We start from the raw sequence: 72,089 nt of genomic DNA, 5'->3' as shown, positions 1-72,089 counted from the left end.
CTGAACAGTCACGGTTGTTTCCAGTTCATTGGCTATTAAAAAAGTGTTGCAGGAAATATCCTTGGCCATAAAACTTTGTGGTGCTTTTACAGATATACTCAGGGAGTAAGTTCCTAGCTGATAATTGCTGGCTCAAAAGAGCATGTCAAGCAGTGACCTACACACTACAGGGTGACGGTGTTATTGTTTAAGTGCATCTGAGCGGCAGATATTGACCAATAGTGTTCTTAGTGTAAAAAGAAAACTACTGAGAGTCACTGGGATGTGTGGTGGACTGTAAATATGGTGGTAATGGCCTATAATTAACTCTCCTTAACTTTAGACTTTACTGACTTAATATTTTTGTCAGAATTTTCCCTCGGTTGTTTCACAGGCAGTCAGTAAACATTCTTAGGTGTCACTTTAGATCAAAGGCCATGAAAAAAGGGAGCTCACCACAAACTTCCTGTACTATACATCTTCCAAATGGGATGCTCTGAGAATGCTATGTTGTAATGCTCAGAAACAAGCTTGCGTTTTCAATTAATGAGTGTGTTTTCCCTCCCTCAGGTGGAAGGGAAGATTTTGGAAAAGTAAAACACCGAAGAGGCGTGGTATTGCTCCTGTAACTTGGAACTGGAGAGGAGGCAAGATGCTGGCATAGCTGTTGAACTGAGAACCTGCTATGCCAACATATTGCCATCTCTCTTGTCTGACAGCAGTCACGGCCACCTGCATGCCCTTCCTCCGTGTATTGCTATGGATGTGTGCCCTTCCTTGGATGTGTGACATTTTTGCCCTGCGCCCCTCCCTGACCTCTCTCCCGTCATGCATCCAGTCACTCCGTTTAGCCCCACTGGTCTTGCTGGCTGTTCCTTGAATACACCCTCAGTGTTTCTGCCCCTCAGCTCACCTGCTCTTTCTCCTCATTTGGGTCTCAGTGAGGACATCACCTCTTCAGAGAACCCGTCCTTAACCACACTGTCTAAAACAGCTGTCACATACCCCAGGCACCCTTCACACCCATGCCTTACTTTATTTTTCAGAACATTGGTCACTACCTCAAACACACTTGTTGACTTGTTTAGCATCTCTGTCTTCCACATTAGAATGTAAGCTCCTTGAGGGTTAGGGACCTTGTTTGTCTTCTTCAACCACGGTATCCTCAGAGCCCAACACATAGTAGTCCCTCAATACATATTTTTGAAACTCCACCCTGACTTTTATCATGCAAGAGAGATGTCAAATAATTACATTTTTGCCATTGCAAATGGTTTTAGTGAAATCCTGACTTATGGTAAAGCCATAAAGAAGGTAAACATGTTTAATTCTGTAAACCTAACTCGTTATAGCGATCACAAAATACATACCATTGGATCCACAGATTCGCAGAAGCCAGCATATCATAGTGGGAAAAGAGTGGGCTTCAAAATAAAGCTTACGTAAATAAATCTCACCCTGGTGTCGCCTACCTGTATTCTTGGGCACGTCAATTAACCTTTGAGCCACAGTTTTCTCAGTTGTGAAATGAGGACGACACTAACCCGTCAGGACTCTTGAGACACAGAAATGAGATGTTTTAGCCAGATTCTTACTTCATATCTAAAATGTTAATATCTATAAAGCCCCTGATGGGTGTGTAGTAGTAGACATTCAACAAATTATAGTTATTTTACTACCATGAAAAAAAGTGAATTTTCTTCAGTCAGAGACAGGCAATCTAGCACGAAGCGTGTGGAAGCGCTGTGCCGGAACTGTTGTGCGCGTGGAGTTCTGTGTGCAGAGATGCTGAGAGGCCGAGGAATTGTCCATCATCTCAAATTCTTCTTGAATCCTGGTTGCTTCTCACTTTTCCACCATTTTTTAAAAAATACTTATTGTCTGTAGACCTATTTTAAAAGCAACTTGTACAGATTCACTTTACAGAGTAAGGACATTTCATAAATACTATCTGATGGTCATGTTTTTAAGAATTGAAGCTTCAGAAAAAGTTTTGCTTTAATAACCTAAATTTTATTTTATCTTTGATGTTTTTCTGAGAAGCAAAATAACAATCACTATTCATGACTCATTATTTATTGTTACTCAGGGTATTATCACTCTAACATCCAGAAAGTGTTTATCATACCTTATGTCATGCCCTCCAGGGTATATTAATCTAAGCTGTTGGATTAACAAAAAATATGTAGCACAAAAATATGGCAATTTTAGTTTCGAAAAGGTCTGTTTGTACCTGAGAATGCTTAGTTTAGAGACATCATCTAAAACTCACTATGACTATGGAAGTTGGGGACAGGCAGGGCAGAGAGGAGTGAAAGGGGAAAAATGGGTCAACTATAACAGCACAAGCAGTTAAATAAATTAAAAATTAATTAAATAAAACTCAATGTGATAATTAAGTACCTTAAGGAATACCATGCTCCTTTTCTAATGTGAAGTATTTACAGACTTATGTCTCATCTTGAAGATTGTATATTCAGCACCTTGGTTCTTTTCAGTTCTCGAAGTTACCAGACAGAAATAAATACACAGAACACCAGCCCTGGTGGGTCATTACATAAGCTGATGTTGCTCGCAGGAACTTTTAAGGACCCATACAATAGCTGTAGCTGAAAATTGGAATCCACATTGCTTTATTCTCTCTCTGCTGGTAGAAAACAACTGGTGCCAAATCCATAGGCGAGGACATAGAGCTTATTATAGGCACTGCTGTTACTTAGTACTTTTTAAACCTGTAACTTTGTTCTAAAAACTTGTTTCATGAGTTAGTTCGGGTGTTTCGTTTCCCCTCATCCACATTAACTGATGTGCAGACCCACTGCCCCTTGACTTCAGTACAGCCGGTGACCGGGTCTCTGACGGACGTGAGCACTGAGCTCGCTTAGATCCGTCCTCCGTGTCTGCTTGTGTTTCACTGAGATTTGCTAAATACCTGAAGCTTCTTTTTTGGTTCCAAGTGACCGTGGGGAAGAAAAAACAAAACAGGACATAGGAACAGCAAAATGAGAGGTTAAGAAATTAATATTCTAAACTATCCAATTAACTTCTCTGAGTCAGTGGTTTTTAAACTTGTGTTGCATTGTCAATCACCTGAGAGCCTGTTTAAAAACACAGACCCCAAACCACCCACTGAGACTCAAGAATCTTTACTTTTAACAAGCACCTATTTTGATGCAGTTTGACAATGGACTACATTCTGAGAACACTTGCCTTAGCTAAGTCAGAGGACAGGTTTTTAAAAATCTTATAATACAGTTCCTGATAGGGAACCTGGGCATGGTCTTGAAAGCAGCCTGCTTTCCCACTGCATCTGTGCTTATGGAAAACTGGAGCAATGTTTTGTAACTGTGCTATATACTCTGAGGTTTCTTATATAAACAGCCCATGAAACTACACACAGAAGCTTTGGGCTGCCGATGTGCTTCTGCAGAGTTGATTTTCACTTCAATCATCTCCTCTCTACTGGTTCACATTACAAATTCCAAGATGTTTTATTTTCTTTTCTGATTAACTTGATATTGACCCAAATTCTTTACTTCTAAATATACACTCTTCTCTAGGATTTCTGTCAAATTGTAAATGATATATGAGCTCGTTGAGGCTAGAAACTAGGTCTAATTATGCAGAAGGAGAATTTTCTACATTTATAGGACTCCTACGGTGGTAAATTGTTCTATAAACTAACGGATCACATTTTAATTTATCTATTTCTTAAGTTTAGATTTTTGTGGATTTTTAAAAATTAGGACATCTTTTCCTTTGTGAGACAGTATGGAGTGGTGGAAAGAGCTTCAAAGTAAAATGCATAAAAGATCTTGGCTCTAGTCCCAGTTCTGTCATTTTCTAATTCTGCACCTGACTTTGGGCAGATCATTTAGTCTGTTCTCTTGTTTGTTAGTTGGGGGTAATAATAAGAGAGACTATGATATATTGGAAAGAAAAGAGGGGAAAGCAAAATACAGCTGTGGAAACTAAGCATGTAGGCAAACTGGAAGGTCATCTACAAAAAAGATTTTTAGTAGTAATTTTGTTTAAAATTATTTTCAGTGTTTTATTGCTTTGTGCTATTGCATAATTTAAATGTGAGAAAAAAGTAATGAGTTCTGGGTAAAGGCAGAAATTTGTTCTCATCCAGCCTGAACCACCTATTTGCTAATTCCAGTCAAAGAAGAAAAAATGTGATATTTTAGTTAGTTTTATCTTGAGGAAAGCTGTTTCAGGATACTTAGGGTATAATCCCAGCAGTGGAGTTGCCGGGTCAAAAGGCCGTTCCATTTTTAGTTTTTTATGGAAATTCCATACTGTTTTCCACAGTGGCTGCACCAGTCTGCATTCCCACCAACAGTGTACTAGGGTTCCCTTTTCTCCACATCCTCTCCAACACTTGTTTGTTGATTTGGTTATGATGGCCATTCTGACTGGTGTGAAGTGATATCTCATTGTGGTTTTAATTTGCAGCTCTTGATGGCTAGTGATGCTGAGCATCCTTTCATATGTTTCTGGGCCCTCTGTATGTCCTCCTTGGAGAAATGTCTGTTCAGGTCCTTTGCCCATTTTTCAATTGGATTGTTTGTGTTCCTGGGGTGGAGTCATGTGACTTTTTTCTATATTTTGGAGCTCAAACCCTTGTCCCAGGTATTATTGGCAAATATATTACAATAGCCAAGTGCTGGAAGCAACGTAAGTGCCCATTAGTAAATGAGTGGATCAAGAAACTATGGTACACTTACACAATAGAATACTATGCAGCAGAAAGAAAGAAGGAGCTCCTACCTTTCACAACAGCATGGATGGAACTGGAGAGCATTATGCTAAGTGAAATAAGCCAGGCAGCGAAAGACAAATACCATGTGATCTCACTTATAAGTGGGACCTAATCAACAAAACAAACAAGCAAGCAAAATATAACCAAAGACACTGAAATAAAGAACAAACTGACAGTAACCAGAGGGGAGAGGGGTGGGGAATAATGGGAGAAAGAAGGTGAAAGGTCATCAAGGAAAATGTATAAAGGACCCATGGACAAAGCCAAAGGGAGGAACGATTGAGGGTGGGAGGTGGGGTTGGATGGGATAGGGGAAAGTGGTGGTGGAAAAATGGAGACAACTGTACTTGAATGACAATTTAAAAATTTTAAGTAAAATGTTAGTAAATTTATGGTAAGTGAATTGCTAAAAATTGTAAAGTCTTGCCCAAATAGCCAGACTTTAGGAAACAAGTTGGGTGAGCAAGGTGCTGCTGTGGAGTAGCAGGGGAAAGCTTTGTGGAATGTGCTAGATATTTCCTAAGGTTTCTTTCATGCATCATTCAAATTGAGAGGGTTGTACAGTATATTACACTTGGATGATGAAAGTTTTAAAATGTTTTAAGTGAGGATTAATAGATTTTACCCATGCATTGCATATATGGTCATATATTTAATTGCTCTCAAGAAATACTAGTATTTCCAAATCTCTCTATATTTTATGTCTCGGAAAGCAAAGTTCAGCTGGTAAATGATGAATTCCATTTATAAGTTGATTAACCAGTCTGAGCAAGTATTTGAGGATAGGCATGTGCCCTTTTTTGGAGATAAGAGGGTCCTCAGTGCCAAACTGGAGTTTCTGTTGACAATGCAGGCACATAACCCGTACATAGGCAACAAAAGCAGATACTCTCAAGTAGTCTAAAGAATCTTCAGAGTCTCAGTTTATATTGAAAGGACAGTGGGAGCATATACCTATGTAATACCAGGACTAAAGCAACTTAGAAAAATGTCAGCAAAGATAATTTGCCAAATTTGGAATTCAAAATCTAGAAGCCCACAAAGATCCACACTGAGGAGAATCATCAAGCACGCATGAGAAAACGGAACTGGAATGGCATCGCAGAAAGATGATGTCATTACTGGGAAGCGGCCCCCTTCATAGTTTGCATACTTTGGAAACTATGTTCTATCTAATGGCTTAACTTTCTAGAAAAAAAAAATGAATGATTTGACTTGCTGATTCCAAATTAATACCTGACCATTGAACGAATTTACAGAAGAGCATTCATGGACTTTGTGTGGCCAAAGAATCATTGCTGCCCAGGTTCAGGTTTTCTCACCCTGCCTTTCCACTTGCAAATATTTCCTGATCTCTAAAACTGTATGATGGACCCATATACTGGATTTTGGAGACTGGTCATAAAAAAAAATTAGGTTTGATCTATTGCTGGATTGTGTGTGGGAGGGTGGGGGGTGCTGGGGAGAGAGAAAGGTTATCTTGGGAAGATTAAGGCCTAATCTACTTGAAGGAAGTTATCAGAGCTTGAGAATGAAAAAGAGGGGAAAATGAAGGAAGCACATGTCATCAGTGACAAGGCCACAAACTGAAAAATAAGAATAAAACCCATGTTTTAAAGTTAAAATGATTAGAGTATTTAGATGAGTATTTCCCTAAATTTAATGCATTCAAAATAATTATATAGTACTTATAATTATTTTGAATTAATTACTTTGAATTATATGACTCCTCTTTCTTCATTACTTTCACTGAATATAAAAGCTCTATCAGTTCTTTGAGAATTACAGAAATCCTTTACTCAACATTTTCTCATGGTCTAGCTTTTTTCCCATATTTTCAGTATTTATTATGTACCATGTAGCGGGTACAGAGTCAGTACCGTACTACAGGTTGCAGGGTAAGAAGATAAGGCACCGCAAGTTTGATTATGATAGGGAAGTACTTTTTTGTGTGTGGAAACACAGCAAGGGCACCTAATTTAGACAGGAAATAGTGAAGGAAAACCATTCCAAGGAAGAGGTGGTGTTAAGTTTAGTGAGACCCTCCTATGAGTGCTTTGTGAGGGGCGAATGCATGTCTTACTTCTTTGTGTATTCCAGAGTACCTTGCACAAAACCTTTCACGTATAATACGTTTGATGAATATCTGTCCTGATGGTTATTAATTGATCTGTTTTATGGACAAAGTACTTCCAAGTGGTCACACACACGCATGCACAGATGAAATGCTGCATTTGCTACAGTCCCTTTCGCTAAGTGTGGGCTCATTTCCAGGAGTGATTTTTTATATATAGAGTCTGTGATTAATTTCTGTAGTGTAAGAATCCGTGACTGGAAGATGTCAAGAACCAAAGCAGTTCTAAGGCTCTGCTTCTCTCTCCGCTGGTTATTTCCTATATAACTATTGCTCGTTGCTTCCCTACTCCCCTGTGAGAGTCCACTTCATTTTCTTCTTTAGTTCACTTTTCTATTCTTACTCACTTTTCTCTTACTTACAGACTTGGCTTAGAAAGGGCCCTTATGGGTACCGCCACCTGCTTGATGGACTTGGTCTCTGCATCACTACCTTTCAGCTTCGCCTCCCACTATTAATTGTACCACGTGTCCCAATTTTAATTCCCAAGAGGGAGAACCTGATGGGTCCCTTGTTTCTTTTGTGCCAAACCACAACGTAAGGTCCTCGTGTCAGGTACCACCTCTGGTCTAATCATCTCTTGTCTGCTACAAGACAAGGCTGCCTAGGGCATAGGAATTGTGAACAAGGGTCCTGCTTTGTAAGCGGTGTGAGCAGTCTGCCTGCATTACCAAATACCATCAGTGAGTATCATGTGTATACCCATATACACTTACAAATTTACAATTATTCTCCTATCGTATATCCTAACCACGCTTCCACAACCATTAAATTAATTTTGTTGATTAAAAAGCATCATAACCTCAAATTCTTGTTTTTCCCCTCTTCCATTTTTCCTCTTTCATAATGTACTTCATCCTTCAGACCATTCATTTACAGGACTTTCTCACATGCTCACAAGACTTAAGTATGATGATGTTCCAGAAAGTCATAAACCTCAGAGATCCCTTGTCTCTCCTCTGCCTCAGCTTTTCATAACAGAGCCCACATAGATTCCCAATATCTGCTGTTTGCCCTCTCTCATACCGCCTCTTATTATACTGTCAAACATAACAATCCTTGTTCCCAAGAATTTTGGATAAACTCTTCGGAGAATGTGAGTCTGTGTCTCTTCTTTTTATGTTCTATTTTGGATCAGGTTTGTTTTTTTTTTTAACACTTCCCCCACAAATCAATGTGGTGTTCAGTGATATGCTGAGTGAGTGACCTAGAGAAGTCACGAGAAAAAAGGCCTTTCTAGATTAAAGGAATGAAGTCTCAAATCTTGTGAAATTTTCAAGATATTTCAAATTTGATTTAAATCCAAAGTTATGTAATACCAAATGTCTCATGAAATGACATTAGGCCCACAGCATAAATAGGCTGGGTTTTTAATGTAATCTCATTTTATACTTTTCTTCAGGTACTGGAAACATCCCTTTATGGTTTGGGCCAGAATCAGGGGTAAACCTTCTTTTACTTTGGCCTTCTTTAATTTTTAAGCATTAGTGGAGTAAGATTTTTAATACACTAATCAAGTGCTGATATGCAGTCTTTCATGGCATTTCTCTTGCCTTTAGCTAATATCTGTAATTCCTTGTTAATGTGTTTTGGATTCTCCAGCTCTTCTTAGGAGATCGCAGAATTACAAGAGAATCTAAAAGCTAACAACATATCCTTTCCCTCAGGAAGGCTAAGAGGAGCGATAATTTAGAAAAACAGTGTCATGTAACGTTCAAAACCAATCTCTAAAGATTTAGATGAGGCATATCTAGATGTCACTGCTATCATTGATAGACACTCAGTAAATATTTGTTAAAATGACTGACAGAATTTTCATTGTTTAAATAAAGTGTATGGTCCTTTCAAACTTATTGCCGAGATTTTAAAGAAGTAGTAAGTACCTAAAAGTCAAGTGTCCTTTGGTGTACCACAAAAAGTGCTTAATGACAGTACCACCTTCCAGAAAAGTCCCCAAATTAACTGTGGAGTACTTGCTGAAACTTCATCCTTAGAAAACACGTGGTCTTCTGTGCAGTGTCCTTCTTCTTTCCACAGACTACGTCCTGTGTCTTCACTTTTGTTTGGGGCCCAGAAGCACGCCTGGACTCCTTTCTCTTTGCTTATTTAAGCTTAAATTCGCTTATCTGCCAGCAAATCAATGGTCTTGGTCTATTGTTTTTTTAACATCTTTAAGGAAAAGAACAGCCAGGAGTTACAGTGTTACTAAAAGAACTCCATAAATTATTACTACGAAAGCCTTAATTATATGTTATGAGCAAACCAAATACCACCTCGAGAAGTCAAAATAAATTATTGCCCACACTAATGGTTTAAGACCAATTTATGAGGTAAACGCTTACAGTTGAGAGCTCTGTTTACTTATGTGCACTGGGAAATGTTCGCTATTATTTCGTTTGAGCAGTAGATCTTCTAGCTTCAACTTGCAATAATCTTTGTTCCATTGAGTCTGAGAACTAATGGTCTTAGTTATTTACCTCCGATAATTAAAAAGAAGAGAGCAGTCTACTCTAAAGTCTAATTTAAAGTGGTTGTGCTTGTACTTATATCTTGATAAATTCCAAAGTGCCTTGTACCTATTGCCTGTCCATAGTATCCTCAGCTTCCTACCCACTTTGCTCCCCCCTATGCATATATGCATTTTTTTCTCTTCACATCAGTGTGTGATTTTTCTAATTATCACTGAATAAACATGAATTAGAGACGGAAAAGTTCGATTTTCCTAAAATCTAAAATGAAGCTATACTATAGTGTTCAGGCTCGCACTATAGGGTTTAAAAAAATCCCCGTCCTCCTTAACCTGCCTGGAGTGGCAATGTGCAGGTGCAAAGGCTGTGGCCAGGAGCTGTGATTCAAAAGTATATGTTTCTTTAAAAGTCCACGTGATGAACTTAAAGTGAGTGATCTCCTTGGTCTCTGAAATTCCAACTATTAACCTCAAAGTTTTGTAGTACTATAAGGCTTTGTATTCGGCATTTGATCCCAAATAATAGCTGCCTGGCAACACTGTACAATGCCTGTTTTTCCCCCTTCAAAGATATAAGTTGTTTGCTTTAAAAATGATATTTTTGCTTTGTACGTGAATATTATGCATGCTGATGGTTCAAAAAGAAGAAAATTCTCAGGGCCTCAGAAACCGATGTTAACTAAACCATCTCTAAAGTATCAGTACACCCCCAGCAGGGGAGTCGATTCATTTCAGGGTGATCTTAATCTGTTCTGACCTTCAGGATGGGTGAGATGAGTAGGAAGAGGCTCAGTTTATATTCCCAAGGCTAATGAATGGTTTCTTTATATGACCTGACTGTATCTGCTGCAGTCACAGTGACAAAGAGGACATTTGTTTCTGTGCTGGAAAAAAAAAAAACCCTTTATTCCTGCCCCAAAGACACTATCATCATTCCAGCTTGCCCCACCCATGCCCCAGTTGCTACCTGTGGTTGGGTGTGTGTTACCATTGCTAAGCCATCTTCTGCTGAATCTCAAGGGGGCCTGCTCAGGGCAGCAGTCTCTCCCTTTACATCTTTAGAACGACCTCCCTCATCTTGCATTTACCCGTGACCCATGGCAGCACAGATTGGGTTTCCTGGCTTCCTAGATTCCTCAAAGTGAAGTTTGACACTGATACATGGGTCAAACTAAGGTGCCCTCAGGAAGTTGATTGTGAAGATAAATAGACCCGATGTTAATAAGTGTAAGCCCCCCAAAATTGAAATTAAGTAAATCTGTTCAATAGCCCTCATTTTTTGTACTCCAGGCATAGATTTTCGGCCTTTATTTGGCTGGGGTGGGGTGGAGGGATGGGGAGAAAAGGCACACAGCTGTAATTAAATAACAATAAAAAACTTAAAAAAAAAAAGAACTTTACAAATCTGTACCTTTAATAAGACTTTTCTAATTTAACAATATCGTGTCTTGGTTTTAGTTTATTTACTCAGGACAGCTTATTTGTTTGAGACAACAAATCTTCCCTTAGCCCACAAGAGCATTTTTATCTGGAATTTGGGTGAACCTGGGCTCCTGGCTTGGCAGTCTGCGGGTCGTTTGGATACTCTCCCTTCTCACTGGTCTTTTGATAATAGTCGCACCAACCTGAGCATTTCCTGGAACCACGTTAGCCTCCTCATCCTTCCAGTCATGGTTGTTGACTGTGCCAAGAGAAATGTGGGACCAGGGAGTCAGACTGCATTACTCAGCAAACTCATTAATCTCTGGGCCGGGTCAGGCACTAGCCTTCGTATCTGCTTTCTGGTGGTTGCACAAGGTAGCAGTATTGATTTTAGACAACTTTGTCACTTGATAATTGTTCAGAGCCTTGAAAAATGTAGGTCAGATAACGAAGGCAAAGAGAAAAGATTTTATCTCTTTAATGTTTTAGAGTCTTGCAGTTTATTATTTTTCTTTGCTCTACCAAGGAGTAAAGCCACCTGAGTTCTTCTCAAAACTCAGAGATGAATGAATCCCAAATGTGACAAAGCCCCATGAGATGACAATGACTCACTCTTCTCTGTTGTTTGTCTCTTTTAATCCCTCAAATGTTTCTTCAGGAAAGGAAGAAGTGCAAAGCTAAACAGAGAGTTAACATCAGAGACAAATAGTACAGAATCTTAGTTCAGTTCCCCTATAAGGAGGATTTTATCCATTAAAATAAATATGAATCAGAGGAGGAAAATGACTCCAAAGGGTAGGACACAAGTGTTAAATTGCTAATACTAGGTAATTTATATATGTTACCTTATAATCCTAATAACTATTCTACAAGGCTATTATTAGCATGCTTATTTTACAAAACATAGACTCTTACTAAGGTTAACTGACTCCCCAAGCTGAGTTTCACAGCCAATATTATTTCAGTGTAAAACACAGACTTTTTCAAACACATCATTTTGTTCCAAGGGTAAAAGACAGCATTCATTACAATATGAAGTTGACTGGCACATTTCCTAAATATTTTTTGGCAGATCATTTTTTATAGTGATTTCCATCTAGAATTCCTGTTAACTTTTTTAGGTCAAAAGAGTAGTATCCATTAAGACTTTGTATACTATTCTGAGAGAAATATGTTCACTCTCATCACCTGACCCATTAGTTTATCCACTTAAAAACACTGGACACTGCTAGACTGTCTTTCTTTTCCTAAAAACTGGCTTTTCTTTTACTGATCTAAACACTCTTACTCTTCTTCGTGCTGTCTCATTTACTCATTCCTTAAATACTAGTGTTCCTCAGGGGTTGGTCTTAGGCTACTTGCTCTTTTCTCTCTATATATATGGAAGTTCTATAGTCAGGGGTCAATAAATAGTAAGGGGGATGGGTGGGGCAAAATAGAGGTGGAAAGAGACTTTGCTTGGAGGGAAGGGCACACAGTGCAGTGTGCAGAGGATGTTTTATTGAGCTGTACACTTGAAACCTCTATAGTTTTGTGAACCAATGCCACTCCAATAATTCAATAAAAAATTTTAAAAAAATAACCCTGGCCAGGTGGCTCAGTTGGTTAGAGTGTTGTTCCAATGGACCAAGGTTGCAAGTTCCATCCCAGGTTAGGACACATGCAAGAAGCAACCAATGGATTCATAAATGGGTGGAACAACAAATCATTCAATCCCTTTCTCTGTCTCTCTCTCTCTCTCTCTATATATATATACACACACACACACACACACACACACATATACTCCGTGTGTGTGTATATATATATATATAATATATATAAAAATTTTTAATTGACATTTTTTAATAGTAAGGAAAGATGCTCCCAACTGATCTTATTCTAATTACTTTTATTTTATATTATACTATATAATTTGCTTATATTTTACTATTTTTCTCCCTTCTCACCCTACTTAATCCAGTTAAACCCATTTCAGAGATGTTTATCTCTGGCTCACTGAACAGGCCTAAAGCAGTGATAGGAAGATAGTGAGTTATCAATAAAAATGTGTTGAATGTGAATTAATATCATAAGGACCAGTACATGTTGTGTAAGTGCTTCTAGAGCATACACTACTTTGTCCTTCTTTCTTTGGATTCATGGACATTTACCAAAAAACCATTGATGGAAAATAGGTTTCATCTTATTTCCAGCTGTGATTGATTAATTGGGGTCTGTTTGGAGATTTTGTTGAAAGTACTTACCCTGGGATCAGTGGAGAAGAGTGGTATACTCTATTAACACTGGCGTGCCTAATACAAATAAATAATAATATCTATTGAGCACAGACCATATGTCGTACACAGTAATAAGCACACTGACTGGATTATCTTAGATCTCACAGCAACTCCAGGAGATACCATTATTACCCTTGTCTTAACATTAATATAACAGAGACACAGAGGCGTTAATAGCTCTCCCAAAACCACACAGCAAACAAATGGTAGAATGAGAATGTAACTCTTAATCTGTCACACTTTAGAGGCCATGGTTTTAAGCATATGCTATACTCATAATAGAGAGTGGTGGCCTTTTTTTCCTTCATTTTTACTATTCTTGGCCTAAAGCAAAGTGTGAAGAGTTGGAGAAAGAAGAGCATAGGTGGTGACAGTGTGTAAGAAGGACATTCTGCCTTATGAGGCCTCAGTTATCACATCTCAAAAATAGGTTACTTAATTTATAAAAAATTTACATGTATACTGTTTTTTCCTTTTGAAATAATCACAACAGTTGCCAACATAGGAGAGAACCTTGTTTTTAGAACCATTTCAGAGTAAATTGCCAATTGGATACTGTAATTCTCAAGTATTTTAATGTGTGTTTCCTACAGATGGGAAATTTCTCCCACACAACACCACCACCACCATCAAAGCTGAGAAGCTAACATTGTTACATTAGTACCATGTAATACTCAGCCTTCACATTCAGATTTGTCCCGGTGTACCAATAATATCCTTAATAGCAGATGGACACTTCAGAATCACACCCTGTATTCAGTTGGCATGTCCTTTTGTCTCAAGCAATTAACCAATTAAGGTTTTCTACACCAGCACTAGTTTCCTCAGTAGTTTACTCTCCTGAGTCTCTGGTCTGGTAAGCTGTTACTCCTTGTAATCCACTGCCTCTCTCTCCGGTTTGGTGGGGGGGGGGTGGGTAGTGGATTGCTCTGAGTCTCCCCCTCTTTGTGGATCCAAAAAGAGTTGTTTATTTTTCAATCTGTTAAGCTTTTTACTTGTTAGGGCAGTGTGGCTACTTCCAAATAACCTACGTGCAGAACGAGAAACCAGAAGTCCCTTTAGTCTTTTTTAGTCTGGAAGAGTTCCTTGGTCTTTCTTTAACTTTCACAACCTCTAATATTACAGGACAATTGTTTTGTAGAATATTGCTCAGTTTGGTTTTAGGTAATGGTTCCTCATGATTAGATACAACATATTTTGCATTTTTCAGGAATAGCACCAAAGGAATGATGTGTTTTTTGAGTTAAATCTTATCTGGTGGTCCATGATTTCAATTTGTCCCATTATTGATGAAGTCCACTTTGATCCCTTGAATAAGATTCTGGTTTTTTTTTTTTTTTTAAATATATTTATTGATTATGCTATTACAGTTGTCCCATTCCCCCCCCCTCCACTCCATCCTGCCCACCCCCCTCCCTCCCACATTCCCCCCCCATAGTTCATGTCCATGGGTCATACTTATAAGTTCTTTGGCTTCTACATTTCCTACACTATTTTTACCCTCCCCCTGTCTATTTTCCACCTATCATCTATGCTACTTATTCTCTGTACCTTTACCCCCCTCTCCCCCTCCCACTCCCTTATTGACAACCCTCATGTTCTAGTTGTTTGCCTAGTTTGCTCTCGTTTTTGTTTTATGTGTGGTCGTTAATAACTGTGAGTTTGCTGTCATTTTTACTGATCCTATTTTTGATCTTCTTTTTCTTAGGTAACTCCCTTTAACATTTCATATAATAAGGGCTTGGTGATGATGAGCTTCTTTAACTTGACCTTATCTGAGAAGCACTTTATCCTCCCTTCCATTCTAAATGATAGCTTTGCTGGATACAGTAATCTTGGATGTAGGTCCTTGCGTTTAATCTTGGGTAATGTAATTATGATGTGCCTTGTTGTGTTCCTCCTTGGGTCCAGCTTCTTTGGGACTCTCTGAGCTTCCTGGACTTCCTGGAAGTCTATTTCCTTTGCCAGATCGGGGAAGTTCTCCATTATTTGTTCAAATAAGTTTTCAATTTTTTGTTCTTCCTCTTCTCCTTCTGGCACCCCTATAATTCGGATGTTGGAACGTTTCAAGGTGTCCTGGAGGTTCCTAAGCCTCTCCTCATTTTTCCAAGTTCTTGTTTCTTCATTCTTTTCTGGTTGGATGTTTCTTTCTTCCTTCTGGTCCATACCATTGATTTGAGTCCCAGTTTCCTTCTCATCACTATTGGTTCCCTGTACATTTTCCTTTGTTTCTCTTAGCATAGGCTTCATTTTTTCATCTGTTTTTCGAACAGATTCAACCAAGTCTGTGAGCATATTGATAACTAGTGTTTTGAACTGTGCATGTGATAGGTTGGCTATCTCTTCCTCGCTTAGTTGTATTTTTTCAGGAGCTTTGAAGTGTTCTGTCATTTGGGCCATTTTTTTGTTTGTTTGTCTTGGCGCGTCTGTTACTTTAAGGGGCGGAGCCTTAGGTGTTCACCGGGGCGGGGTAATGCTGGTCACTGTGCTGTGACACTGTACGTGGGGGAGGGGCCGAGTAGGAGCAATGGCGCCCGCCTCACTCTCCTCCGGATTTCAATCTTCCACTCCCATACCCACAATCAAACTGGGCCACTCTGGTGCTGGTTCCCGAGTAAGTGGGCCTGTGCTCACTCTAGGCCCCTGTGGGTCTCTCCAACAACCTCTCCTGTGATGCTGGGAGTCTCTCCTGCCGCCCCAACCCCCAGGGGCGCTTTCAATCAGAGGTTTGAGGCTTTATTTCCCTGAGCTGGAGCCCTGGGTTGCGCAGCGGTCTGCTTCGCTGCCCGCAGTTCGTCTGGTTTATCTGTGGGCAAATGTGGTGCCGCAAGGTGCTACCCGCCACTCTGCCCGCCCCGCTCCGCCACTCTGAGTCCGGCCCTCTGGGTTTATCTGTGTAAATGTGGGACCGCAGGGTCTGCTAGTGCTCGGACTGCCTGCGCCATTTGTCCCACACTCCGCCAGTCTCAGTCCCCGCCACAGCCACACGAGTCCTCTCCACCCCAGTGCCCATCTCCGCCCTTCCTACCAGTCTGGATGAATGATTATTTTTTGTTTCCTTGGTGTCAGTCCCCCTTGCTGTTCGATTCTCTGTCAGTTCTGGTTGTGCGAGGAGGCGCAGTGTGTCTACCTATGCCGCCATCTTGGTTCTCCAAGATTCTGGTTTTTTGTTGTACTCATTCACTGTAAAGTTACTCTTTTACTCTTGAAAACTTAATAAGTATTTAGGAAACTATGTGAGGTAATGGATATTTTAAGTAGCTTGATGGTAATAATTATTTCATGATATACATGTATATCAAAATATTATATTGTATACCTTAAATATATACAGTTTTTATAATTAAGTAATAAAATTTTCAATTATTTTATAGGGCAGGACTTTGAAACTTGGTCCTCAGGAAACTTTGCTCTTCCTACCCTACTCAGATTGTGAGTCTTCACAGCAGAAGCTCCAGCCCCCCCAACCCTCCCACCCCAAGCCACTCTCCTCATTCTTCTCTGGCTTCAACATCCCATGCCAGGTTATTGCTCTATATAGATGCTTGCTTAATTTCCTTAAACCTCTTGAACCACCATGGATCCCTGCTTTTTCCAGCACAATGCTTACATTTTTCTGCCTATCTGTTGGTTTGAGAACTAGGTTTTTCAGGAACAAAAGGGGAAGCAGAGATTAAATACCCCTAAAAATCACTTCCAACTCCAGCATTTTATGACAGATAAATTAATATGGTTAAATATCGCAAGTTTACTCTCAGAATACAAGGATAGAGGTGTGTTAAGATCACTGGGAAATGGCTGTGCCTGAATAATCACTGAGGTCAGGGCAAAGGGAGCACTGAGTAGCTTGAACTAGAGCTAAATCTATCATTCAAAGCACAAGATCTGTGAGTAGGCAGGGAAGTCAGTCCGTGTATATTTACCCATAGCCCCCAGAAAAGAGAGAGGTGATAATAGTGGATGGTGAGAGAACGACAAATGTCCATTAGGATACTCAAGGCAAAAAGGAAAATATTTAAAACACTAAACAGCAAGTAGCATAATGTGATTTAAAGTAATTACTGTGTTTTGCCATGTATAATGCACACATTGTTGCCCAAATTTTTGAGGGAAAAATAAGGATGCTCATTATACATGGGTAGTACTAATTCCGTATCTATACAAATGTTTTTAATTCTTTATTCTTTTATTTATGCTTATGCATTAAATGTGTAACTCTAGAAAACAATAATATCTATATGCAAAATAATACCCTGGAATATGATCATTGGTTTTGTTTCTAAATATAAATAAATAAGTGAACTAAAATGAACATTTTTTTCTGAAAGTTTGAGCCAAAAATGTGGACACATATTATACATAGGAGTGCATTATACATGGCAAAATATGGGAGTAATCTGACTTCTGGCCAAGATGGAGGCATAGGTAGACACACTTTGCTTCCTCACATAACGGAAAGAGGGACAACCAATTTAAAAAGAAAAAACAACCAGAACTGCCAGAAAATCGAACTGTATGGAAGTCCAACAACCAAGGAGTTAAAGAAGAAACATTCATCCAGACAGGTAGCAGGGGCAGAGATGGGCAACCAGGATGGAAAGTACATGTGGCAAGGATGCACAAATGTGGGGCAGACCCACATTTGTGCATGGATAAGCCAGGAGGAACAACTGGGGAGCAAGACAGACCATGAAACCCAGAGTTCCAGGGTGGGAAAATAAAGCGTCAAAACCTCTGGCTGTAAAAACTGGTGGTGGTTGTGGCAGTGGCAGAAACTCCCAGCCTTGCAGGACAGTTCATTAGAGAGACCCACAGGGTCCTAGAACGTACACAAGCCCACCCACCTGAGAATCAGCACCAGAAGGGCCCAGTTTGCTTGTGAGTAGTGGGGGAAGTGACTGAAAGCAGGGTGAGAGCTGAGCAAGCAGCATTGTTCCCTATCTGAGCCCTCCCCCACAGACAGTGCCACAACATAGCAAAGTGGGTTGCCCTGCCCTGGCAAATACCTAAGGCTCCACCCCTTACAATGTAACAGGTGTGCCAAGACAAATAAATATGGCCCAAATGAAAGAACCAGATCAAAACTCCAGAGAAAGAACTAAGTGACAAGGAGATAGCCAACCTTTCAGATGCAGAGTTCAAAACACTGGCAACCAGGATGCTCACAAAAATGGTTGAGTATGGACACAAAATAGAGGAAGCTGTAAAGGCTATGCAAAGTGAAATAAAGAAAAATATACAGGGAACCAACAGTGAAGGGAAGGAAACCAGGGCTCAAATCAATGATTTGGAACAGAAGGAAGAAATAAACATTCAACCAGAGCAGAATGAAGAAACAAGAACTCAACAAAATGAGGAGAGGCTTAGGAACCTCCGGGACAAGTTTAAACATTCCAACATCCGAATCATAGGGGTGCCAGAAGGAGAAGAGGAAGAGCAAGAAATTGGAAACTTATTTGAAAAAAATGATGAAGGAAAACTTCCCCAATCTGGCAAAGGAAATAGACTTCCAGAAGTTCAGGAAGCTCAGAAAGTTCCAAAGAAATTGGACCCAAGGAGGAACACACCAACACAGATCATAATTAAATTACCCAAAATTAAAAATAAGGAGAGAATCTTAAAAGCAGCAAGAGAAAATTATCTGCACAGGAGTTCCCACAAGACAATCACCTGATTTCTCAAAAGAAACCTTTCAGGCAAGAAGGGGCTGGAAAGAAGTATTCAAAGTCATGAAAGGCAAGGACCTACATCCAAGATTGCTCTATCCAGCAAAACTTTCATTTAGAATGGAAGGACAGATAAAGTGCCTCCTAGATAAGGTTAGGATAAAGGAGTTCATCATCACTGAGCCATTATTATATGAAATGTTAAAGGCACTTATCTAAGAAATAGAAGAAGATCAAGATTATGAACAGTAAAATGACAATAAACTCACAACTCTCAACAACTGAACCTAAAAAACGAAAACTAAGCAAACAAATAGAACAGGAACAGAATTACAGAATTGGAGATCACATAGAGGGTTTTCAGCAGGGAAGGTGAGGGGGAAGAATGGGAGGAAAAGATGCAGGGAATAAGCATAATTGGTAGGTACAAAATAGACAGGAGGAGGTTAAGAATAGTTTAGGAAATGGAGACTCCAAAGAACTTATATGTACAGCCCATGAACATGAACTGAGTTGGGGGAATGCTGGTGGGAGGGTGGGTGCAGTGTGGAAGGGGATAAAAGGGGAAAAATGGGACAACTGAATATAATCAATAAAATATACTTAAAATCGACAATCTTATGCATCATAGGGACAATTTATTTAGTCAAAGCAATAATGTGTTGCTGACCACATATTATTAGACCACTAGATGCCATGAACTTTTTTATTTCTCTTACTAACTGTGCAAGTTGATACCAGGCTCTAACTAATTGATGTTATGCTGCCCTCCTTTGGTTGAATTTAAAATTCCTTCCTTATTAATGAACTATTTTGGTATATTTTTAAAACAGGAAGATAATCACAATTTTAATTACAGCATGACATTTAAAATTTTTCATTTTTTCCCATTTGAATGGGAGGAAAGTTTTATTAAAAAAGAATAACACCTACAGGAAAACAGCCAGAAAGGCAGAGTGCATGTTACACCTCCCTACATCAGAAAGCAGCTGGAAAGGCAACCCGAGAGACCTCATGCTAACCTGGGAACGCTCTGCCTGTCCTCTGAATTCCTGAATTCTAAATTTCCTTATACAAAAGGCCACTTGAAACATGTATCAAAACCCTCCAGCCAAAAGCATTTTTTCAAATATGAAGGCCCCTGAAGAGCTGTGTTTCAACAACTTCACATTGGGGAATCCGTGCCGACTTGGGCTCTGTAGGAGGACAGCCACATCCACCATATGGGGCATCCGCACTCATTTTTTAGGTTGACAATTGATAAATAATTTTTGAAAAGCTGAATGAATAGAACAAACATTTATGCTGTAAATTTAAATGTCACTGCAAAAGCCCATTTCTGTCACAACTACTCAACTCTCCTACTGTAGCACAAAAGTTTTGCTGTAATATATAAACCAGTGGGTATAGTTGTGTTCCAATAAAACTTTATTTACAAAAACAGATAGTGAACTGGATTTGGCTGATAGGCTATAATTTGCAAGCTCCTACTTCAGAGCATTAGAGTTGAGATAACTTCTACTTCCAGCTGTGATGGATGATCATCTTCCTCCCATTTTTAACAACCAGAAAATGGAATAAAATATGTGAAACAATAGTTTTCAGACACTGGACAATGGGCAGAATAGGATAATGTAATGATCCTTGAGAAAAAAGAGATAAATATCATGTGCCCTACAATGCCCCAGCTTACTGTGTGGAGAGCACTTTTAGGCTACAGTGCAAGGAGGAGAAGGAAACAAATAGATCAGTGGTCTCACTGAATAAGTCAAAGACTGGAGTTCAGAGATGTGGCTAGATATTGGAAGGCAAAAACTGGAGAGGAGAGAAAGAGAGAGGGGAGGGGATATCTGTAGAAGGGACTGCTGGAGTCAGTAGCTGATTTGTGATCTGTAAATTACCTGAACCTGGAAAAGAATACCTGAAAAGGAGCAGAACAACTATCCCCAGGGCTGTCACGGGGCTGGAAATGTTTCATTTTGCATCAGCCTAAAGTGCAAAAACTTCCTAATACAGAGAGCATTCAGGAGAGTCCTTACATGAATATTCCCGTGGCAGTGGGATAACATTGCCCTACACTACAAAGTCTTCTCCGTCCATTCTAACAAAGCTTAAAAGCCAGCACCAAAAGAGCCAAACAGATTCCAGGTAACTTAACTATGTCCTAAAACAAAGCCCAATCATATACAAAGGCTTAACAAATCTAGTACCCAGTAAAATAAAACTTGCAATGTTCATAATCTAATCAAAAGCTAGAGGGAATGCAAAGAAGCAGGAATATAGGACCCATAAGCAGTAGCAAAAATAATCAAGAAAAGAAGGGCCAGAAATGACACAAATGATAGAATTAGTAGACAAGGAGGTTAAAACGCATTATGCATATACCCCACAAGCTCAATACAGTAGAAGAAAAGATGAAATGATGAAAAAAGAAATGAAAGATGTCAAGAAACAAATTGAACTAGAAGATGAAAAATGTAATTTTTTAATTTTATTTTTTATTGTATTTTTTCCAATATCATTTAGTCCTCTTATACTCCCCTCTCCCCTGCAATTACAACACTGTTGCCAATGTCCATGAGTCCTTTTTCCTTTTTGTTCAATCCCTCCATCCCCTAACCTCCCCCTCCTTAGCTGTCGCCCTGCTCTCTATTAATCTGTCTCTATTTTGCATTGTAATTCAGTTCACTAGATTCACATACGAGTGAAATCATATGGTATTTGTCTTTCTCTGACTGGCTTATCTCACTTTGCATAATGTTCTCCAGGTCAATCCATGCTGTTGCAAGGGTAAAATTTTCTTCTATTTTTATGGCCAAGTCGTATTCCATTGTGTAAATATCCCATAGTTGTTTTACCCACTCATCTACTGATGGACACTTGGACTACTTCCATATCTTAGCAATTGTAAATAATGCTGCAATGATCATAGGAATGCTTATGTTCTTTCAAATTGATATTTTAGGATCCTTTGGATATATTCAGAGAAGTGGGATCACTGGATCAAAAGGCAGATCCATTTTTAATTTTTTTAGGTGTCTCCATACTGCTCTCCCTGGCTGGTGTGGCTCAGTAGATTGAGCACTGGCCTGGGAACTGAAATGAAAAATATAGTATTGCAAGTGATAAATATACTGGGTAGGATTAACATAGCTAGTCCTAAGAAAGAGCTAAAGGAGTTTGTTAAAACCAAACTGGTACTACAACAAATGTTAAAGGACTTGTCTTAAGAAGAAGAAAAAGAGAAAGAAAAAGAACAGAAGAAAATAGTCTAACAATAAAATGGCACGAAATACCATATTTTTTGGACTATGAGACATACCTAGGTTTTAGAGGAGGAAAATAGGAAAAGAAAAAAAAAAACCCACTCCACTGCTGCCCCCCCACCCCACCCCCCTCAAGCCAGGTACACTACATTTGGACTATAAGACGCACCCGCCATTTTCTCCCAAATGGGAGGTGCGTCTTATAGACCAAAAATATGGTACATATCTCTCAATAATCACCTTAAATGTAAATGGCATAAATGCTCCAACCAAAAGACATATGGTAGCTCAATGGATAAGAACACAAAACCCATATATATATATATGCTGCCTCCAAGAGACCCATCTTACATCAAAAAATACCCACACAGTAAAAGTAAAGGGATGGAAAAGATATTTCATGCAAATGGAAAAGAAAAGAAAGCTGGGGTAGCAGTACTTATTCTGACAAAATAGACTTTAAATCCAAAGCTATAGTAAGAGACAAAGAAGGACGCTGAATAATGATAAAGGGAACAATTCAACAAGAGGGTATAGCCCTCGTAAACATTTATGTTCCCAGCATAGGAGCACCTAAATATGTGAAGCAAATCTTGATGGACATAGAGGGAGAGATCGACAGAAAGACAGTCATAGTCAGGGATTTTAAACAGCATTTTGACTTCAGTGGTTAGATTTTCCAGACAGAATCACCAAGGACACAGGGGCCTTAAATGACACACTAGACCAAATGGATTTAATTGATGCCATTTCACCCCAAAGCAGCAGCATATACATACTCTTCCAGTACACATGGAATATCTTCTAGGATAGACCATATGTTATGATGCAAAACAAGTCTCAATACATTTAAGAAAGTTGAAATCACATCAAGCATCTTCTCTGACCACAATGCTATGAAACTGGATATCAGTCACATGAAGAACACTGAAAAACACACAAAGACATGGAAGCTGAAAAACACGTTATTAAACAATGAATGGGTCAACAACAAGAGCAAGGTAGAAATCAAAAGATACCTTGAAACAAATGAAAAGGAGAACACAATGATCCAAAACCTGTGGGACACTGGGAAAGCTGTCCTAAAAGGGAAATTTGTAGCATTACAGGCCTATCTCAAAAACTAAGGAAAAGCTTAAATAAATAATCTAAGTTTACACTTAAAGGAACTTGAAAAAGAACAACAAACAAAGCCCAAAATGAGTAGAAAGAAGGAAATAAAGTACAAAAAAATGATACAAAAGATCAATGAATCTAAGAGTTGGTTCTTTGAAAAGATAAACAATATTGACAAACCTTTAACCAGACTCATCAGGAAACACAGAGAGAAGACCCAAATAAATAAAATTAAAGATGTAAGAGGAGAAATAACAACTGACACCAAGGAAATACAAAAGATTGTAAGAAAATATTATGAAGAACTATATGCCAACAAACTGGACAACCTGAATGAAATGGATGAATTCCTAGAAACATACAATCTTCCAAAACTAAATCAGAAAGAATCAGAGAATCTAAATAGATGGATTACACCTAGTGAAACTGAAGCAGTAATAAAATAAAAAATTAAAAAAAAAAACAAAACCCAAAACAAAAACCCTGGACTGGATGGCTTCGCAGGTAAATTTTACCAAACATTTCAAGAAGAGTTAACACCTCTCCTTATCAAACTATTTCAAAAAACTTGAGGAGAGAAGGCTCCCAAACTCGTTTTATGAAGCCAGCATTATCCTAATTTCAAAACCAGAAAAAGACACTACAGAGATAGAAAATTATACGCCAATATCCCCAGTAAACATAGATGCTAAAATCCTCAACATAATATTAGCAAACCAAATATAGCAATGCATCAAAAAGATCACACATCATGATCAAGTGGGATTTATTCCAGGAATGCAAGTTTGGTACAACACTGGCAACACAATAAATGTGATTCACCACATAAACAAAATGAAGGGTAAAAACCACACGATCATGTCAATAGTTGCAGAAAAAGCATTTGATAAAATCCAGCATTCATTTATGATAAAAACTCTCAGCAAAATGGGAATAAAGGGAACATATCTAAACATAATAAAGGCCATATATGACAAACCTAGTGCCAGCATCATATTCCATGGGCAAAAACTACATGTGTTACCTTTAAGATCGGGAATGAGACAGAGATGTCCGCTATCACCTCTTTTAATTCAACATAGTACTGGAAGTCTTAGCCACAGCATTACAAAAGGAGAAATAAAAAGCATCCAAATTGGAAAGGAAGAAGTAAAACTGTCTTTATTTGCAGATGACATAATACTGTACATAGACAACCCCAAAGATTCCACCAAGAAACTACTAGAACTGATTAATGAATTCAGCAAAGTATCAGGATACAAAATTAATATCCTGAAAGCAGCTACATTTTTACATGCCAATAATGAACTAACAGAAAAGAAAATTAAGAAAACAATCTCACCTTGACCAGTGTGACCCAATTGTCTGGGCATTGTCCTGTCAAGCAAAAGATCACCAGATCGACTCCCAGTCAGGGCATACGCCTGGGTTGTGGATTTGATCTCCAGTCAGGGAGTGTATAAGAGGCAACCAATTGATGTTACTTTCTCACATTGATGTTTCTTTCTCTTTCCCTTTCTCCCTCCCTTCCCCTCTCTCTAAAAATAAAAATAAAAATAATTTAAAAAAAAAGAAAACAATCCCATTCACACTTCCTAATAAAAAAAAAAAAAAAACACCTAGGAATAAACCTAACCAAGGATGTAAAAGACCTCTACTTGGAAAACTGTAAGACACTGACGAAGATACAAATAAGTGGAATCACATACTGTGTTCATGGATAGCAAAAACAACATGGTTAAAATGTCCATACTACCCAAAGCAATCTGTAGATTCATCACAATTCCTATCAAGATTCCAATGATGTATTTCACACAACTAGAATAAATATTTCAAAAATTTATATGAAATGACAAAAGGCCCTGCATAGCAACAGTGATCCTAGAAGGAAGAACAAAGTTGGAGGAATCATGCTACCTAATGTCAAATTATACTACAAGACCATAGTAATCAAAACAGTCTGGTACTGGCATAAAAACAGATACACAGATCAACAGAACTGAATAGAGAGCCCAGAAATAAACCCACAACTTTATATTCAATTAATATAAAGTGAGCACATACAATGGGCTAAAGATAGTTTATTCAATAAATTGAGTTGGGAAAATTGGACAGATATGTGAAGAAATATGAAAGCAAACCACCTTCTTACACCACATACCAGAATAAATTCAAAATGGATTGAAGATTTAAATGTTAGACCTGAAATCATAAAAATCCTCGAAGAAAACATAGGCCTCAAGATCTCAGGCATTGCTTGTAGCAATATTTTATCAGATATATCTCCCAAGGCAAGGGAATGAAAGAAAAAATTAATAAATGAGACTACATCAAACTAAAAATTTTTTGCACAGCAAAGGAAATCATCAACAACATAAAAGGACAATGCATGGAATAAGAGGACATCTGATAAGGGGTTAAAATACAAAATTTATAAAGAACTTATAAAACTCAACACCAAAAAAGAATCCAATCAAAAAATGGGCAAAGGACCTGAAGAGACACTTCTCCAAGGAGGACATACAAATCGCCAATAAACATGAAAAAATGCTTAACATCACTGATCATCAGAGAAATGCAAATTAAAACCACAATGAGATATCATCTCACACTTGTCAGAATGGCCATCATCAATAAATCAACAAACACCAAGTGCTGGCCAGGATGTGGAGAAAGGGGAATACTTTTGCACTGACAGTGGCAATGCAGATTAGTGCAGCCACTGTGGAAAGCAGTATGGAGATACCTCATAAAAATTAAAATTGGATCTGCCTTATGATCCAGTGATCCCACTTCTGGAAATTTATTCGAAGAAACCTGAAACACTAATTTGAAAGAACATAAGCACCCCTATGTTCATTGCAGCATTATTTACAAGAGCCACAATGTGGAAGCAGCCCAAGTGTCCATCAGTAGATGAGTGGGTAAAACCACTATGGGACATTTACAGGATGGAATGCTACTGAGCCATAAAAAAGAAAATTTTAAACTTTGTGACAGTATGGATGGACCAGGACAAAATTTTGCCAAGTGAAATAAGCCAGTCAGAGAAAGACAAATACTATATGGTTTCACTCATTTGTGAATCTAATGAACAAACTGAACTAACAGGGAAAATGGAGACAGGCTCATAGATATAGAGCAGGATGATAGCTAAGCTTGGGAGGGGAGGCTAGGGGGTGTAGGGATTGAGTATAAAAGGAAAAGGACTCATGAACCTGGACAACGGTGTGGTACTTGCTGGAGGCAGGAGGGTATAAGGGGACTAAGTGATAATGGAAAAAAATGCAATAAAAAATTTTTTTAGAAGAAGGCAAAATACTTTTTGAGATAAACAAAAGCCAAGAGAATTCATTGTCAGCAGACCTGAGATACAAGAAATATTATAGGAAGTGGAAATAAATTATATTGTTGAAATATCTTTACACTATATGTGGTATATAATATTATTTGAAAGTAAACTGTAATATACTAAATAAAGATATATGTTTTAAACCCTAGATAAGCTACTGTAAAAATGTAAAAAAACAGTATAGCTACAAATCAGCAGTGGAGATAAAGTGTAATAACTTTAAAAATCAATCCAAAGGAAGGAAAAAGAACATATGGCCAATTAGAAAACAAATAGTAAAATGGCACATGTACACCAAGCCATCTTGATAATCGTGGTGAATGCAAATGGTACAACCACTCCATTACAAAGCGAAGATTTTCAGACTGGACAAAAATACAAGATACAACTATATGCCATATATAAGAAACTCACTTGCAATATAAAAATCATGTGTAAGTTAGAAGTAAAAGGAAGATATACCACGCAAGCACTAATCAAAAGAAAGCATGAGTATATAATACAAGTTGATTTCAGACTAAGGAATATTATCAGACATAAAAAGGGACATTTTAAAATAAAAGGGTCATTTCATTAAGGGAAACAATAATCCTGAAAGTGATGCATCTAATAACATAGTTTTAGAATACATGAAGCAAAAACTGATAGAACTGAAGAGGAAGATGGACAAATCCAAACTTATAGTAGGCGATTTCAACGCTTCTCTCTTGGGTGATAGAACAAATAGAAATACAAGAAAGAAGATAGAAAATTTCAACAACACTGTCAATCAACTTGGCCTAATTAATATTTATAAAATAGTCCTATCAACAAAAACAGAATATAATTCTTTTGACTTTCCATGGAACAATAAGTAACCAAAATAGACCATAATCTGAGGCATAAAATGTCTCAATAAATTAAAACTATATGCTTTGACCACAATAGATTCAAATTAGATAACAATACCAGAAAGATATCTGGAAAAATCCCCAGATATTTGGAAATTAAACAACACATTTTTACATTATTATTGCAAATTGGATGAAAAAGATGTGAAAGTCTTAACTTTAGATTAGAGATTATTTTTATTTATCCTTAAAAATAAAGTTTTCCCGAAGCTCCACATTAAAGGTTTATAGATTTATGTTGAGACCAGGTCAAAATTTCATTGCCCGAATGATTAAGCAGAGTGTTATCAAAACAAGTATTATTCTTTTATATATTAAAAATGACCATAGGTCTTTCCAGAAGGAGGGAGACAGAGAAAGGAAGTAGAGAGGGAAAGAGAGACAGAAGGGGAGAAGGAAAGGGAGGGAAAGAGAGAGTAAGAGAGATTTCAAAAATATTACTGGAGTTGCTGCCACTAAAAACTATCCGGATATAAAGAGATCACACTCTTTCCAGAAGGCCAGAACAATTAAACTTATCCTTAAAAAAGTCACAAGAAAATAAAAATGCCCAATTTTTATTCACAACTTTTATCTGTAAAAATATTTTACTTATCTGTGAATCTCCAGGAATGTTACTAATTTAGTAGTTTAAGTGTAAGTTAACTAATATGCATTAGTTATATATTAGTTTAAGCATCATAGTAGATTTTATAATCTTTTTATCTTCTAATCCTCTAAAGTATTTTAATAGGTTATTTATTATTGTATATTTTTCCATTACCATTTATCCCCCTTATATCCTCTTCCACCTCCACCCACCTCTCTCCCATCTGCAATCACCACACTGTTATCTGTGACCATGAGGCCCTTTCCTTTTTTGCTTGAAACCTTCACCCCTGACCTCCCCATTAGAGCTGTCAACCTGCTGTCCATCTATGAGTCTGTCTGTATTTTGCTTGTTAGTTCAGTTTGTTCATTAAATGCCACATATACGTGAGATCATATGGTATTTGGCTTTCTGACTGACTTATTTCACTTGGCACAATGTTGTCCTGGTCCACCCATACTGTCACAAAGGCTAAAATTTTCTTTTTTATGGCTGAGTAGCATTCCATCCTGTAAATGTCCCATAGTTGTTTTACCCACTCATCTACTGATGGACACTTGGGCTGCTTCTACATTGCGGCTCTTGTAAATAATGCTGCAATGGACATAGGGGTGCTTATGTTCTTTCAAATTAGTGTTTCAGGTTTCTTGGGATAAATTTCCAGAAGTGGGATCACTGGGTAATAAGGCAGTTCCATTTTTTAATTTATTGAGGTAACTGCACACTGCCTTCCACAGTGGCTGCACCAGTCTGCATTCCCACCAAGAGTACAAAAGGGTTCCCCTTTCTCCACACCCTCACCAGCACTCGTGGTTTGTTGATTTGTTGGTGATGGCCATTCTGACAGGTGTGACATGGTATCTCATTCTGGTTTTAATTTGCATTTCTCTGATGATCAGTGATCTTGAGCATTTTTTCATATGTTTATTCGCCACCTGTGTCCTCTTTGGAGAAGTATCTCTTCAGGTCCTTTGCCCATTTTTTAGTTGGATTTTATATTCTTGTTGTTGTTTTTCCTTTGCCCATTTTTTAATTGGATTTTATATTCTTGTTGTTGTTTTTCAGGGTTGAGTTTTATAAGTTCTTTATAAATTTTGGATATTAACCCTTTATCAGGTGTATTGGTGAATATGTTCTCCCATTCCATGGGTTGTCTGTTTATTTTGCTGTGCAAACATTTTTTTAGTTTGATGTAGTCCCATTTATTTATTTTTTCTTTTTTTAATGTCCATAGTTTTTTTTTATTGCTGTTCAATTACAGTTGTCTGCATTTTCTCCCCTCACCCCCACACCACCCCAGACAAACCCACCTCCCTCCCCCACCTCCACCCTCCCCCTTGGCTTTGTCCATGTGTCCTTTACAGTAGTTCCTGAAAACCCCTCTCCCCACTTTTGTTTCCCTTGCCTGAGGAGATGTATCAGAAAAAATATTGCTGTAAGCAATGTTCAAGGTTTTACTGCCTATGTTTTCTTCTAGGATAAAGTGTTTCATAAATTAGAGTTTAAAAATGAAAAAACTGAGGGCAAAAGTAATTTGCACACAGTCACAGAACCAGTAAATGGTAGAGGGAATACTCTAATCTAGATCTCCATGACTTCAATACACAAATTCCACAATTTGAAGGATAAAAGTGATTTCCTTCTTTTTCTCCATTCATTTCTTAAACATGTAACTTCTCTAGCAGTCAGTAGAAAAGAACAGAGCCCTTTAGTCTGAATGACTTTGTAAAGTCACTGGTTCCCTAGGAGAGTGTGTGCGTGCAAGGTTTTTACTCTGTCCCATGCAGTTCCCAGTCAGCCTCAGCCACTTCGGCATCTCTCTCTTTGTTGGAAAAACCATCACTGCCTGGGTCCAGCACCACTCCGTTCTGGATCGTTTGTACCGGAGGCTTCACCTGCCTCCTGCAGCTCACCAGGTGCACGGGCCAACCTTGTGTGCATGGAAGGGGCATCTCTACTCATTCCACCTGCCAGCCACCCCAGCATGCCACATCTACACCCACAGGCACTATGAAAACATGAACGAGGTATTTAGACATATGTCAGCCTGACCGACACTATTGTCCCAATTAGAGGAACACTATGTGCAGATGTCAAATAACTAGTAACTCTAATAGAATTATTGGGTAACTTTTGATCAAGTGAAAAGTTTTAAAACTTCTCAAAAGCATATGCTTTACAGAACAATATCCAGGACAAAGCCTGCATGACTTAGATGTTAAGTTTGAAGTCATGGGTGCATAATATAATCTACCTTTGAACAGAATTACCACTCTGTTCAGTTAGGTGTGGAGTTTTCTTTTCTTTCCAACTCCCACTCCTTGACATGAGCTTAAAGTTTATTTACCTTGTTAGTTTAAGTAAGAGATTTCTGTAGTTTGACTCTCATGGACCTCTGAAAGTTCAAATTCCACCACACCCAAAATGTTAGTAACCTTTTGATGAATGCAATTGAACTTTTGTACAAGGAAAGACTCCTCCATAGAGCATGCTGGCTCAGTTAATTTCAACTTATTAGTCAGACTAACTAAGGGACAACAACATAGAGCTGAGCTTATAGATGAAGAAACTGTACATGTTTTCAGAGTGTCTCCTTTCAACACTTAGAATTTTGCACACCAACTGCCTGAAGAAAAATGGTCAAAGATAAGATGTTATAAGTTGTATTACTTTGTGGTAGAGCACATGGATTCACTTCAAGTTAGTATGTGAATTAAGCTCCTACTATAGGATGGTTTGGGGATGATTCAAGAACATTACATTCAAGCTCACCTCCTGCTGTGTGGCCCGGTTCCTAACAGGCCCGGACTGGTAGCTGTCCATGGCCAGGAGGTTGAGGACCCCTGCTATCTGCCATGTCTAATATTCTGCAATAGCAATAATTTTTAATGACCTTTTTCTCATTTTTGTCTTTCACATTACATAGACTAGAATCTTAGGCACTAAACTGCTTGGATAAGACATAAAACAATTTAAGATTGCTGGAACATATTTTAAGATTAATTTGTTCAAGCATTTGTACAAACTTACAGTTCTACTTGAAGTTTTAAATTTAGTAGTCTGTGTGGATTTTAATTTTTGCTCCCAAGTGCCATATAGATGCTACTAAGCTTCTGATAAACATTACTCTGTGAAAAACTATCCCTTTAAAAAAATATTACTCTCAGTAAAATATGTTTAATAAGCTTAACTAAATATTTAGAAAGCATATTGTGTTCTTTGTGTGTGTAATAAATAATGAGAATAATAGAAGATCTTATCGGATGACTAGTCTGTAATTGTGTCAAGAAAAGAATACAATGACACAAGTTCTTCCAGTTACTTCCTCAAACAGCCAAAATAGGGGAAGTGAAGGAAAGGTCCCATAAACACTGTGACTAGAGAACCAAAAAGCTTGAAGTGTAAACTTGGAGAAATGACAGCTTTAGAAAACAAAACCAACGAAGGAGAACACCTTTCAGGACAATCTGAGGTGCGTGAAAGGCAAACCTTCACTGGAGCTGGAGCTTCACGGTCTGCGGAAAGATCAGTGGCATGTTAGACCTTCACCATGATTAACAAGCACTTCTTTGAACTTGGGTTGGTGCTTCTGGCCTCTTCCACTCTCCTCTCTCTTGAACTGAAACTGGTTCTCTTCCAACAAAGAAGAGTGAACAGAGAAAGTTATAAACTTTTGAATCATTTGCAGACCTCATCAGTTCAGCAGTGTCTCCCACACAGGAAAAACTTCCTGCTTCCCCAGAAGGCTATCAGTCCTCACCAGTACGAGAAAGGACATGCACTGACCATTCTTCATGAGACACTTCAGCAGACCTTTGACCTCTTTGGGGCAAATATTTCTCTGGATGGTTGGGAGGAAAGTCAGATGAAGAAGTTCCTCGTTGAACTTCATCAACAACTAGAATACCTAGAAACATTCATGGAACCACAAGCAGATCAGAAAAGGGGTTCCGTAGGTAGTGACAACCTTAGGTTACAGGTTAAAATGTACTTCCGAAGGATTCGCGATTACCTGGAAAACCAGGAATACAGCAGCTGTGCCTGGACCATTGTCCAAGTGGAAATCAACCGGTGTCTCTTCTTTGTGTTCCGACTCACAGGAAAGCTGAGTAAACAAGAAATGGACCCTTGAACCATGTGAAGCAAGAGGCAACTTCAGGCTTTAAAAGCATAAGGTAGGTAGAGGTGTGGAAGGACTTCTCCAGACGTCATTAATTCTTTTTGTCATGAAATGGTAGCATAGTTTTGGTTTTGTGAGCATACATGTATTTGTACCTTTAAGATTATGGACATTGACAAATGTTTTATTTCAGTAATGTCACTTTACATTTCCTATCCATCTTAAATTTTTATGAGTTGAAATCTATTAATATTTCATAATTGGTTCCTCGAATGGGTATCTCTTCATGAAAGTTAGGTGGGTAAATATAATAAAATATGTTTCCACTGTAATCATACTTTTCCAGTCAATAGGACATCATTCCAGTGATTTTCTTATTTGCCAGAAATTGATAGAAACAATGAGAAATACTAGGAACAATTTGCATTGCATGATTTGAATATATCATCACACACTGAATATTTGTTATAGGTGACAAAAATAGAAATATAACTAAAATATATGAACAAACAGTTTGCAGAGGGAAAAAATGAAAAGGAGCTCAACCTCATTCATAGTAATGAAAGTACAAATTGTAAGTGAAGAACATGACATTTATAAACTATCAGGTATGTAAAAGCGCAAAGTTTGATTTTAAAAAATTCTTGCAGAGACTTTGGGGAGGGATGCTCTTAAAATTTTCCAGGACACTAGAAATTGATATGATCACTGCGGAGGCATTGTGGTGTCTCTGTCAAAATTACAGATGCATATAGTCTGTGATCGATCCATTCTAGGTTTGGAAATGTATCCTAGAAAAAATACTTGCGCATGTGTAAAATGACTTATATAAATACACCACTATTCATTGCAACATTATTTATAATATCAAAAGACAGGAAACCACCCAAATTCTTCTAATTAGAGACTGGCAATGTGTAGTCAAACAAAGGAACACTATTCATCAGGAGTAAAGCATGAGGGTTGCCCTTTCCATAAAAATAGTCAAAAAATAAAGTAAAAGAGTAAAAAAAGTAAGGAAGTTGCAAAAGTGTGTATAAAATTCTATATTTGAAATTACAATATGAAATTTATATTTGACCTTATTTATGTATAAATAAGTAAAGGATATATGAGAAATAAATTGCAATGATTACTTGTATTGGGGGAGGGAAGGAAGAGAGACTAAGGGAGGAAAACAGAGTGGGAAAGGTTTTACAACATGTTTCCATATTTAAATTTTTAAGTATGTGAATTTTGCCAACCAAAATAGTAAATTGAAATGTATCTAACAAGTCAGAGTTGCCAGAAGTCTGGATGGATACTTCCTGGTGAAAGGAAGTGCCAGGTGCAGGTTAGAAGCAACAGGACTGAGCCAGCCTGGCCCCGGTTGGGGTGGGCGGAAGGAGGAGGGCTGGACAGAGAGAAGAGCACCTGTGCCAAGGGAGAAGGTTCCTGCTCCTGGGACAGGCCAGTGAGGAAGGAGTCCAGCTCTTCCAGCTAGGAGCTCCCAGAAATCATTAAGGAACAAATGTGGGGCCAGGGAAACTGAAATTCACTGAGCCTTGGTTACTTTCCCACAGTCATAGTGACCTTTGTCCACTGTAAGAAGCAGAGCCACGCTCCCCAAATCTGCATCTAGTTCTACTACTTTGTCGTGTTCGGCTCCAGATTCATTCTATATTTTGAGATAAAGGTTATCACTGAATGTAAATCTTGCTGAAGAACAAAACGTATTCTATTTCAGCTTAATTAGTGTAAGTAAGTGTATTAGCTCTTGGCAGATGCTTCTACACTTGGCCTAAAAGGGATGAGGAGGAACCAAATAGGACCCTGGGAGTGACGCAGGGCCAGCTACAATAGCAAAGGGAGCAAGGAAGCAGAGGCTGGGCACTCAGGAGAAAGTCCTTGTCAAGTTCACATTTCAACCTGAAAGTTGACCTGTTTACCTGGAAGTAGGGAAGTGGAAAGAACAGAAACATTTACCAAAACTCAACTGTAAACACAGTTCATTTGCTTCTCACGTCTGCAGAAATTTTGTTGTTTTTTTTAAACCAGGAAATTTTCCAAATTAAATATTTCATTTAACATGTTATTCAATTCTCAAATTAACCTTGCAGGGTAGTTACATTATTATCTTTTTTTTCTTAGGTGAGGAGAAGACAGCTTTAAAGGTTAAGCAGTTTGCTCAAAGTAACACCATAAGCCACAAGGTAGCAAATGCCAGAGCAAAGATTCCTTCCCAAGTCTGCCTGACTTGAAAGCCAGCACCGTGTGCTAGACACCACAGACCTGAAGGACGTCATACAGTATCACTGCAAAGTAATGGTAACACTAATGGTAACCATTTGCTGCTGTCTTTTCTCACTCAAGTTCACACACTCCTTACAGTCTTGCATTAAAGAAAGGACATTTTATCTACCTGGATATTTCTTTCCTAATAATTTAGGAAAACAGGATGGGGGAGCTGCTAAGCGGAAACTTAAAGCAGATAATACTCCAAGTAGAAGCTGAAACCAATACTTTACATGCTGTTGTGTCCCCAAACATTTAGCTTTACTAAGTTGACATCCTGCTTGTATAAATGTTATAACTGCTTCATACAAATAAAAATTGCTTGCTTTTAAATATGTGCCCTTTTAAAACTTTAAAACCAGAGTTCTAAACTTATAGATCTTAAGGAAGGGAAATACTTTAAAAGTCTAGACTCCCTACTAGTAGTCATCTGTGGGTGGGTTCGGAGTAAAGGCAAGTTCATTCGTAATCATAGGCTGCATCATTGCAGTTATTCTTATGTCTACATGCACTTGGCTAAATAGATTATTAAATCAACAAATGGGTTACAAAAGAAATATAGCATCATATTTTCTATAAATAAAACATGCATGAAGCATATCTGAAGAGAAATGCACTAAAATGTTTACAGTAGTACTATATGTGCAATAGAATTTTCATTTTCTTACACTTTTTGGATTAAATATTTCTCCCATGTATATGATCATTTAGAACCAGAAAGAAAATTGTTATTTTTGAAATTTAAAAAAATAAATAAAAAGTATGGCCCCTTATAGAAATTTGGCTTAGGGTACTTATCACCTTCAGTAAATTAAGTCCCGTGCATCAGAATCATCTGAAGGGCTTGTTAGAGCAGGTTAAATGATGACCTGACCGGTATGGCTCACTTGGTTGGACATTGTTCTGCAAAGCGAAGGATCACCGGTCGGCTGGGGTACATACCTGGGGTTGTCGGTTTGGTCCCCACTTGGGGCACGTACAAGGGCAACTGATCAATGTTTCTCTCTCACATTGATGTTTCTCCCCTTCCCTTTCCATTCTCTCTAAAAATAAATAAATATAATCTTTTTTTTAAAAGCCAGATTGAATGGCTTCAGCCCCAGTTTTTCTGACCCAGCAGGTCCGTGGTGGGGCCCGAGTATTTGCATTTTGAATGATTTCTAGGTAATGGTGATGGTGCTGGTCCTGTGACTACACATTACAAACCACATGCCTGTTTATTGATAGCCTTAGCGTACTTTAAGCAGATGAAGGCATGGTGTCCTTGAGGTTACTGATCTCATATGTCCTCACAATAAATGGAGGGAAGCAAGCATCCTAGACTGGAGAGAATTGGTAAGGATAATTTCTTTTCTTTCATTCTTTATTTTTCCTACTGTTTTTTTTAATTTTTTAAAATTTTATTGTTGTTCAAGTACTGTTGTCTGCATTTTCCTCCCACCACTCCCCCCAACCCCAGCCATCCCCACCTTCCTCCCCTAAATCCACCCTACCTTGGTTTTGTCCATATGTCCTTATAGTTGTTCCTGAAAACCTTTCCCTCCTTTCCCCCCATTATCCCCCCCACCTCCCCTCTGATTACTGTCAGATGGTTCTTAATTTCAATGCCTCTGGTTATATTTTTTTTTCTCGTTTGTTTTCTTGATTAGGTTCCACTTAAAGGTGAGATCACATGGTATTTGTCTTTCACCACCTGGCTCATTTCACTTAGCATAATGCTCTCCAGTTCCATCCATGCTGTCATGAAGGGTAGGAGTTCCTTCTTTCTGCTGCATAGTATTCCATTGTGTAAATGTAGGACAGTTTCTTTTCTATCACTACCTTTTCACAGCAGCCAGATTCGATCGACTTTTTCCCTCTTAAAGAAGCTGTATGTAGGAACTATCATATCTCAGGTGCTCCCCATAACAATAACTGACTTTTAAGGAAAATGGTCCAAACCAAGTTTTTTTTTCTCTAAGGGTTTCTGATCCTCATGCCCCTGATGAGTGAAATCAAAACTACAGCTGTAGCAATAACTGATTGGACAAAGAATATGTTGTGGACACAAAGAAACCAAACCTCTGGAAGACAGAAAATTCCAGGGAGAAAGATGGCAAATTGATTCATTGATTCTCTACTGAGAAGTATAAATGTTTGATAATTAGAGATTTTAGGGTCATTCTTGAAATTGTTGAAATTGGTCATTTAGCCCAAGTTTTCTCCCCTGTCCTGGGGTCCAATGACTGGTAGGTGTGAAGGTATAAAGGCTAAAACTTCTCACTTCACCTCTGAAGGGTCATCCCAGCTTCAGAGTGTCCCCCACAGCCTGTAGTTAGCCAAGGCTGCTGCGTAAGTCCTCTGCAGCTCCGCTATCCCCTCTGCTCGATCCTCCTGCCTTCTCTCTGCACAAGTGTGGATCCCATAGCACTCCCTGGTAAACTCCATGCATGGTGTTTTTATCTCATTTCTGCTTTCTTGGCACCTGACATCTAGTAGCATAGCATACAGACCTTCCATTTAGAGCCATTGAAAACCCAGCTTATGGGTGGGGTGGAGGGGATAGGGAGAAAAGGCAGACAACTATAATTGAATAACAATAAATTTTTTTAAAAAAGAAAGAAAACCCACCTTACATGCTATTTCCTTGGCCAAGTACATATTCTCTTCCTAATGTGTGTTATTATCATACTTGCTATTCATGACTCACTTAAAAATTTTCCCTTCACAGAAAGCCCTTGTAGCCTAATTTGCCTGAATCTATTTGCCCCTCAAGAGCACTACTCTTATTATATCACAAAATGCATTGTATGTCCCTTTCTTTCAACTAGAGTGTAACCTACAATAGCTTCTTAACTCTTTAGCACTTTCTTCAATACATAACAGAGACAGTCTGAACATTGAATGAAGAAATTTAAAAAGCAGCGTTAAAAGAAAGAAGGGCTATATCAGTACCATATTGTCACGGTCTGTTACACGCGTGAGGAGACTCTCTATGTGGAGACTCTCTATGAGGAAGTCTTGTTGACTCTTTGTGCTGCTAAGAAGTTAGTTCCTATTGTTGTTTCTCAGTTTCTCTACTCATCCTGGATGGGCCATTTGAATTACTTCATTGAGTAAAAAGTAAAGTGTCTTTCTCTGATGAAGGGGTGGTTTCTTTCCTTGTATGGTAAGGGCACCACATAATAAGGATATGATATGTAGGGCAGAAGTCCAGGTGGGAGCCTCTCTTCTGACTATTCCAGTCACATGAAAAAGTCCTTTTCTCACAGGCCTTTGGTCCTCGTCAGCCTGATGATTAGTCAACTTTTATCTGCCAAGTAATAACAGAAACCACTGGCACCAGCTTGAATGTTTCCAGTGGGATCTATTTCAGGTTCAGTTTATTAAAAACTTAATATATTACAAAAATTATGAAAACAACATGCATATAGTGTAAATGGTTCAATTGTGCAAAGTGCAACACTCTTCCCATTGTTCTCTTCAAAAGACCACTTGCCTTGTTATTGTCCAAAATGAGTGGCCACTGGATTTTTCTGCCAGCTGTTAGTAAAATGATGACAATTTTTCTCATTTCTTTGGCTTATATTCTTGAAACATTGTAGGCAGGTGCAAGGTGGCCAGCATGGAGTGAGTGTTTAGTAGCCAGAGTCACGCTGCAGGCATGCAGAGAAGCGGCCATAAGGCAAAAGCAGTCCTGTGGGTTTACCTGCAATGCAAGAAGAATCCAGCTTCTTAGAAGTGCAGAAACCTGTTCGACTGAGTTTTTGTCACTGAAGGTGGGCATGTGTACTTCTCGGGAGGGGTGGAGCAAGGTTTGACTAGAACAAAGGGCAGGGTTCTCTTGCCCCACGAATCATACAACTTTTCCGTTGTAAGAGAGCGAAGTGCGCATTGTTTTTAGTGAATTTAGCCCAAGTTAAATTTCAATAAAAGCCTTGTATTAATTAAGGTATAGGTCTCGGGGAAGAAATTTAATTATTTCAAATAGAAATTCATATCATATGAATAAGAGGGTTATCAATCTGAACAAAATGGAGCTAATTTAAGAGAATTAAACATCAAATTCTTAGCTGGCATGTTATTCAGTATAGCAGACTTTTTTTTTTTTTAGTAACTGCTTCTGATCAATGTATTATTACTCCTTGGGAGAAGCTGTAGCTTTCCTGCTTATCTTTTTAAAATATATATTTCACTGTCAATGAGAAAGTATTTAATTTGAATAGGCACTTCACAAAAGAGGATGTCCAAATGATCCATAAACCTTGAAGAAAGTGTTCAATGTCATCACTGCTTGTGGAATGCAAATTAAAACCAAAATGTTATACCATGAAACACATACCAGAATGGCTAAAACTGAACAGATTAAATTAAAAAATCAAAATGACTGACATACGATTGTTGATATGGGGCTGTAAAATTGTTAGACCTTGGAAACTGTCTGGCAGTACTTATAAACACACGTAAACAATACCCTGTGACAAAGTCAGCTCGCTCCTGAGTATATACCCAACAGAAATTAGCGCTTAGGTCCGCAAAAGAAATGTCCAGGTGTACGCACAGAAGATTTAATGTAGTAGCCCCCACACGTGCCAAAGAAACAAAATGAAACTGTATTAAACTAGAATTGACACATCTATTCAAACTGTAACAGTACATAGCAATGGAAATCGTGAACTATTGATACACAGTCTACTATGGATGATTTCGCAGGTATGATATTGAGTAAAAAGCTGGATTCAAATTGTACCTGAAGAGTGTTTGCATTTCTAGAAAGTTCAGAAACCGTCTAGAAACTAATCTGAAGTGGGTGAGGATACCAGAGTAGTTAGATTTCTGGTGGGGGTGGTGGTGTTAAGAGGGCACAAAGGGAGCTTTACTTTTTAAGGAACCGTATTATCTATATATCATAATCACTCCAGTTCTTCTTGTTTGTTTTATAGCTTATTAATTTGCTATTATCCCACCACAATATTAAAAACTAGAGGGGAAAATAGGTATTGTTGCCTTGTACTTAAATTTTAATTTCACTTGTTTAAAAAGAAATGTTTGGTATTATTTGCATATATGTGTTTATTTCTCCTTAATTTGGACTCTTAAAAGTTATAATGTATGTTGTTTTTTTACAAATGTCACATCAAAATATTTGCAGTGACAGTTTCTTTTTCTCATGTTAGATACTGATGAATAGATTGTTCTGAATTGTTTCAGTAGTTGCATCAAAAATCCATGTTACTGATTGCATTATCCATTGTGGTAATTAGCTTAGGAATAATTTTCACAACAATTTTTCAGGTGTCATTTTATTTAAGTGGTAAATATATTTATGGAAATCTAGAATAAGTAATTAAAGAAAAATAAAGGTCAATAGGTAAGCTTCAAAATTGTGATGTCATGCTAACACCAGTACTATGTCATTTAGTAGCTAATATGATTGCATCAGACCTTTCACCATTGTGTATAACTATTTTTTAAGGGAACTTTTGATATTTTTTACAACCTGATTTTAGTAACTTGGCTTTGTCCTCTGGTGTCTCTTTGCTGAGAAGTATGTTTGAATGGCTGAGTGCTGGTGAAACAAAGGAACGAACAAACAGACCTTAGCTATGCTCATTAGGGATGAACACACATAACAAAACACATGGAGACATGGGTACCGGCTTATTTTATTTGCTTACTGTTGGCACTCAGAGCAATCACATTCTAGTAACTAATGTTATTTTGCTTTCTACTGCTTCAAACTGAAATCCCGTTTTGATACATTCCAGGAAAATAGCTTTAAGGTAGAATCTGTATGAAAAGAGGCCAAAAATAAATTAAACAGCATAGAAAACTTGATGTATATTTCAAATAATCAGAATTACTTTGATCCTGTTATATTTCAGGTTTGCATTGTTTAGCCCATTATGTCATTCAAAAGCTTTCAAAACTGCAACATTTCAACTTGATTTGAAGCATTCACAACCAACAAGGGAGTTCAACAATGGTTCCTATGAAAGTAATATTTTTCAAATGCAGAAAAAATGGATCATGTAACATATTCGGACAAATAAAGCTTCAAAGTCTTAATATTCTAAGTGCTTTTTATACACTGTCTCTGTGTAGACACTAGGATCTTTGCCGTTGTAATCCAATAGCTTTTACCTGCACACACACCCACGCACAAGAACAAAGGCACACACACACAAATCCCGCCCCCCACAGTCACCTGTGTGTGAATGATACACAGTGATTTTTTGACCAGATATCCCAGATTCTCACAGTACTCACACATGTTTAACTGCATCCCCATTCTCCAGCCCATACTCTCTGCTGGCTGTTTTCCTACACTAAGCATTTTTTACTTAGGAAGAATGTGGCTATAAACATATGAGCTATTTGATGGTGCTCCCTAAGCTTCAGCTTGTCTGAATATAGTTCCATCTTTCTTTTATAGATATAACCAAAGGAATAAATTTAAATAAGAGGCAGTAGTAAAACAGGATTGGCATAGAGCAGATGAGAGCTCCCCAGGTCCATGACCCAAGCCCTGCTGTTACATTATGCATGGCCTCCTTTCCTAGTTCTCCTCCATAAAAGTGTGTCCAGCTCATTACAGGTCCATGTCCCCAAACCTGTTGCTAAAAAGGGGATTCTAATTACTATTGACTAGTCTATGTTGACAGATGGGAAATCCTTAGTTTTTGTTGGAGAAAGATTAGGATGTTCCTCTTGTCTAGATTATGGCCTGAGTCACATCACAACACAGAAAAAATTAGGGCTTGATAGAAGTTCTTTGAATTCTTTAAATTTTTATGTAAAATATTTTTGGTCAGATTTGATAGATTTGTACAGGCACTTTGCCAAAGAATACAGCTCAATGTCAAGTAAAGACATGAAAAGATACTCAACATCATTAGTCATTTGGGAAATGCACATTAAAGCACAATTAAATACCACTTTCTGTCTATGGGGATGGCTAAAATTAAGAAGACCTCCATAACTAGTGCTGGAAAAAATGTAGGGTGACTGAAAGTCTTCACTGCTTGTGGAGATGTCAATGGTACAACTACTTTGGAAAATGGTTTGGCAGCTTCCCGAAATGCAAAACATGTAGCTTCAATATGATTTGGCCATCCCACCCTTAGACCTTTACCTAAGAGAAATGAGAGCATATATCCTCATAAATACATACACAAATGTTTAGAGTAGTTTTATTTGTATTACGAAACCCTGGGGGCAGGGGACTGTCTATCAACAAGTGAAATGAAAATTATCATAGTTCCATAAAATGAAATTTATTCAGCAATAAAAGAATCAACTATTGAAACATGATAAAATGTGGATGAATATTAACACTTTGAAGCTGAATGGAAGAACAAAAAGTACATACTGTATTTCCCACCCCCATAAAATTCTAGGAAATGCAAACTCATCTACAGGGGCAGAAAGCGCTGCCAGGGGGTGGGGAGGTAAGGGTGGAGAGGGATAGAAAAAGGGATTACAAAGGTGTGTGAAGGAACTTGGGGTGACGGGTATCTTCATTATCTTGATTGTTGGAATGGTTTTATGGATACATATACTATATGTGTACCCAAGCTTCTGATTTAGGTTTATATTCTCTGCAGGGAGTAGATCTTTGCTCCATCTGTCCCAGAAGACCTTGTCAGTGCCTCTTTCCATAAAGCCTGTCCCAGCACACCCTCCATGTCATGTTCGTACAGGAGTGTCCTTCCTGACTGGAACAGAGCCCCAGGAAGGACTTCTTAGCTGATGGAACAGTAAATGGTCAAGTGGGAACAGGATATTGAATCAGAGGAGTCCTGTTTGGTGCAAATTCAGGCTCTATAAGGAAACAAATCATTACCATGAGGAGCAGAAACATAGGTTTAAAACCTTGAAGAGTTGAGAGAAAAATAAAGATATGCTTTTTACTTATTCATACCACTAATAAAACTCATGTTACAGAAGAAATAGACTGCCAAGATTCAAACATTACTTTTATATAAAATTATCATAAATTTTTTATTTATTAAATGAGAAACATTATTAGCATTTTCTTATTTCTGTATTAGTAGAAAACTCTGACTGCTATCTAAAGTGTTAAGTGATCGATGCTGTCTGCTCAACCTCCAGCCTTCAAACAGTCCAGCGAAAGACTGCTGCTCCCCAAGCTTTCTCCCGGCAATGCACAGACAGTGCTCTTTCTCCCGTTGCAAATGCATGGAATATTGAGCTAAGATGAACATCCCTTGCGTCGATCTAATAGGAATGTTGGAAACATTAAAAAATCAATTTTAAACATAGAGCTAACTTTTGAGACGGTAGTTCCAGTTCTAGTATGGCAATATTCGTGTCCCGTGTTTAGTTGTCGCAGTCAGTGGCCAGTACAGAACCAACAAGCTCCTGCAGGGTCTTCGTCAAATTGCTGGGAGGCCCGGAAGTACTGCTTCACGCAAGCAGTTTGCAAAGAAAGTTCCAGAGAAACAAAAGCTATTTCAGGAGGATGATGGAATTCTCGAGCAAGTGAAGTGTGGGGTAGTTGCGCCCTCCTGTCTAGAGCTGCGGTGTTTCTCACAGTGGGCGGAACAGCAGAAGCCGTCTGTCAGCTGCCTATTGCTTCACTTCCCAAGAAACAGAAGTGACTTCAGCTTATCCTCCCAGCAATCAATTGTTTCAGTTTCATTCGACTCTCTATCGACCAGTAAGCTGATAAATAACTGAGTTCTTCTCTGGGGATCAATATTCACTGACTTCTACTAACTGCCACCAATAAAGAAATCTTTACTATGAAAAAAATTCAAAAAAAACCCCCAAATATATAGCCATTTTTGAAATACACAAAGATATCAAAGTTCCAGAAAAACAAAAGAAAGTCAAATTATGCCATTTCTACCTTTTTATTTCCCCAAATCCTAATATTTAGGTATAATTAAATATCAATTTTCACCAATGTGATCATTCTCTTTCTTTAACTTGCTTTTTCACTCAAGAAAGCACTCGTAATTATGTGAACACCCTTGAATGCTGCCGAGTATTGGTCTGCATCATTTAATTTAATATAGCTGAACAATATAATATAAAGGAGTCATAGTTTACTTAACTAGTCACCTGTACTGGAACATTAAGTTGACTTCAATTAACTTTCTTGTAGATAATGCTATCCAATGAACGAATCTGAGTATTATTCAGTGTTTCTGTAAGACAGACTCCTATATTCACTGGGTCTAATGACTTAGAATTTTTTTTTAATTTTTTATTGTTATTCAATTACAGTTGTGTGCCTTTTCTCCCCAATGACTTAGAATTTTTGACGTTACTAAACTAACCACCAATAATGTTTGAAATTTTTGCACTTCTACCAAGTGTGTGTAAGTGTACACTCTTACTCCATCTATCACCAACTAGTCTATTTTTGTTTATCAGCTTTGTCACCTGATATTTCATTTTTCTGCAAAATCCATGGTCATGAGGGAGGCTGATTATTCACCAAATCCATGATCACAAGGGAGGGGAAGGCTGATTATCTGACACATGCATATTTTCTACTCAGTTATTTCTGCTTCTGTAAACTGTCTATATTATTTTGCTCAGATATTTATTGAATTCTTAAACTTTCTTGAAAATGTTGGTGCTCTATTATACATTATAAAGTTTTTTAACCTCATGCAATTTAAATTTTATTATTTGTTTTTGCTGGAAAGATTTTCTAAAACATTAATATGTTAAAATATGTTTTTCTATTCTTCTATGGTCTTTAGCTCTCAACCTTCTCCCATCTTTGTAGCTGTTGCCAGAACGGACGGATGTAGGTTCTTTCACTATCCTCATTTTATAGGGAAGAAAACAGAGCCACGGAGAGATTAAACAACTTCCCCAAGGTCGTGATCTTGTTTGGAATTCAGACCCTCTGACTCCACATCCTTTACCAATTCTAGGACTATTACTGCCCATAAGAACCAGAGATTGCTGAGAATCTGATCACCTTCTCTCCAGAACAATCTTAAATAAATAAATAATAAGTTCTTCCTCCCGAGTTCCGATTTGTCCTAGCAATGACAGGCACTATTGCCTTATGACAATTTATGATAAATTAACTTATAATACAATTAATTTAGTCATCACTTTCCTTATACAAACCAATCTGGTCACAAACCAATCTTGTTATCCTGAGGATGTTTCCTTCTAAGTTTGACTAGCCGTCTTTTCTAAGAATTGAATTTGGGTGGTACATACATGTTGTTCTATATGAAGTGCTGATTTTCAGGCTTTGTTGAATTTCCAGTCTGAAGCTCTGATTATCTCCTCCAACAATCAGCCATCCTACAACTTGCCTTAAAATGTAGCTGAAGGTAGAGAACCACAAGTATAACAGCCCACCAAGATCTCCCACAGGATAGAGCAGCAGACCTTCAACTTGGCAAATCGACACATTTGTAACTTAAATGAAATAAACTTGACATCTTCTATTGTTATCTGCAACTAAGAGTCCTATACACCAGAATTTGCTGAGTTTCTTACATTTCAAATTTTTGAGCTGCTGCTGGCTCTTACAACCTTTTCATAATTTTTGATGCTTTGTTTATTGAATAAATGAGCAGCGTATGACCGGTGTAGTCTCCTAGAGGAATCAGAACTTACAAGCACCTAAACACAGTTCAGATGAGCTCCTGGATTCTTCATCAGCTTGTGTAATGTAGATGTGGGCAGTGCTGGTGCTGCAGCTGCCTTTATTTACTGTTTCTGTGCCTGGCTGGTTATCAGGGCACCTTGACCTCTGCAGAGGAGGGCTTGGCAGGTGGGGAGAGTCCAGGCTTGGCCACGTTCACACTCTCACTCCTGCAGCCAGCAAAACTCAGCTGCCTGTCAATGGCACTGCCGCACGACCCTGCCTCCCCTCGTTCTCTCCCCCAGGTGACCACACACGTCTTGGACAGCCAAAGTCCAGAGCCTGGGCAGGGCCTGTGCGTGACTGGGCAGTGGCAAAGAATGGCAGTGCTCACTCATCCTCAGCCCTGCTTTGCCAGCCCCATGTCTCAGTGCTCCAATACCTTGGAACATACAAGTTCATAAGAAAATGAACAAAAAGTAAAGTTACATGTATATGTATAGCATGTATACATATAGAAACTGCCAGTGGGTGGATCAATCCCGAGTCCTGAATTACAAGGTATGGATGACTCCTCAAGTTTCATATTATGGAATCCTGTCAACATTGTTTAAATTTAAACTGATGCAATCACTGAACTCTCTTACTCCATGTTCTTTTTTTTGTGGCTAATGTTAATTTTTCCTGCATGTTACTTAATAATTGTTCTTTGCCTTTGGTTTTGGGGGAGAAGAAACTTCTGATCAGCTTCTTTCATTCAGTTTTATTGGATATCTTATTCCTTGTTATAAATAGCCTTTTGCGGTCTCACAAATGTCTATGATTTTCATGAAGCCAAAGCTCTTGACCTTAGAACAACTCTAATGTTAAACAAGAAATAATGCAAACAATAATATTAAAAATAGAAAGGAATTCTGGCCCTGGCTGGTGTGGCTCAGTGGACTGAGCCTGTGAACCAAAGGGTCACTGGTTCGATAACCAGTCAGGGCACATGCCTGTGTTGCGGGCCAGGTCCCCAGCAGAGGCCACGTGAGAGGCAACCACTGGTGTTTCCCTCCTTCTCTTTCTTGCTCCCTTCCCATCTCTCTAAAAATAAATAAAAATAAAATCTTTTTAAAAAATAAAAGGGAATTCTTGACCTTAGCTACCTCAACTTTAAATGAGTTTTAAAATACCCATAGTAAAAGAAGTATAGCAATAAGTGCAGTTCAGTAATCATGTTAATAAAGCAAACAATCTAAAAATAGTTGTGTTATCAGAATCAATTAGATTTAGGGTAAAGATATATGTGTTTCAATAAGGAAAAAATTAACACTTCAAATAACATTCTAGGGAAATTGGCACTCTAACAGAAAGTAATTTACATTATCATATCATAGATTTAAAAACTGCTGATGGAATACTGAATTTAATGTTAAAATTGATTAAAAGAAGAGGATTTGAATATGCGTGAAGTCAAAAGAGGAATGTGACTAGGAGGAGGCTTGGTTCTATGTCCTAAGGCCTTGGAGAAACATACAAGGACATGTCCAGCTCTTTATATACAGGTGAAATTACACACAAGTGTACATCAAAAGAATATGGGTAAAATTTATAGAAAAGGTTTATGTCAAAGATTAGAAGTTTAAAAATTATAAATAATGTAAATGACCAACATAAAACTAGAGTAAATGAAGTATCAGATAAAAAGAAATGAAGCTTGATTGTGAAATTTGTTTGAAAAAAGAAACTACAACTAGCGAACAAATGGGTTATCATTGAAATTCACTACAAAGTGATATTAATTGAATCAATGATAAATTACTCTTTAGCTAAATAAGCAATGCATTAAATAAAATACCTAACTAAACAATAGTTTAAGTCAAACATTAAAAATGTTTATATATTTTGTCATCTAATATAATGAGTTATATAATAGGTATATAAGATCATCATCTGTCCTTTGAAAATGATTCAGAAAACATGAAGAAAAGTATGCATGCTCATGCTAACCCACATATCCTCCAGGTGCCATCTGTTTCGCTCCTCTGCTTCACGAACAAGCTCACACGTCTTCTATGCATCATGTCTCTAATTCTCATTCTTGTGTTTCTTTTTTAATGTAAGTCCCACCCGGTTTCGGTCCCACTAATTCTACTAAACCAGACTATCCTAAGTTCACCAATGGCGTCTGTTTTCAGATCCATGGGGATGGTTTGTTCACATCTGCCCTGCAAGCACCATTCTGCCTTTGAAACACACTTCTTCCCTTTTTATTCCACTAGTATTTTTATCCCACTAGTATTTCTCCCACTCTTCCCTATTTATCCTTCTAATTTCACTGGCCCCTCTGCCTCAGTGCCCTTTGCAGACTCTCCTCTGCCCAACCTTTAAGTGTTGAGAGTCTTGTGGACGAGGTTTAGCTCCCTCTTCTTGTCCACTCCATAAGTGACCACATCCATCCCAATGCTCTTGTTACCAGATATGAAATAAGGAACCCCAACTTAGTCCCTCCCCATGGTGTTTTTGTAAATTCTAGACCTGTGTTCCCAACTGCCAATAAATCTTCTGACTTGTGTGTCTCTCAGACACTTTGGAAACAACACCTAATGTTGTTGTTTTTTTTTCTTTCCACCCTAATTTGTACCTAAAACTTCCGGTGTGAGAACATCATTTTCCTTTCCTTCTCTTTGCAGTGTTTAATATAATAGAAATAAAATAGGCATTAGTACTGGTTCTATGTCTCCTTTCCTGTAAGACAGTTTCAACACAACAGGAATTCTATGTATTATTGCGTTAACCTGTATTTCTTGATGGCTATTACACAATGTCATTCAGATACTCAATTTATGCATATAATCTGAATACAATGAGTGAGTTTATAAATTTTACTATTCATTCTTCAGTATCATTTATATGATGAGGATTTTGATTTTGATTTTATAGTAAACAAAATCAAGGTTTTCTTTGTTAAGAATTAAATGAACAAAACAAAATGCAAATAATGACATGGAAAGGTAAACATGTTTATAAATTCAAATAAAATGTAAAGATGACTATGTAATTACATATGATTTTTAAATATTATAAATGTGATAGGTGCAAGAAGGAATAGATTAAATAAGCAATAGATAGATAGATAAATAAGCAGCAAGCACTAGGACAGCCACCTCTTAGAGACTGATTAACCAGGAGCTGGATTTTTTAACATACTCTTGCCCAACAGTACTGACAGATGATTTATGGAATTAAATCCAATGAATTCTGATACCAAAGCTGAAATTAGAGCTTTTTGACATGACCTAAGCCATATGTGCATGGTATCAAGGTGACCCCAGGGACCCATTCTTATTTCTTAACCGTTCTTGCACGGTTGTTATTGAAGTCAAGAATCTTATGATTTCCACTCAAACAACTTTCCAGGCACAGTCTCTGTATTTCTTCTCTTTCAGGTAGAGGCAAATACCCCAGAAGTACCTCCTTGTGGCCAGTACACAGCCCTAAAATAGAGGGGCAGTTTCTTCCTCTATCTCCTGCACCAAACAGGGCTCCAGGTATTAAAGCTACTGATAGAGTCCTATGCACAGTTGGTTCAGGAGGGTGGTGTTCCAGGCAGCAGAGGCATTCTCTGTGAGCAAGAGGTCGGAGATGTGCCAGAGCATCCCACGGAGGACAGAGATGGCCTGGGCCTTTGGGACCTGGCTGTCGTTTACCATCGCATGGGAGAATCTGAGGTCCTTTCTGTCCCTCAGACAGAAGAAAGGGGAGATTCTCCTCATTTGGCCCAGAAGCTCCAAGTCCTCCCTGCTGAGAAGGACATGGTTCAGAGGTAGGTTGCAGCCCAGAGCTCCACCAGGGCCATAGCTGGCCACCACCAGTACTGTGAATAGAGAACAGGAGGGCCGTGGGCAAAGGAGGGGGCCGCTGTCCTGGCAGAGCTGGGCGTCTGGCGTACAACCTTACCCTATGTTCTCTGATGGACTTTCTTTCTAAGCATGGCCATTTAATAGGGAATACAATTTTCATTATCTAAACATTTCTTTATACTTTTACTTCCCTTTTTGTTTTTATTTGTGAGTTCTCTGTGTGGTCTGGGATGATGTCATTAATCTATGCTATTAACTTTGCAATTTTAATCTTCCCATTAACTTCAGATGGGTTAGTCCAAATGGATACCTATCAGTCAAATGACAAGTGATGTTGTCCTAACTTTAGAAGTGTATGTGGGTGTGTAAATAGTGTCAGTGTGAGAGGGTTGTTGGGTTGAGAACCCAAGTTCTGTTCCACAATTGAGACATTTTTTTCTGTGAACAACTTGGATGAGAACTGAATTGTTCAAGATGGAAGACGTCCAAGAACTGAGGTTTGACTGTACTCGTACACACGAACATACTCACATACATTTTTAATTATATAAATATTGCCCTTTCTGTATTAGAAACAAAATTTGGCCTTGAATCTGGGTGACACATTCGCCATCTTTACATAGGGAGCCAGGCTCCCTCAGCCCTGTGGGTTTGTATGTTTTGTGAGGTACTTACCAGACCATGTGTGGTAAATAAGATCTTTATAACCAAACACCAAGTTTTGTTTACAATTTCATTCACACCAAAGGCTGAGAGTTTTAGTGAATGAGTTTCTGGGATGTTTCTCTTCCTTCTAGGCTTATTCCTGCAGGTCCATGTGGGTATACCTCACCGGGGCCGGTAGGTGGAATTGTAAAATAGTCAGTTGAAATGTTTCATATTTTAGAATTCTATAAGTTTTAAAATATACTTTGATCCCAAAATTAAATTCCCCTGTCTTCTTTTTATTGTTACATCCTATTGTTTTTGCTTTGTTTTGCTGATTTTTACCTATTCTTTACCTTGGATATGTGGAAGTTAAATTCTTTAATTCTGGTTCATTTTTCAACCTTACGAAGGAATTGTCCCAGGCTATTATACTCCATGCAATGTGCGTATCTGTGCAACCCCAAAAAGCGTGTGGCTTTCATGAAATTGATGCTGACTACATTATAGATGAAATATCAATTTAATCAGCAAGAATGCAAATTCTTGCATATCTATCTCATCTAGAAAATGAAGGGAAATTATAGTCATGATACTAAATACAGTGTGATAAAAAGAGAAGTTAGGAAACAAATTATGGAAGCTCATAATCTCTAAAATTGTATTATCTGTATTGATTAGATTTAAGATAAAGGATATATATGATATTAATATGGTGAAAAGAAGTTTTTATTAAACAGGTCTACATGGTTAGTTAGCAATCTAAGTGGAAATCCATGCAAAATTTATTTCATACCATAGGCCATAATGCAATCTTGATGGAATGGCAAATTGACAGTAAAATTAGAATTTTAAAAAGAGAGAGAAGGCTCAGAGTAACATTGCAGGTTCAGAGGAAATAGCTAACCTACAAAATAAATGTTGGTTATTTTCAAATATATACAAATTTTTAACTTCTCTATGTAAAACAAGACATGGCCACAGAGACTTCCCAGGCAGGCACGGTGGCTGAATGGAAACTGCCTAAGGATTTTCTCACCCACACACCAACAAAATAAGGAAAATTAAGTAAAATATATAAAACACATAAGCATCCATCGAAGAATGGAAGAGAATATTTGAAAAGTGTCAGAACATCAATGAGGGAGGAGGAGTATGGTTGTTCATTTTATGTGTCAAGATAGCTAGTGCACAGCACACAGATATTTGAACAAACATAATTCTAGATGTTTCTGTAAAGGCAAGTTTAACAAGAGATTATAGGCATTTAACTTTTAAGTTAGTAGACTTTCACTAGAGGAGACTACCCTTCATAACATGGGTGGGCTTCATCCTATTAGCTAAAACTTTAGCAGAAAAAAGCTGACCTCCCAGGATAATAAGCAATTCTGTCAACAGACTGCCTTTGGACTTGAAATACAACTCTTGCTAGGATTTTGAACTTCTAGACTGTTTTTGGAAAACGCTGACTAATACAGTCTAAGAAACCAATTGTTTCCAAGAATTGTCTATTTCCTAAATTTTTACATAGTTCCTTACAGCTGATGATACGACAAGACAGCAAAGCACAAAAATCTGTTGAAATTTACCAAGGGCCTAGGCAATCCCAAGTTAAAGAACAACAAATCCAAATGAGGCAAGTGTTGCATAGGAAGAGATGCAAGAGGCCTCCACAGTTGCAGGCTCTTTTTGCTACCTTAGCAATTCATACAAACATCCTGGGAAACACTGCCATGAAAATATTGTGCTGATTGTAAAGTGGCCTTTAAATTATCTCAAAATTGATACATTTGAAAAAATAAAATGTCACCAGGTCACAGGTAGCAATGATACTATTCATTCACATTCTTTAGCTTATATGAAAAATTCTTCTGGCACCTAGGTAGTTTTCCTACTGCGTGAAAGAGATGCCAAGATTGTTATTCAAAGTGACAATAAAAATATTGTTCTATTTAATAATAGTTGATGTCTGATAATAGGAATAAATCTATAAAACTAAAATTGCACAACTGAGAGTTGATTCATTAATGTTTAATCAGATTTTCCTGATTACATTGGGACCCCATTCCTGGACTCGCAGGTCTACCTGCCCCCTAGAGTCCGGTAGTATGTGGAAGGGGTAAATCATAGCGAGGCTTTGGTCTGCAGAGTAGGGGTAGGCAGAAAACACATCTCTCTCTCTCTCCCTCTCACTGCCCAATCCCAAAGGGTCCATGCCCTGCCTGAAGCTGGAGACTCTGTCTCTTTGTAATACAAAGGGTAAGGAAACAGACTAGGGACAACATTAGAATCCATTGTTGCCAAGAAGTAGCCTTTTTGTAGCATGAAGGGACATCCCCAGGAAGTGGTAGCATTTCTGTCCACAACAGAAGCCTGCCCTCCTCTTGGTGGCTGCCCTTGTTGCACTTGGCCACCAGGGGGCGGTCTTCCCTGAGAGGAGTTTCACTTGCACTATCCCACAAACTGCATTTTGCTTTCTGTTTCCTTTTAGCTACAGGATCTGTTACATCATAGTCCACAGACACTAAGGAAAGCGTCTCTTGCAGATGGTTCTACAAAACCTAGAAATGTTATTGAACTTTTGCTTTCTACTTGTGACATTCTGCTCTTTAGGGAAACCTTGACACTGAAACCAGGATGCTGAAGCCACGACTGAACAAAAGCAGTTGTGTGGTTGGCTGGAGAGATAAGAGAGTGAATGGCAAGCGTGCTCTGGGGATTTCTACCTGCGGAGGAGGGAAACTTGTGTGATATGGGCACGTATCCTGGAATGCCCCCATGGCAATCCTTGTAAACCGCAAACTCACATACCCAGCTGACAATGGACATTTGCACTTAGATGTCACCAGTCAACTGCAGAGCAGACCTACTGCTTCAACTGGTAAGCCCTGGCATTCTCCACTGTAGCTGCTGCTCAGAGAATTCACTTGTTGTTTCTTCTTCTCAATATACCATCTCACATAACTGATATTAATTTTCATTATTGTGTTTAGGGTTCTTTGTCAAAAAAAATCAAAAGTACATGAGAACAGTAACTGTATTTGTTACAATCACCTCTATACCCTGAGGGCACCACACAACCTGCCTTAGAGAAGACCAGGAAGTACTCACAATGTGAATACAATGTGATGGGTACAGGAATTGTGCCATCCATTTCTTAATCAAGTCGCACAATCTGGTTTCCTGTATCTCCTTGGGATAAGTCAATACAAACGTTTCCTATTGTAAAAATTTAATACACACAGATAATTATAAATCAACTAAAAATAAAGAATATATTTTATTATAATAACACAATATAAAGGTGCACATGCCGAATAATACATGAACAGAAAAAAATGCAAACTTTCCAAATACATAAATAATTGAATTGTTAAATAAATAAATGAATGAATAAATAAATAAATAAATAAATAATACACAAACACATAATAAAACATCAGCACAGGCCTCTGTAAGCCCCTGGTGCCTGTAAGGCTGAACAGGATTGGACTTACTATTCCTGAAAACTTTTAACAAACCGATTCCATTCACGTAAAGATCAGAGCAGAAACAAAAGGAAGTCTGAGCTGGCAGAACAGGGGGAAGTGTGATATTATTAATGAGAGAGAATCATGTCCATGCTGATCCAGGGATCTCTCCTTATTGCTCAATCTCCTCCTCCTCCAAGTTTGCTGATAAAGACAAGGATCTCCTGATTTCTGCTCTGACAGTCTCCCAGGCACAAGGGCTGTGCTGCTTCTCCTGCAGGTAGAGAGTGATTCTCTGGAAGTATTTCCTCACAGCCAGGATGGAGTCCTCACTCATCAGGGGAGCCTCTTCCATCCCCACCTCCTGTGTCAGGCAGGCTTCCAGGTCACTCAGCTGCTGATAAAGTCCATTGCAGAGTTGGTCTAGGAGGGTCTTGTCCCAAGCAGCAAATGAGCCCTCTGTGCTGAAGAGGTGGAAGGTCTGCCCGACCATCTCATGGATGACAGAAGTGGCTTGAGCCTTCTGGAACTGGTTGCCACTGAACACGTTCTCGGGAAACCCAAAGTCCTTTCTGTCCTTCAGGCAGAAGAAAGGGGAGATCCTTCTCATTTGTCCCAGGAGCATCAAGCTCCTCCTGTTTACCAGGCTGTGGGTCTGAGGCAGGTCACAGCCCAGAGAGCAGATGGAGTTGCAGCTGAGTGCCACCAGGGCCACCAGGAAGGAAAAGTGTAGGGCCATTGGGGACCTTATAGATGCTGATGGCCTGGCTGTGCTGGGTGACTCTCTGAACCTTGCTCTCTAAGCTCTGTGAGACCTTCCTTTGTGCAGGGGTCTTTATAGGGAACATAGGAGTTTTCAATTTCTGGATGTTTCCTTTCCTTTCTACTTCTGCTTTTGCTTTCCTTTATGCACTTTCTGTACGTATTTTGATCAGTATTTCCCAACCATATTTTTTTCACTATCGCCCCCTGTCCACAGAGACTTTCAGGTATTTTTCTACTTGGAGCCCTTAGAAAACTATAAACACAGATATATATTGTATATATATTATATATATGAGTGTAAAGAGTAATGTACTGTATTTATACCTGTGTTTTATAAATAAAAGAAGACAGTGTAAAATGTACTCATTTTACTCAGTGAGTACATTTAACTTATTCAGATTAAGAATGAACAAATATAAATTGTATGCTTCCAGATACATTTCAAAGCTATTGTCATTCAATTTAATGTAATTAAAATATCAATGTAATTGATATTTGATTATTTTAATTAGTTTAATGTAACTTTATAACTAATCTTATACAGCAATTTTTTGAAGATTTTATTTATTTTTAGATGGAGGGGAAGGGAAGGAGGAAGAGAGGGAGAGGAACATCAATGTGTGGTTGCCTCTTGCATGCCCCCTACTGGGGCCCTGGCCCACATCCCAGGCATGGCCCTGACTGGGAATCGAACTGGAGAGCCTTTGGTTCAAAGACTACCACTCAATCCATTGAGCCACACCAGCCAGGGCCTTATACAGCAAATTTTAAAGTAATATATTAATGTATATAAATAGTGATATATCCAATTACATGTTCAAATAAAATCACTGCCTGGCTTATTTCACTTAGCATAATGCTCTCCAGTTCCATCCATGCTGTCACAAAGGGTAGGAGCTCCTTTTCTTCTGCTGCATAGAATTCCATCATGTAAATGGACCATAGTTTTTTGATCCATTTATTTACTGATGGGCACCTAGGCTGCTTCCAGCACTTGGCTGTTGTAAATTGTGCTGCTATGAACATTGGGGTGCATAGGTTCTTTTGAATTAGTGTTTCAGGATTCTTAGGGTTTAATCCCAACAGAGGAATTCCTGGGTCAAAAGGCAATTCCATTTTTAGTTTTTAGAGGAAATTCCACACTGTTTTCCACAGTGCCTACACCAGTCTGTATTCCCACCAACAATGTAGTAGGGCTCCCTTTTTCCCACATCCTCTACAACACTTGTTTGTTGATTTGGTTATGATGGCCATTCTCACTGGTGTGAAGTGGTATCTCATTGTGGTTTTAATTTGCTTCTGTCTAATGGCTAGTGATGCAGAGCATCCTTTCATATGTCTCTGGTCCCTCTGTACGTCCTCCTTGGAGAAGTGTCTGTTCAGGTCCATTGCCCATTTTTTAATTGGATTGTTTGTCTTCCTGAAGTGCAGTCATGTGAGTTCTTTATATATTTTAGAGATCAAACACTTCTCCAAGGTATCATTGGAAGTACATTTTCCCATACATTTGATTCCTTCTACATTTTGCTAATATTTTCTTTATCCATGCAGAAGCTTTTTATTTTGTTTGTTTATTCTTTCCTTTGTGTCCCCTGCTCTAGGGGACAGACATATCAGTGAAAATATTGCTATGTGGAAATATCTGAGATTTTCCTACCTATATTCTCCACCAGGAATTTTATGATATCATGACTATAATTTATGTCTTTTATCCATCTTGAGCTTAATTTTGTGTATGGTGTAAGTTAGTGGTAGAGTTTCATCTTTTTTGAACCAGAGACCCTTTGGTTCAAAGGCCAGCACTCAATCCATTGAACCACACCAGCCAGGCTTTCTACAGCAAACTTTAGTGTAACATATTAATTTATATTAATAGTAACATATTCAATTATATATTCCAATAAAAATTTGTATAACACTTTAAAGTAATACCCATGTATAGGTATAATTTTACATCATTAAAAACCACTAAACACTGTTTTAACATTCTTTTCTTAATATTTATATTTAACTTTTAAATCTCATTCATACCACAAAATAATTTTTAACTTCACCAGCTGCTAAATCTATGTCTACATTTTGTCAACATTTTTTCTGTGTAGCATTTGACTTACTTTGTTGAATAGCTTCAGTAGCACTAAATGACACAACTATTTGCATTTAACTTCAATGCCCCCCACACTGAGACCCCAGCCTAAGCAGCATCCAGAAGACAGTCGACGGCAGCTCGTGAGTAAGCAAAGGCTGGGCCACCTCTCACAACATCACTGTGAGATCGAGTGATGTATGGAAGGAACGTCCTCCAGTGAGCCATCAGGTCCCCATGGGTCTGTGGCACTGATCTGGCACACATGTTGTGTCCCATCCCTCAGCTCAAGGCCAGTCCTTCCAATGTGATTGATACACAAGGAAATTCAAAGAGAAAAGTGAACACTGACAAATACGATTTTTTGGCTAAAGTTGAGTTCCGGAGCACCAAAACCCATTGTAATACCTACAATTTGTTCACACTCATAAGAACTAATTTTTGCACACCCTTGGTGGCAATATTACCCACAGTGAGAATACATGATTTACACAACATCAATTTGAATCCTTCTCTGTATTTTTGTATGACTTCTCAAAATACTCAAAGGACTTTCAGAGTTTCCCATCAAGTCTCTTATTCTCAAACAAAAGGAAAATGTCTATGTAAGTAATGAAACTCAATTATTATTAACTGTGCCTACATAAAGAATCAACTTTCAGATTTGATCCTAAACTCTCTTTGTTTTGCATAAGTAGTTACGTTGTCTCAGCCCTCCAGATTCTTACCCTTTAAATGGGAGGTAGAGCTCTGGCCACTGTGGCTCAGTGGATTGAGTGCTGGCCTGTAAATCAGAGGGTTGCTGGTTCGATTACAAGTCTAGAGCACATGCCTGGGTACTGAGCCAGATCGCCAGTAAGGGGCACATGAGAGGTAACCACACATTGTTGTCTGTTTCCCTCTTTCACCCTCCCTTCCTCCATTTAAAAATAAACAGTCTTTAAAAAAATAAATGGTAGGTAGGACATCCTTGGTAAATCAGCTCTCTAGGAACTAGACTCTGTCTTATTTTCTGTGTTATCCTGGGCACAAAGCCCAGTGTGATCGCTGCTAAAGTAATCTTTACTGAAGCGGTTTCTCAGATATTTCCCATGTACTGGAAGGCATTCATGAATGACCAGGCTATGTGGCTTCATTACGGCCGTATTTTACTAGGATTATCGTAGACAATGGTAATATTTCACTCTCTAATGTTTCCGCTCTCCTCATACTGGTGTCAATAACATCTACTGAGTTTATTGCTAAAATCCCTAGCAATTTTTAAAGGTGCCTAGACTGTGGAAATTGAACTTGCAAGAGCAGCAGCATAATGTTCAGCCTTTGCCTAGCTTTATATTAAACTCACATGTACTCCCTAATCTCTAATTTGCTCCCTGCTTTGTCACGGTAGAAAAATAAGTAGCCTGGTGTCACATAGAGAACCGTAAGTCTAAACTCAAGCTCTCCCTGATTCACAGCTCACAGCAATCAGACGATTTACCACACTACTTTTCGGTGGATCTCTCCCGAGGTGGCAGTGATGTGTCATCATGCTGAGCTTTCTGGAGACCCCTCCCAAACACTGATGAAGGATCACGTGCTTCCGGGCACCTGCACACATTTCAGGGGAGAGCCGCTCCCCTCAGCTGGAGCTCCGGCACTTGGCATGTAGTAGTGGCAGCGCTACTTCAGGTCAAAAGGCAAGAGTGTGGATGCTGATCCTTCAACTGCTGTGTTGCCTCCTGCCCTGCTCATTTTTCTTTATGTTCTAAGCATGGCTACATTCTCTCTTCCAGATGCCGGGCATGTGACTTTAATTACCTGCTATGGTCTGAATGTTTATGTCCCCAGAGAACTCCTATGTTGAAGTCCAACCCCCCAAAGTGATGGTGTAATGTGGTGGGGCCTTTGGGGAATACTTAGGGCATGAGGGTAAAGTCCACTTTAATGGAATAAGTGCCCTCAGAAAAGAGGCCTGAGATAGTTCCCTCATGAGTCTGCCTGATAGTTTAGAGTCGAAGCTTCTTTGAACTTAACACATCCCATGAGAGTAAATTCAGAATGATAATGAGGACATAAATGGTACTGGAACATACATGTTCCTGATTTTGAAACACCCATGTAATCTCCCATAACTTTTTCTTTACAGCTGAGTGGAATAGACTCAAGTACTTCACACGAATTTGGCATCACGTGCTGAACCTGGCAAAGTCACAAAATAAAAGGTACCTGTGACCTCAGTCACTGTCTGCAGAAGACCCAGAGAAAAGATTCATCTGATCAGAAATGCTTCCAATATGCTGTTATACCAAAAAAAATTAAAGTTCTATAGTGATCATAGTATAGTTTTCTGTTTATCATGACAACTAGTGTTAACTAACCAATGTCTTTAAAATACACAATCCTGAGGAACCTTTCCATAAAATAATTTAACGTTACATTTTGAAAAGAGCAAATATGCTCTGCTTCTCCAATTTCCCATCTCCACCCCAAATTTAAATAGAGTAAAAAATTTATGTCAGGGGAGAGAATTCAAGATGGAGGCATGGGTAGACATACTGCACCTCCTTGCACAACCAAAAGAACGACAACAAAAAACAACCAGAACTGACAGAAAATCAAACTGCACGGAAGTCCGACGACCGAGGAGATAAAGAAGAAACATTCGTCCAGACCAGTAGGAGGGCCTAGGTGGACAGGACTCGTGGCAACGAGGCCGGACCCAGAGACTGGAGGATTGTGGGAGGAACGGGGCAGGCAGTGCGAATGTTAGCAGACCCCGAGGCCCCACATTCTCACATAGATAAACCAGGAGGGACGGCGGGGGAGCGCAATAGACCATGTAACCCAGGGCTCCAGCTCCGGGAGATAAAGCCTCAAACCTCTGATTAAAGACACCTGTGGGGGTTGAGGCAGCAGTGGGAGAAACTCCCAGCCTCACAGGAGAGGTCGGCGGAGAGACCCACAGGGGCCTAGAGCGTGCACAAGCCCACCCACTTGGGAATCAGCCCTAGAGGACCCCAATTTGATTGTGGGTGGTGGAGGGAGTGAATGAAATCTGGCAGAGAGTGGAGTGGGCGCCATTGCCCCCTCTCAGCCCCTCCCCCACATACAGCATCACAGCACAGTGACCAGTGTTACCCCAACCCGGTGAACACCCAAGGCTCCACCCCTTTATGTGACAGGTGCACCTAAACAACAACAACAAAAAAAATGGCCCAAATGAAAGAACACATCAAAGCTCCAGAAGTAAGTCAACTAAGCAGTGAACAGGTAGCCAACCTATCAGGTACACAGTTCAAAACACTGGTAATTAGGATGCTCACAGAATTGGTTGAATTTGGTCACAAACAAGATGAAAAAATGAAGGCTATGCTAAGAGAAACAAAGGAAAATGTGCAGGGAACCAACAGTCATGAGAAGGAAACTGGGACTCAAATCAATGGTGTGGACCAGAAGGAAGAAAGAAACATCCAACCAGAAAAGAATGAAGAAACAAGAATTTGGGAAAATGAGGAGAGGCTTAGGAACCTCCAGGACATCTTGAAACGTTCCAACATCCGAATTATAGGGGTGCCAGAAGGAGAAGAGGAAGAACAGAAAATTGAAAACTTATTTGAACAAATCATGAAGGAGAACTTCCCTAATCTGGCAAAGGAAATAGACTTCCAGGAAGTCCAGGAAGCTCAGAGAGTCCCAAAGAAGCTGTACCCAAGGAGGAACACACCAAGGCAAATCATCATTACATTACCTAAGATGAAACAGAAGGAGAGAATCTTAGAAGCAGCAAGAGAAAAGAACACAGTTACCTACAAAGGGGTTCCCATAAGACTGTCAACCGATTTCTCAAAAGAGACCTTACAGGCAAGAAGGGGCTGGCAAGAAGTATTCCAAGTCATGAAAGGCAAGGACCTACATCCAAGATTGCTCTATCCAGCAAAGCTATCATTTAGAATGGAAGGGCAGATAAAGTGCTTCTCAGATAAGGTCAAGTTAAAGGAGTTCATCATCACCAAGCCCTTATTATATGAAATGTTAAAGGGATTTATCTAAGAAAAAGAAGATAAAAACTATGAACAGTAAAATGACAGCAAACTCACAGTTATTAACAACCACACCTAAAACAAAAACAAAAGCAAATTAAGCAAATGACTAGAACAGGAACAGAACCACAGAAATGGAGATCACATGGAGGGTTATCAACAGGGGAGTGGGAGGGAGAGCGAGGGGGGAAAGGTACAGAGAATAAGTAGCATGAATGGTAGGTAGAAAATAGACAGGGGGAGTGTCAGAATAGTATAGGAAATGTAGAAGCCAAAGAAGTTATATGTATGACCCATGAACATGAACTATAGGGGTGGAATGTGAGAGGGAGGAGGTGGGCAGGATGGAGTGGAGTGAAGGGGGGGAAATGGGACAACTGTAATAGCATAATCAGTAAATATATTTTTAAAAAACTAAAAAATAAAAATAAAAAAATTGAGGATGAAAAAATTTATGTCAGTATTATTTATTAAAGTAGATCATGTTCTTCTCCAGAAACAAAATTTTGTAAATTCATGATTTACTATGTATTTTTTTTTTATAGCAGCCCCATGATTTTGGATTCGTGTATTTCTCAGCTGGTGCAGAAATGTGAGTGGAGATTGTTTGCGAGCTTAGCAAACAATGCAATTCAACAGGAGAGTCACGAGTATAAAGTACTTTCTAATTTATGGACCTTTCTTTGAGGATTGTTAGTTACACCAGGAGAAGGCGCCTTGCAATTTGGACTCTGACAACCTCCCAGGCACAGGGGCTGTATTTCCTTTCTTCCAGGTAGTCACGGATCCTTTGAAAGTACTTGCGGACAAGAGATATTAAATAGGGACAAGCCAGACTTTCGTCTTCTGTCCCATCCAGGCGTTCTAGGCTGTGATGAAGGCTGGAGAGTAGTTGATAGAGAACCGTGCGGTTCCACGCCGCACGGCTGTGTTCTGTCGTGAAGAGTTCGAAGATCTGCTGGAGCATCAGATGGTGGAAACAGGTGCGTTGTGTCCCCTGCATTTGGGTGATGGTCCCTCTTTTCCAAGGAAATTTGAAGTCGTTTCGGTCATTCAGGCATGATTGAGGCGGGATAGTATTCAACTGTCTCAAAAGAGCAAAGATTTTGTGGTTGTCTGGGCTATGGATCGAAAGGAGGTCCCCGCCAAGAGAGCAAGCAGGGATGGAGCCGAGCATCAGTCCCGCCGCCAGGTACAAAAAGATCGTGGCCATTGAGAATTCCAGCGATTCAGGGCAAGGCCGCCAAAGGGCAACAGGGGCACAATTAGCGCCAAGTTTCCCTGTTGGTTCCCTGAAAGCGCGGTTCTCCAACTGGCCACACGAGGGCGCGCAGGTGGCTTTTTGAGACTGGTCTGGAAAAGGCAGCCTCCGGTTCCAGTCTGCTGAGTCGCCGCGCAGAAGCCTGGGGCCGCTACCGAGCAACTTCGTGCTGCTTTAATAGTGACCCAAAAGCCTTCCTCTCCGGAGCCCTGAGAGCTGAAGGCCGAGCTCTGTCTGGGCCTCGCCAGCGACATTTTTCTTAGGTACTTGCCACAGAGCCTCGCCTTTTCTGCACTTTCCCCCGAGTTTAGTGCTTTACTTTCGCACTGAAACTCTGCCGAGGCCATTTTTACAAAGAATCCCTTTGGTGACAGCCTCGAGGGTGAGAATCAGAGAATTGTGGTGTTTCCAGATTCCGGGTCCTTTCCGCCCGAGACGCCCGCAGGGTCAGAGGCCGGAACGCGGAAACCACGGGGCGCGACTGCACGGTGCTGGGGACGGTGTTGGGGACGCTGTGGAGTGAGTGGGGCGCGGCCACCGCGGGTCAGGACCCCAGAAGAGGTGCGTGTACAAGCTTTGTGACTTTTATGGTGGTTTTTCACGGTTACAACGTTACAGACCAGTAAAGCATAAAAAAACTGAGAAGTGGGAATATTAAAACAGCATTTTCTCCCACTTTTCAAAATATTAAAATATTTTAATACTAAATATAAATATCAAATGTAAAATTTTAAAATATTTTAACGTGAAAACGTCATTTTATTAAACACTTTAAAATATTTACATTTTTAAGATTAGATAAATATCAATGTAAAAATTTACAATTTTTAATTTTTAACATTCAGACTGTTAAAACAGCATAGATTGAATTTCAACTTTTATAAACTGTATTTTATTTATACCAAAACGGAATTAAAAACAGTGTTACCTTCTTGGTTTAAAGGAGGCAAACACATTAGTAATTTCAAGACTACGAGTGTTCAATGGAGAGCGCTGCCGTGTCACACACTTCCTCATGACCTCGTGACAATTTTGCACAGTTTTCCTGTAATTTCACATTCCTGAAATGTCTCCACAGGACCCCACCCTGGCTATATTGTAAAAAACAAAAACTACTGTTGTATACAAGCAGTTGAGGACATGTAGCAGGTCAGAGTGTTTAAATTTCTTGGGTTAGAATTTTGTAGACTGATGGAATTAGCCAAGATTATTTTTGCATGGTGCCCTCCTCCTTTGTAAGCCTCTCAGAGACTTGCAAGTGGAAGGCCATCTTGATACTTTGTTCATCATGGATGTTTTGGCATTAATTTTCATTTTTTACTAATGCATCAAAGTATTAGTCATCTTGATTATGGGAATTTGATGCCTTCTTGAATTCCATGCTTGAGGGAAGTACTCTGCCTTCCCACTGACCCAGAAAAGAGCTTTTGAGTGAGTGTTGTGATCTCCAGTGGCTGAAAATCTATGAATGTCTCATTTCCCATCATGATCTTCCCCCTTTTTTTTTCTTTTTACCTTTGTCCTGGTCTTTCCAACTTTTCAATTTATTCTCTGCCTTAAAATGATATCACCAGAGGTAGTCTGAACTTCAGGATGAAAGAAGACATTGTTCAGCTCATGTATCCTTCACAGAACAGCCTTATTTTTTATTTATTTATTTTTTTGGTCAGACAACTTTCCTCTGTGTTGACTGTCTGCAAACTGAGCCCTACGAGTTCTCTCATTAATGGTTCAGGGCCTGGACTACCGGTGGAAACTGGGGCTCTGTCCCCTCACAGTCCTCCAGACAATCGACTCTCCTTTCAGTGTCCATTTGCTGAATGGTCTTCAACAGGGACCCTCTCAGAGTGTTAAAGAAGCTGCAGTCACAGCTTCTCTTGGGCCCTGGCTGGTGTGACTCAGTGCACTGAGTGCCAGCCTGCGAAGCAAAGGGACACCAGTTTGACTCCCAATCAGGGCACAAGCCTGGGCTGTGGGCTGAGTCCCCAGCAGGGGGAGCTCCAGAGGCAGCCACACATTGATGTTTCTCTCCCTCTATCCCTCCCTTCCCCTCTCTAAAAATAAATAAATAAATAAAATCTTTTTTTGAAAAAAGCTTTTCTTGGCCTGGCTGGGCTTGGATGGAACAGGTTATTGTTTGTTACATTAATACTAAAGGCAGCTGTCTTTCAGTATGTCCAGATTCTCCGCCTGTAATCTACAACTTTCATTAATCTTTACAGTTAACTGTGTGACCACTATTAAAGTTGACTCATTTTCTGAAAGAGGAATTGAAAATCTGAAGTCATTTAAATTCAGAAACCACAGACAGATTTTTGTCAGAAGGTAAAGCTTTCTACTAGCCTTCCAGTTCCTCCCCTTCACCAGTCCTAACTATTTGCCCTTAGCTGTACTGAGACTGTGGGTGCTTCTTTAGTCCTAAAAATGCCTTAGTGTGTATCTTCCCTGCTCCCTGAAGGATGGCAACCATCCCTGTCTTATTTTTCATGAATCCATATTTCTAAGCAAATTGGCTGTCACATATATGCATTCAACATATTTTGGGTGACAGAATGAGGGGAAATGTATGAATTAACCCTTGGTGTTCAGTTTTATGCAGCTATTATCTGCAGGCTGTTAGAAAACATGAGCTATGGGTCCCATAAAGAAAAGAAGAATTTCAATTCAGTGTATTCGTGCCTAAACAGGAAAATCTCAGTGCAGTTGAAGACATGTTAAAACAGAGTCCTGGGTCAAACATCTAGCTACTTATAATAGAATTGAAAAGAAAGAGAAAGATTGAGAATGAGGTTTTTATTCCAACATTGCATCTCATTTAGGTGAATATATCTTATTGGGACTTATCGAGACTTCTGTCCTTTCCCGTTGTAGTGATACAAAAGGAGCACTGTAGTTATAACATTGTATGAGGGCCATGAATAGATGAGAAGTTGGGAGGAAAAGACATGGAAACACGATTGGGATGAGTACAGAAATGATCATTGTGGCTGACTTAAGAATCTCACATGCGAGAGGGTGCTCAGAGCAGCTGGGTAAAGGCTCCCAGAGCCAGACAGCTGCATCACCAATCTCACAAGGGGCCCGCCAACCTCTTCACTGATGACACTGAGGCTGATGTTTTCCAGGTCTCTCTGTATGTACCCTTAGCGTGACCTGGTCCACAGCCATGGTGCAGTTGACCCTTACAGTTCTGCAGCAAAAGGGGAGGATCAGCCTGGTTTTCCTGACATAAGGACAAGAATATTTGCAGGTTCTCCCAGAGGCAGCTGGATGGCAGGCAACCAGTGCCAGAAGGCTCACACCACTCCCTCCACCACAGGATGATCCAGAAGATCTTCAACCTCTCCCAGACTATCAGCTGAAGTTGCTCACTGGATTTTATCAGCTGTTGGAAGATCTAGAGACCAGTTGGGTGCAGGAGATGGGAGAGCAAAAGACCCTTTCCCTAGGCAATGAGGACTCCAGCCAGGCTGTGAAGATGCATTTCCAAAGAACCAGTCTCTCTCTGAAAGAGAGTCCACAGCTGCTGGGCCTGTCACATTATTAACCTGGAAGTTAGGAAATAAAAATTATTAAGTTCTTTCTCTGTATCATCAAATTCACAGGAACCTGGGGATTTGGAAAGGAGATTTAGACCCAATCTCCAGATTTTGGTCTTATCTACTTACAAGCCTCAAGGTTGTGAACATTCACTCAGTTCAAAGACATTTTTTTTTTTCTACTCCAGTTGTAAAATTCATTGAGCCATTTTTGGCAGATATTTCTCAGTGAAAAGAGGAATCTCCTTTGTATCAAGGGAAATGCATTTTTAATTTGTAGTAATAAGAATTTATCATCTATGATGATTGTTGCATTTACAAAATTCATTCTTCATATTATTTTATAGTCAGCTTTGTATTTTGTTTTCATTGGCTTAAGGGATGTCAATGCTATATATTAAGTGTGAGATCTTACTCATCCTCTGAGGGACATACAGTGCACCCTTAAACTTTTGATCTTCATTCAAATTCGAAAGGAACGTTAATGGTTTTATTCATTTCACTGATTTCTAAAATATTTTGAAGTATCTCTGCTCTGAGTAATTTCCTTGTTTTTGTGAATATATAGGTAAATACAACAAAGATATGAGTTTCTTTCAGGGAGCTTCTGACAGTGAAAATATGGCTTAAAGTGTTAGGAATCAAGTAGGAACCTTTCCAGGACTATAAAGGACATGAATTGACACCAAGACAGATTGTAGCTATGCAGTTTTATTCATGATTTCTTGGAGAAATTGTATCTGGTGGGTTTTGATTCCATTTCAGCTGTTGCATGATTTAGAATGTGAAGCGAAATGATAGGCTTTTGGGATTAAAATTTTAGCAAGAAAAAAGGGAATATACCTTCTATTTATTTGTTTTGTGGTGAGTGCTATATACAAGCTGGAAGCGCAGTCCAATTGAACACAATTAGGGGTGTTGAGGAATAGCCACTAAACTCCACATTGCAGTTTTCAGATGGTTTAACACATACTCTTAAAGACATTGTTTTCTAAATTACTTCTCAAAGGCGGTGTGGAGGCCAGTGGTTCAGAGAAGACACTCACACAAAAGTGACGGAGAATGAGGAACACGGTCAGAATTGAGCACCAAATGGACTAGGAGCCATTCTTTTTCACTCCTCTTCATAGAACAGGAAGAGCCTGAGGCCAAGAAGGTGGAAAGAGCTGTAGCTCCTCTCTCCTGCAGGCCTAGCTCAGTGCTGGGCATGTGGGTGATGCTACACTTGGACCAAGTCCGCGCTGCCCATGTTTCTGGACTTAATGTGTAGCTGCTACTCCAACTATGAACTTGGTTGGGAAGGAGGGAGCCTGGGGTCTGAACTGCCCTTGTAGTGCAGATGTGTGACCTGTGTTCTAGAAAATAAACCAAGTAGGGGAAGGGGCGAGGCACTAGGGGAACAGGGCAGAGTCTCTGTACGAATTCAGGGCTCCCATAGGTGTGATTTGTGGGCACTTGATCTGTCCTGACAACACAGAACCAACCTGGGGAAGGGGTCATGGTGTTCCCACAACTCACAAGACAGCACATAATATAGACGTTGTGGGTGTTCCTAATTGCCAAAATGTTCTATACAAACCCTGTTCCATTTATTCCCTTGTTGTAGAAGAGGCAGACTTTGTGACCAAAACAAAACTTACTTTAAATTCTTTGAACACTCACCTGGTGTTTACATGGTTCACACATGGTTTTATTTCAGGTTGAAATGATAACCCAATTCAGACCACCTTGGGTGACACAGATATAGCTTAAGGAATCTACTAGGCTTCACAGTATTTTATTCTGGTCGTTGAAACTTCTGGTGGTTTATTTTATGTGTCCATTTGATTGGACTATGAGGTGCCCAGATACTTGTACAGAATATTCTGAGTGTGTCTAACAGGGTGTTTTGGGGTGAGATGGACACTTAAATTGGTGGACTGGGTACAGCGGATTGCCCTCAATGATATGAGTAGCCTGGATCTAACCAGTTTTCAGACCTGAAGAGAATAAAAAGGCTGACCCTTGAGTAACAAAATGACAAAATATAATTTAGCTCAATTCACTACAACAAGACTTCTGGCAAAGCGGAGGACAAAGGGCCCTAGAATACAGAAAGAACGCAAGCTGACTGCTCTGGCAGGGCCTTTAATGAGAACAGTTCGTGGTGAATGGCCAACCTTCAGCTTTGCACAACCAGCCACAGCATCATTCTCTTATTTTCTTTCCCCGGATGCCATCACTCAGTTCTGAACACTGAGGTGGGATCACACCCACGAACTCACAGGACACTGTACAGAAGATCACCAAATTCCTAGTTCTATCTGGCAAACTGAGGGATGGTAGTTTTTTTTCAATGCGCATTTCCTAGGATCAATGAAAAACAATTCAGAAACTTGAATTACCTTGATAACATTAGTATTCAAGATGGTGCAGCTGGAGATTATGGCAATAATAAAAACGACATTACTGGTCACCTACCATGGTCTAGGTACAAGGCTAAACGTGCTAATTAATAATCACACCCATCCCCCTGAACGCCCCTTTGGGTCCGTGCGTCTTAAAAACAGGGGTTTCTCAAGCACTTTCATGTGCCAGTCTCGTTCTACTCACTGTGGTGCACGCAAACCTACAGAACGAGGAGATGCGGTTTCTTTCATTATCCCCATTTAATAAAGAAAGAAATAAAGCCACAGGGACATTAACTTTCACCAGATCAGAGCAGCATTTTAGAAGCTAGGCCTTCTGACACCACAGTCTGGGCTCTTACCATTCTCCCACGTTCACTGTTCACAAGACCCGAAGAGGCTGCTGAGAAACTGAATGTCCTTTCTCCAGGACAGTCTTTGTGATGGTTAATATATGTGTCAGCGTGGCTAGATCAACAAGCAGCTCTTCTGAAATTCCCTTTACAATGTAGCTGAAGGTAGAGAAGCCTAAGTGTAGCAGCCCCCGTGGTCACAGTTTATACCAGCAGAACTTCAACCTGGCCCAGGAACACGTTTGTAACTTAAATGTAGCAGACTTCACATCCATTTAATCAGAAGAGCAAGAGCCCCATGTACCAAAATTTCCCGTATCTATAGTGTATCATCTACAGCACCCCATATAGAAGGGATCACAATACGTGAAAGGAGTTAGGCAATGAAAGGAAGACAGACAAGTCCAGAACAGCCAAGCTGTCCTCCTTCTGCTAATCTGGTCCATGAAGAAGTAGTAGAATAGAGAAAGATAAAGGACAAAAATTTATTAAAGTATTACATTCAATTTACAGAAAGGCAAACTACAAAGCATTGGCTGGGTCATCTGAGGCCAAGGTTCCAGAAATCCTCCCAAATTGATATCTCTCCCTGCTGTCTGAGAAACTCACACAACACACACACAGTAAACCTAATTCAGCTGATTGCTTCGCAGTCAGCACCTATTTCATTACGGTAACAATATCATTCCCTCTGGGCCCCCAAATACCCATCAGGATACCCAGAGAAACAGACCTGACTACAACCGTTTTGAAAGACAAAAAACTTCTACTCACCATTTACTCTATGCCCCTGGCTTTGGACTCTGAGTAGGAACCTTTAAGCTGGAACCACCACCGAACCAGAGCAGGTGTGCAGGTGGGCAGTGAGGTGAGGGCACAGGGATCGCACAAGGGAGTGAATGCAAGCAGTACGGCAGGACGGGGAGGGGGTGGGAGGAAGGGCACCTGGTGCCAGGATCAGACAATAAACACATGCATCTTTCCCACTTCACTCTACATGACTCCTCCCAGACGTTTCTGCCCACCGCTCCTTGCTGTCTCAATATAATTCAGTTAAAACTCAGACATGAGTACAGATCATATTCCATATTTCCCAGGAATCTTCTCGAGTTCACGGATTTCCAGCATTTCATGACCAGCTCTGGAACTGTTCTAGACGGCTTAATAGACAGGTACTTTTCGGAAACAAACTTATATAGAAAAATAAGTACTTACATTTTCAGACTAAAAGAAGACAAGATGTTTTCTTTTATATGAATTTAATTAAAAAGGGAAATGAAAATTAAATACATAAAAAAGAAGGCATGCTTTTTAAGGTCTAATACAAGGTAAAGGAAAATGTTGATTACATAAATACAAAATAAATGTAAGATGAAAGAATATATACATAATAAGCATACAATACACATAAATAAATAATATCAGGTGGTCACCATTCCAAAACTCATGTCCCAGGAGCTGAATTTTGTAAGACTTTCTTGCAGAACACTCCGACAAAAGATGGGCTCAGTTAATGTCAAAAATTCTGTGACTAGGGCAGAAAGAAGAGCCTTTTCCCATCACCTAAGTCCTGTGTGCAGGGGCGATCCAGCACACTCATCAGTGGCACCGGGATCAAGGTGACCGCTGGTCTCCGTCCATGTTATTTAACCTTTCTTGCAAGGTTATTATTGAAGACAAAGATCTCATGATTTCCACTCGGACAACCTCCCAGGCACAGTCACTGTATTGCTTCTCTTTCAAGTAGAGACAAATGCCCTCGAAGTACCTACTCACAGCCAGAGCAGGTCCCTGGGAAGGCGGGGCAGTTCCTTCCTCTCCCATGTCCCTCACCAAACAGGCCTCCAGGTCTTCCAGCTGCCGGTAGAGTCCCATGCGCACTTGGTTCAGGAGGGTGGTGTTCCAGGCAGCAGAGGTGTTCTCTGTGAGCAAGAGGTCCGAGATGTGCTGGAGCATCCCGTAGAGGACAGAGATGGCCTGGCCTTCCTGCACCTGGCTGCCTTTTACCACTGCCCGGGGGAATCTGAAGTCTTTTGTGTCATTCAGACAGGTTGAATTGGAGATTCTCCGCATTTGCCTCAAAAGCACCAAGTTGTCCTTGCTGAGCTGGATGTGGTTCTGGGGTAGGTCACAGCCTAGAGATCCACTGGGGCCACAGCTGACCACCACCAGGACCAGCAGTAGAGACAGTGTGAGGGCCATGAGCACAGGAGGGGCTGCTGGCCTGGCTGAACTGGGCGTTTGGTGAACAACCTTGGACCCTAATTAGCCTGTGACCTTCTTTCTAAGCATGGCCATTAAATAGGGAGACACAATAATTTTCATTTTCTAAACATTGCTTTACACTTTTACTTCCTTTTTTTGTTTTTATTTATGAGCTCTCCATGTGGTGTAAGATGTCATCAATCTACACTGTTAATTTTGCGGTTTTAATTTTCCCTCTCAACTAGAGGGGCGTGCCCTGACCAGTGTGGCTCAGAGGGTTGGGTGTGATTCCACAGAAGGAATGGTTGCCAGTTTAATTCCCGTCAGGGCACATGCCTCGGTTGAGGGTTTGGTCCCTGTCAGGACACACAAGAGATGCAACCAACTAATGTTTCCCTCTCTCTTCGAGTTTTCTCTGCCTTTCTCCCTCCCTTCCAAAGACCCTTAAAAGATAATAAGTAAATAAAAATTTTCATAAAATTAAAAAAAGGAAATCTTGAGATGTGTCAGTCCAAATGGTTACTTAACAGTCGATTGAGAAGCATCATTGTCCTAAAGTCAGAAGTGTGTGTAGAGGTGAAACTACTCACACACATGCACATTCGTACATTCTTTATGACACAAATATTGCTCCTCTCTGGATTAGAGACAAAATTTGGCCTGCAATCTGGGAAGCGGTTTTGCCCTCCTTACTTTACAGGGCAGCCAGGCTCCCTCACCCTGTGGGTTTGTGTATTTTGTGAGGTACTCACCAGGCCGTGTATGGCAAATAAGCTCTTTAGAATCAAGGCCTGAGGTTTTTTACACTTTCATTCACAGCAAAGGCTGAGATTTTCAGCGAAGGAGTTCCTGGGATGTGTCCCTTCCTTCTAGACCCATTCATGCAGGAATTCTACAGACATTGCCATTTCTTCCCACCACTTTCTCCCTGGTAGTCAGCGCTCCTCGGGCTGTGCCCGTACCCCAGCAGGGATCCTGGTCCTTCTCCCGCGCCGGTCGGTGTGGCGTTCCCCCACATCGTGGTGACTGTTTTCCCAGGCACCACCTCACTCTCGAGGGAGATATTGGCTCTAGTAATCTTTTTCCTCTGGAATGACACAGTGTCCTCAACTAGAACTCTCCTGGACTCACTCCCTGAGGGCGGGCTGACCACATCCTGGGGTCTTTGAACTGCCCTGCTGTGGAGGGGCTTGTGTCTTGCCCGTCCCCCTGCAGCGTCTGTGTGAAGGACCCTGGTTCTCAGTGGTGACCTCCTCTTCCCCTGAGCCATGACCCGGGTGTGGGTCATATCCGCAGCCCTCAACGCTGAAGCTAAGTTTATTTTGTCTAAGCAAGTGGATGAATTAGTGATGCAACTGCAGTCATTTTACCGTTAGTAGATCAATAATTTTTGTGTTGTAGGTACAACTTTTCTTGTTCCCTTTTTACTTAATGACTGAACAGTTGTTATGCTTCAAACCTCTGAGCAGGGCAGAGGAGATTCAGTGAGGATGTCTCTCCGTCAAAACTTACACTACAAACACTGCTGAACTCCGTGTTCGTTCAGTCTGCGTTTTTCTATGGGGCTTTTGTTCGTCCAGCTCTGTCTCATGCTCAGAATGCGGGGCAGTGGGGTCGGGCTGCTGTGTCAGGGAGAAACACCCTCTTTCCTTTACCTGTCCGTGACATCTCAGTGTAAGTTTCACGAACAACATAGTTATTACATGTTGGTTTACTGGGCGGAGTGTGTCCTGCTCCTCTGGCCTTCCTTTGCACTTCCTCCTGAGGTTGATACAAACGAAGGGAAGAAAAAGAAAGGCAGTCGGGCTTCACCATGTTTCTCTCTGGTTTTGGAGACTTCAGATGTTTCATTTCCCATTTCAACTATCCCAGGAAGCAAAATTCAAGGTTGTTAGCAGGTGAAAATAAAAGAAATAAAATTCTGAATGTCCTAAAAGTGAAAGAAGGGAAGTGACTTTCCTGCTGACAAAAGGACACCATGTCGGCTGGCACGATTCAGGGTAGCCAATTTGGCACCCTGCTGCTGTGGCGGGTGGGGGTGGAGGATGAAAGCCAGAATGAATTACACAAAATCAGAAGTGGGCTGCTTCTGCCAGAGAGAGGCTCAAGGAAGAGGAACCCCTGTGTCAGTGTCCAGCCTTCAGCTTTACAAGAGCAGCCACTTCATTTTCCTTTCATTTAATCCACGTGTGGTCAGTCTGAGGAGAGAAGGGAAGAGTGACAACAACCAAGTGTCAAGAGACTGGCAACCCCAACCTGTCCTGCTGGAACAGGGGCCTCTCTGGCAGCAGTGTGGACACCACCCCGTGCTTGAGCGCTCTCTCTAGTTCTCAAATCCACTCAGGCAATGAGAAGATTGTCTTGGAGAAACTAGAATTAAGAGTAAGACAAATGGATGATCCTCAAAATTCTGCTCTTAATATGGACATAACAACGAAGTTATTTGAAATGATAGCACCAACATTTATTCCATGCTAAGTATAAAGCAGTCACTGTTCTAAGGTCTCTGAAATTCTTAACTCAGTCATCTCAACAACCCTATTTGCGTTACACTCCTTTATGCCACTGTTTGGGGAGCAATACAAATGGGGAGGGATGAGCCATTCCAAAGGTACCAAATGTCCC

The 72,089-nt window shown here is 39.5% G+C and overlaps 4 protein-coding genes and 1 pseudogene across 4 annotated transcripts; 1 reads left to right on the top strand and 4 right to left on the bottom strand.

The window, feature by feature from the left end:
• Positions 1-31,467: 31,467 nt before the first annotated feature.
• Positions 31,468-34,858, top strand: IFNE (interferon epsilon). The gene is made up of 2 exons (XM_024558273.3): positions 31,468-32,100; positions 34,176-34,858. The coding sequence occupies exon 1, from the start codon at positions 31,476-31,478 to the stop codon at positions 32,055-32,057; it is 582 nt and encodes a 193-aa protein (XP_024414041.2). The 5' UTR covers positions 31,468-31,475; the 3' UTR covers positions 32,058-32,100; positions 34,176-34,858.
• Positions 34,859-48,272: 13,414 nt separating this feature from the next.
• Positions 48,273-52,205, bottom strand: LOC112302797 (interferon omega-1-like; annotated as a pseudogene).
• Positions 52,206-53,018: 813 nt separating this feature from the next.
• On the bottom strand, positions 53,019-53,585 carry LOC128779214 (interferon alpha-4-like). Its single transcript, XM_053911270.1, has one exon. The coding sequence runs from the start codon at positions 53,583-53,585 to the stop codon at positions 53,019-53,021; it is 567 nt and encodes a 188-aa protein (XP_053767245.1).
• A 6,831-nt stretch (positions 53,586-60,416) lies between these two features.
• Positions 60,417-60,932, bottom strand: LOC112302818 (interferon alpha-17-like). Its single transcript, XM_024558327.3, has one exon. It carries the CDS (start codon positions 60,930-60,932, stop codon positions 60,417-60,419), a length of 516 nt encoding a protein of 171 aa, XP_024414095.2.
• Positions 60,933-68,873: 7,941 nt separating this feature from the next.
• LOC128779126 (interferon omega-2-like) lies at positions 68,874-69,461 on the bottom strand. Its single transcript, XM_024558403.2, has one exon. It carries the CDS (start codon positions 69,459-69,461, stop codon positions 68,874-68,876), a length of 588 nt encoding a protein of 195 aa, XP_024414171.2.
• Between the last annotated feature and the right edge of the window lie 2,628 nt (positions 69,462-72,089).

This window comes from Desmodus rotundus, chromosome 1 (genome assembly GCF_022682495.2).
Source record: "Desmodus rotundus isolate HL8 chromosome 1, HLdesRot8A.1, whole genome shotgun sequence".
Classification (NCBI taxonomy): Eukaryota; Metazoa; Chordata; class Mammalia; order Chiroptera; family Phyllostomidae; genus Desmodus; species Desmodus rotundus.
This window is presented reverse-complemented; position numbering and strand designations above follow the sequence as displayed.

Coding starts and splice junctions, on each gene's coding strand:
- LOC128779214 (XM_053911270.1), bottom strand. CDS start 53,585: ATGGCCCTACACTTTTCCTTCCTGGTGGCCCTGGTGGCACTCAGCTGC.
- LOC128779126 (XM_024558403.2), bottom strand. CDS start 69,461: ATGGCCCTCACACTGTCTCTACTGCTGGTCCTGGTGGTGGTCAGCTGT.
- LOC112302818 (XM_024558327.3), bottom strand. CDS start 60,932: ATGGCCACGATCTTTTTGTACCTGGCGGCGGGACTGATGCTCGGCTCC.
- IFNE (XM_024558273.3), top strand. CDS start 31,476: ATGATTAACAAGCACTTCTTTGAACTTGGGTTGGTGCTTCTGGCCTCT.